At 41.1% G+C, this 72,089-nt stretch overlaps 3 protein-coding genes across 8 annotated transcripts in view; 2 read left to right on the top strand and 1 right to left on the bottom strand.

Annotated features, from left to right (window-relative positions):
- Positions 1-12,882: 12,882 nt before the first annotated feature.
- pop5 (POP5 homolog, ribonuclease P/MRP subunit) lies at positions 12,883-21,955 on the top strand. 2 transcript variants are annotated; one of them, XM_078553975.1, is made up of 5 exons: positions 12,883-12,999; positions 15,282-15,424; positions 20,037-20,186; positions 20,378-20,461; positions 20,878-21,955. In XM_078553975.1, the coding sequence occupies exons 1-5, from the start codon at positions 12,980-12,982 to the stop codon at positions 20,946-20,948; spliced, it is 468 nt and encodes a 155-aa protein (XP_078410101.1). In that variant the 5' UTR covers positions 12,883-12,979; the 3' UTR covers positions 20,949-21,955. The 2 variants fall into 2 exon arrangements, with proteins under 2 accessions (XP_078410101.1, XP_078410100.1); XM_078553974.1 differs by lacking the exon at positions 12,883-12,999 and adding an exon at positions 14,520-14,626.
- Positions 21,956-26,461: 4,506 nt separating this feature from the next.
- Positions 26,462-59,156, bottom strand: rnf10 (ring finger protein 10). Of its 4 annotated transcripts, none has more exons than XM_078553973.1 (17): positions 58,702-59,156; positions 56,869-57,059; positions 54,039-54,247; positions 53,196-53,286; positions 51,654-51,838; positions 49,308-49,441; positions 46,043-46,206; positions 44,705-44,848; positions 43,794-44,028; positions 43,219-43,352; positions 36,231-36,348; positions 36,042-36,143; positions 35,778-35,939; positions 32,977-33,077; positions 29,349-29,406; positions 29,078-29,233; positions 26,462-27,732 (listed from the first exon to the last, which is right to left on the bottom strand). In XM_078553973.1, exons 1-17 carry the CDS (start codon positions 58,793-58,795, stop codon positions 27,659-27,661), a joined length of 2,352 nt encoding a protein of 783 aa, XP_078410099.1. In that variant the 5' UTR covers positions 58,796-59,156; the 3' UTR covers positions 26,462-27,658. The 4 variants fall into 4 exon arrangements, with proteins under 4 accessions (XP_078410099.1, XP_078410098.1, XP_078410095.1 ...); XM_078553972.1 differs by having other exon boundaries at positions 29,078-29,236; positions 58,702-59,132; XM_078553969.1 differs by having other exon boundaries at positions 29,078-29,236; positions 46,043-46,203; positions 58,702-59,124.
- Positions 59,157-62,402: 3,246 nt separating this feature from the next.
- The window catches only part of coq5 (coenzyme Q5, methyltransferase), a 22,430-nt gene continuing 12,743 nt past the window's right edge, over positions 62,403-72,089 (top strand). The window contains exon 1 of one of the 2 annotated variants that reach the window (XM_078553967.1): positions 62,403-62,610. In XM_078553967.1, the coding sequence (XP_078410093.1) occupies positions 62,430-62,610 (181 nt within the window). In that variant the 5' untranslated portion in view covers positions 62,403-62,429. Of the gene's footprint in view, positions 62,738-72,089 lie in introns of both variants that reach the window. The other variant, XM_078553968.1, reaches the window with a different exon arrangement.

Here is a 72,089-nt window from a genome sequence, read left to right as displayed (position 1 = left end):
AGTGTGTCGAGGAAACTTCATCCCAATATTTCTATTTCCTGACACAATTGATTATCACTATCAGGATAGATGGTGACTGGGACAGCAGCTTCAGACATGCAGGGCCGAATTTTCGCTAACAACTCTCGAATCGGGAAATTCCTCGATTTGCCGGACACAGCTCCATATAAATGGCCCCGGCTAGCATTGTTTTCACTACAGGGAGTTTTCAAATCTGTTAACTTCTTTGCTAGTTCTTGGATATTCAAAACAATTAATAGTGATTGAATAGTTGAAGGACTGGCCTGGGAGGAAATAATCAGTCAGTCAGTGTGACAGACACTAACTATGTCACTGTCTCAGGTACAGTCTCTTTCTTGTGATTTGCTGTCCATGTGCCACAGCAGTTTACAGTGCAGGAGGAGACCATTCTGCCTGCCTGCATATCCGAGCCACATTTCCAATCCAAAACTAATCCCGTTGCCCTGCTCCTTCCTTAAAAGATACAATGGTCTCTGCTCTCACCACTCCTTGTGGTAATTCATTCTGTGCCCTAACTATCATCAGATAGATACTGGAACACTTTTCACTGATGGAGAGAATGTTAAGGGGAGATACAATAGAATTTTTATCATGATGCAGGATTTTGATGGTGAATAGGGTAAAGTTCTGGCTGGGATAGTCAGTGATGAGAGGTCAGCAATTTGAACGTCACAAAGCATGAGGAGAGGACTTAGAGAAGGTTCTTTACACAAACTTTCCCCTAAGCCTCTTCCTCACCTTCAAGGTCCTATGATCCTCTGTCCTTTTTTTGACTTGAAGTTAAGTATGGGCAGAAACATGGTGGGTACTCATTGAGTATAACATTAATAGTGACGGATTAAAAGCCAGAACACACTTTATTGTTTGCACCATAGGGCCAGCTCTCTTTGTACATGTTCCATCCTCCAGGACTCCACATGGACCAATATTTATAAGCTAAACTGCTGGAAATACTCAGCAGGTCAGGAAGGGAGAATTGGGGTTAACGCTTAGGGTCAATGGCCTTTCTACAGAAAAAGTTAGACACCTAACAGGTTTTAAGCAAATACAAAGGCAAGGAATGTGTGGGAGAAAGAGGGAAGAAACAAGGTGGGAGGAGGTAGAGATGAGAGAAGATGGGGGATAGGAGGGGAGAGGAGATGGGGTGAGAGGAGACAGGGGGAGAGGAGAGGAGATGGGGGTGGTAGAGGAGAGGAGGTGAGACAAAGTGGTGGTGAGCCACCTTCTTGAACTACGCAGTGCATCTGGTGTAGGTGCATCCACAATGCTGTTAGGGATAGTGTTAAAGGGTTGATCTTCCAGACAACTTTACTTAGTGGACAAATTTAATTTTACTTACAAGAAACTATGCACAGGTATCAAACTCCACAACTAAAGAACTCTCTTCTAGAGGTTCCCCATGCTGCTAACACATTGGTTTACACAGGTTTTACAACACAGGATTATTCTTAAAGTTACAGTCATACGTTTCCCAAAACTATAATTACTACATTCCTCCCCCCATTTAACTTTTCTGTATATTTTGTATTTACAAGGATATTTATCTCATGACATTACAATATTTACACAAGTCATGAAATTACAAGTTCAGTCATTCAGGTGGTTTCCTGATCCGTGTGGAACGTCGCAGCTCCACAACTTCAGATTCTTCTGTAGGAAACACACTCTCTGGAACTGGAATAACATCAGGTACCTCATTAGACACAGGCAGTTCAGTGTTGTCCACTCCGACAGAGACATCGGGCATGTCTGCCTTGGTTGAGCAACTTCAACAGGAACCATTGGTTCAGTAATGGTTACAAGTGGAACATCATTTTGTTGGAGTATCTCTCTTTTTCTTAAATGATCCACATGCTTACGGGTGATCCGGTCCTCCACTTCCACATGGTACGACAATGGTCCGGTCACTGAACTCACTTTACCAGGTAACCACTTCAGTCCTCTTCCGAAATTCTTTACATACATTGCTTCTCCAGCAGTAAATTGTTACTCATGACTGTGCAAATCATGAGTCACTTTTTTGTTCCCTTGATTTTTCTCCACCTTCCCCTCCAAATTGGGAAGTATTAGGCTTAGTCTTGTCTGAAGACAGTAATTCTGCATCTTCTTTCTACGTGACTTCTTCTTTCTAACCACAGAATTTAGTCTTGGCCTTATTTTTGACTTCACTGTCGGTCAGACTTCTCTCAGATGCAATCTCAACTTGTCTTGGTTCAGTAGTTGAGCTACCGATGACTTCATTATCTACTCGCATCTGGAAAGTTCTACAACTTTTGCTTTCAAAACCTCTTTAGCTTCATTTAGCTGATTCTTCAGCTCTTCTGTCTCCTTCTTATATCTGTTGGCTCCCTCCTGGAACCTTGAACATTGCTGCATCTTCTCTGCCAACTGGTTCTTCAGTTTGTTCAGAGAGATGTTAAATTCTTCCTGTTTCTCTTCGTAATTTTTCAGAGGCACAAACTTTGACCTGAGGGATTCTTGTAGTGTGTGAAGGTCTTTCAACAGGTTTTCCCTTTCTTTGCGAAGCTCATTCACTTCATCTTGAACTCTGTCATTCGGCAGAGTCTCCTTGGGATTCTTCTGTTGTTTTTCCATGTCATTGTTTAAGACAGTCTTCATTTCTTCAGATTGCTGAGTGGTTACACACTCCTTTTTCATCCTGTTGCAATCCTTGGACTCTCCAGGGTCTTTCTGAAGTACCTTACCTTGGTCCTTCAAGACAGGAGCTCTTCCAACTTCCTTTTGAAATCTCATTGGCCAATCAAGGTTAATTTCCCTCAACCAATTTCGACCTAGTCCTCTACCTTCCAGTACCATCACGGGTAGATGTGTTGATTGGTGTCTATAATGAACAGTTACTCTGGTGATACCTTTTACCTGAATTTCTTCTCCTGTGTACATTTTCAACTTGGCAGAGGTTTGTTCCAAACTTAATTGTTGATCACCTTTGTTTAAATATCTAAAAGTGTGTTCTCTTATTACAGTGGTAGAAGCACCCCGTGACTACTTCCATTTTCAATGGTTTACCATTCCTTTTGCAATGTGACAGTGATTGACTCTGTCTTCCCAACTTTCATGTTGAATAATGAATAAATGTCAGAATTGGTTGTTTCTGGCTCTTCTACACTATAAACTTCATAGAACTTCGTTTGTTGCTTGGAGGCCTGTTTAAATCTCGCTTTGCACTGACTCATTATGTGTCCACTTCTGTGACAAAAATAACATTCTACTTTTTAAATTGCCAATCGCTAGAAGAATGATTGTGTTTCTACGTCGATAATAAAAGCCGTTTTTGATTTTGTTGCTAAGCTGTTTCCTCTTATTTTTGGCTTCGCGGCGGAGTCCTGGCTTTTCACACCATTTCCGGCTGAGCCCCTTGAATTGCTTGTGAATCCCTCACAGCGCTTTTCATCGCCAGCGCTATTTCTAACACTTTCCTAAAATCAAGATTCACTTCAGCCAGCAATCTTCACGGAATAGCATCTTCCTGCCACATACTAAACGATCCCTGAGCATGTCATTCAGGGTTTCACCAAAATCACAAAATTCCGTTAGTTGTTTTAATTTCGCCACATGGGTAGCAATTGTTTCCCGGGGCTCTATTCTGTGAATTGAACCTGAACCTCTGCATTGTGACTGAGGGCTTGGATTGAAAATGTCCCTCAACAAGGTCTACTAATTCACTGAAAGTCTTCCAATCTGGGGCACGAGGGGCTATATCAAGCTTCAAATTAAACTGTAGGTCTTGCTCCCACAAATATACTGGAGAATCGCTCTCCTCTTTTCCTCCCTCATGATTTTGTGGGTTTGAAAGTAGAACTCAAGGTGTTCTATATATTAAGACCTATCATTTCGGATGAGTATATCTTCTTTTCTTTCTAATGAACTTAAATACTCACAATCACTGGGTGAGGTACAGCACCGTATCTGATTTATCCTCGCTGCCAGTTTGTTATAGAATTGATCTTCCAGGGAACTTTTCTTAGTGGACGCATTTAACTTTCTTTACAAGACAGCAGCATCAACTACACATGTGCATCAAACTCCATAACTAAAGAAGAACTCTATCCTAGAGGTTCCCACCACTGCTAACACATTGGTTTACATAGATCATATGATCTTATGACACAGGATTATTCTTAAAGCCACAGTCCTACGTTTCCCAAAAGCTATAATTACTTCAAATAAGTTCTAGGATTTTGACCGAATGACAACGAAGGAACGGTGATATAGTTCCAAGTCAGGATGACTTGAAGGGGAACTCACAGGTGGTGGTGTTCCCATGCACTTGCTGTCCCTTGTCCTCCTAGGTGGTGGAGGCTGCAGATTTGAAAGGTGCTACCAAAGGAGCTTTGGCAAGTTGTTGCAGTGCATCTTGTATATGGTACACCCTGCTGACAATGTGCATCAGCTGTGGAGTGGAATGAATGCTTTAAGGTGGTGGAATAGGTGCCAATCAAACAAGCTGCTTTGTGTTGCATGGTGTCAAGCTTCTTGCGTGTTGTTGGAGCTGCACTCATCCAGGCAAGTGGGGAGTATTCCATCACACTCCTGACTTGTGCCTTGTAGATGGTGGACAGTGTTTGGGGAGTCAGGAGGTGAATTACTCACTGCAAAATTCCCAGCCTCCAACCTGCTCTTGAAGTCATGGTATTAATCTTGGTCCAGTTAAGTTTCTGATCAATGGTAACACCCCCAGGATGTTGATGGTGTAGAATTCAGCGATGGTAATGCCATTGAATATCAAGGGGTTAATATTCTCCCTTAATTATTAGTGATGGTCATTGCCTGGCACTTAAGTGGCAAATAACATTTCCGTCACACATCAGCCCAAGCCTGAACATTGCCTAGGGCCAGAAATTTCCCCCCCGTCGGGAGGGTGGTGCGGGGGTGGGCAAGGGCGGGCGCAAGCCCGATCAGGTCCTTGCTGCCATAATCACGGCGATTTGTTTCAGTGTTAAACTTTAAAATAAAGTGTTTTTAAACTTTCGCAACATGTCCCCTTATGTGACAGTGTCATGAGCTGGGCCATGTTAATGAAATTTTGGAAAAAAATGTAATAATTTTTTAAACACTTCATGAAACCTCATCCCGTCCATGGATGAGGTTCTATGAAAAATGTGAAGGCCGCCTGGTCCCTTCACCTGCCCGCCAACCTTAAGGTTGGAAAGGCAGCTCATTTAATTGTTTTAATTAGTTTTTAACAGGCTTTAATAGGCCTTTGACAGTTTGGCGGGTGCGCAGCTGAGTCGGCTGCACACCCACCAAACTGAAAATCTAAATGATGCACGGTGACATCGGGACGCCTGCCCAACGTCACCGCGCATCATTTTACGCCTCGGCAAGTGGGCCCCGCCCCCCCCGCACGCCAACAGGAAAATGCTGCCCCAGGCCTTGCTGTATATGGACACAGGCAGCTTTAGTACTTGAGGAGTTGTGAATGGTGCTGAACATTGTGTAATCATCAGCGAACATCCCCACTTCTTACCTTATGAGGAAAGGTGGGTCATTGACGAGCAACTGAAGATGGTTGGGCCGAGGACACTATCCTAAGGAACTCTTTCAGTGATGTCTTAGAGTTGAGATGACTGACCCCCAACAACCACAACCATCTTCCTTTGTGCTAAATATGACCCAGGCACTGGGGAGGTTTCCCCTTGATTCACATTGACTTCAATTTTGTTAGGGCTTCTTGATGCCACACACAGTTAAATCCTGCCTTGATGTCAAGGGCAGTCACTCTCACCTCACCTTGGGAATTCAATTCTCTTGTCCATGTTTGGACCAAGTTTGTAGTGGGACCTGGAGTCGAGTGGCCTTGACAGAATCCACACTGAGCAATGGTGAGCAGGTCACTGGTGAGTAAGTGCCGCTTGATAGTACTGTGGCTGACAACATTCATCACTTTGATGATGATTGAGAGTATACTGATGGGGCGGTAATTGGCCAGATTAGAATTGTCCTGATTTTTTGTGGACAGTACGTACCTGGGGAATTTCCACTTTATTGCGTGGATGTCAATGCTGGAACAGTTTGGCGAGAGGTGTGGCTAGTTCTGCAGCACAAGAGTGTTGGCAGCGACCTTAGCTTTAGTTATATCAAGTGCCTTCAGCCATTTCCTGATATCACGTGGAGTGAATCAAATTGGCTGAAGACTGGTATTTGTGGGGACCTCAGGGGGAGGCCGAGATGAATCATTCACTCGGCTGAAAATGATTGCAAATGCGTAAGCCTTGTCTTTTGTATTGATGTGCTGGGCTTCCCCATCATTGACTATGGGGATGGGAATGTTTACGGTGCTTCCTCCTCTGCTGAGATGTTTAATTGTCCACCACCATTCCCGACTGGATGTGGCAGCTCTCGGTTAAGGAAAAAGGAAGGCATATTGGGAATACTGGCATGGACAGTGGTATTGTCAGAACAGATGCAACAGTGAGAGAGAAACTGGAGAATAGAATAGAGTCCTGATAGGAAATAGGGTGGAAGGAAGTATAATGTAGGTCGCTGTGGGAGTCAGTGGGCTTATAAGTAGACATTGGTGGACAGGTTATCCCATAAATGGAGATAGAGAAGAAAAGGAAAGGAAGAGCTGGAGTTGGGCCATTGTGAGAATGGATTTTTTTTTTAATATTTTGGCATATGTTGTGTTATTCTGTAAAGAAGGCTGGGTGTCTGTGTTTGTGTGATTTAATTAAGTTGGGCAGAGTTGATAGGAGTCAGACAGTCTGGGGGTTTGGAAACATAAAAAGGATAAAGGTGTTACGTTGAGGCACAAGTAAATAGGTTAGGTCTAAGGTTTCACCAAATAACCCCCTATTTAAGTTGGGAGGTTGTTTGAATATCAAAGGGGTGTCAGAGGTAGCAAGGAAAGTGCCTGCATCTTGCAGGAGTCCATAGGTAAATAATAGTAAGGATATGATTTTTTATTGATCCAAAATCAAAGACAAGATGGAAACATGAAACATTTTGAGGAAATTTTTTAGCTCGGTGGGTGGGCGAGTGACCCGACATCATCGCGCACTCGCACGATGTTTCGGTTGGCAGGTGCGTGCCGGAGTCGGCAGCTCGCCCGCCGACAATTAAAGGGCCTATTAAGGCCATTAAAAAGTTAATCGAGAAAAATTTTGTGCTGCCCATCCAACCTTACGGTTCGCGAAAAGGGCCAAGCGGCCTTTGTATTTTTCAGGGAACCTCATCCACAAGCAGCAAATAAAAATAAAATCAGAATTTTAAAATCTAATTAATACATGTCCCTGCCGAGTCACATGAGGGGGCATGTTTTATAACATTTTTAAAATCTTTATTTTTTATTTTGAAAGATTTTCAAGTGCGCACCCACGCGCACGTGCATAGTTCGCACTCACCCTCCTCCCCTACCCCCCCCCCCCAACAGCGTTGAGCGCTGCTGCTCATGTTTCATGCTGGGCGGGCCTTAATTGACCCGCCAGCGTGAAATCGCGGTCCGGCCCCGATCGCAGGTGGCAGTCGGCTTCCTGACTGCTCCCACCCACTCCCGCTGGACCCGCCCGACGAGGGAAAAATCCTCCCGCTTATATTTAGAAGGGTTTGAGTTTCAAAGGGATGTGAGAACAATGAAAATTCGGTGAAAGGGGAAAAAAGGTATATTAGAGCTACTGTGGATAGCTGTTAAGTTAGAGAGGGCTATTGAGCTGGAGAGATGGCTGCATAGCTGTTATGCAGGAGATGGCTGGAAGTAGCTGAACCAGTGTGAGCTGTTGAGAAGTCTTTCGCTGCAGCAAGCAGTTTTATTCTGAAGTGGATTGCATACCATAAAGTGGAAGAGGGTGAAGATTATGTGGTACACCTTTCTTGAAGCTACAGCAGTTTGCCTTGTGTGATAAAAATGTTTTCCATATTTAAACATCTATAAGGTGGTTGACAGGGCCCTCAACCGTGTCTGGCCCATCTCCCGCGCATCCGCCCTCACACCTTCCTCTCCCTCCAGAACCATGATAGGGTCCCCCTTGTCCTCACTTATCACCCTACCAGCCTCCGCATTCAAAAGGACCATCCTCCGCCATTTCCGCCAACTCCAGCATGATGCCACCACCAAACACATCTTCCCTTCACCCCCCCGGTGGTTTTCCACATTGATTGTTCCCTCCGGGACACCCTGGTCCACTCTTCCATCACCCCCTACACCTCAACCCCCTCCCACAGCACCTTCCCATGCAACCACAGAAGGTGCAACACTTGCCCCTTTACATCCCCCCTCCTCACTGTCCAAGGGCCCAAACACTCCTTTCAAGTGAAGCAGCACTTCACTTGCACTTCCCTCAATTTAGTCTACCGCATTCGCTGCTCCCAATGCGGTCTCCTCTACATTAGAGAGACCAAACGCAGATTGGGTGACCGCTTTGCGGAACACCTTCGGTCTGCCCGCAAGCATGACCCAGACCTCCCTGTCACTTGCCATTTCAACACTCCACCCTGCTCTCATGCCCACATGTCCGTCCTTGGCCTGCTGCAATGTTCCAGTGAAGCTCAACGCAAACTAGAGGAACAGCACCTCATCTTCCGACTAGGCACTTTACAGCCTTCCGGACATAATATTGAGTTCAACAACTTCAGATCATGAACTCTATCCTCCATCCCCACCCCCTTTCCGATCCCCCTTTTTCCAATAATTTATAATTTTAAAAAAATATATTTTTCTTTTCCCACCTATTTTTAATTTTATTTCAATCTATTGTTTTATCTCCACCTCTTAGCCTATTTCGATCCCTTCCCCCCACCCCACCCCCACTAGGGCCATCTGCTACTTGCTTGTCCTGCTTGCTACCCTTAATGTCCCCATTAGCACATTCCTTAGATAATATCACCACCGTCAACACCCCTTTGTCCTTTTGTCTATGACATCTTTGGCAATCTCTTCTTTGCCTCCACCTATCACTGGCCCCCTATTGAGCTCCTCCTGTCCCAACCACCCCCACCTCTACCAGTTTATATTTCACCTCATTTCTCTATTTCCTCACTTCTGATGAAGAGTCATACGGACTCGAAACGTTAACTGTGTTCCTCTCCGCAGATGCTGTCAGACCTGCTGAGTTTTCCAACTATTTTTGTTTCTGTATAAGGGAGTGTTGTGGGTTTGACCAAGTAGAGAGTTTTGGGGGGAATGTTTCGTAAGACTAACCTTAATTGTATAACTATAATCATGTGTGCTTAAGTTTTCTTTTTTTGTTGTTAATAAAACTTTTACTTGTAATTTTTAAAAACCCATAAGTGTACTGGACCTCTTACTGCTGAGGTTGATACATCTTCTTCTTGTTATCAGGATACAGGAAAAAGGCTGTGGACCGTAAGTCAAGTTTCTCTCTGGGATTTGGTTTGCGCAGCAATTAACATCAGCTGTGGTCATAACACGTTGAAAATGTGAGGGAGGGTGAAGCAAAGTTGGTGACGTTTTCCAGTTTGGAACAAGAGCAGGAAGTAGCACCAGTACAAACATCAATGTTCTGGAAAATGAGACGGGGGAGGGGACCTGAGTAGGACTCTGGGTCTCTGGGTTGGAGGAAGAAAGATGCCTGGTCAAGGGAAGTGAGCATGGATGTGAAGGAAGGATTGTGGATTTTGCCGAGCTCAAAATTCACTGGGCATTGGGAATGAAGCTTTGGCTTTTGCTGAGGATAAATAACGCAGGGAGGGGAAAGTATGGTGAAACATAGATAAGAATGAAAGAAGGGGTGGGGTCAGAGGAAAATGAGGGGGTAGAAAGATCAGGAGGTGTGTTTGTACATGTCTCAGAGTTGTTGAAGCTATTTATAATTTGGTTAAAATAGTATTCTTTAAAAATAGGGGCTGTTTGGCAAAAGGGTAAAAACAGGCATGTGCTTTACTAATAAGACACACCTGTCTAAAAGTCTGGTTTTAATGCAATTTTGTGCAATAACCTGAACAAGCCTGGAGGCAGCTTTAACACTCAGACATTGATTAGAAGCAATTTGTGGGCTCCACTTACCCACACTGAATGTGTGGAGTAAGCTGGCTAACACATAGTGGCATGTTTCAGGGTGGCTGTTGCTGCGGGACTGAGTGAGTGGGGTGCACAGGTTCTCAGCTGCAGCACTGGAGGTCCAACTTGAGGAGGAGGAGGGATGTCCTGTATCTGTTTGGGGGGAGGAGGGCCAAAGGTGGTTACCTTGCCCACCTGTCCCTGTTTCCTGTAACAGATGGTACTGCTCTGCCTGGCAGAGGAGCTCCAAGGGGAGACCCAGCATGATGCTGATGACCAAGCACTCCCTTCCTCCTGGTGGCTCCCATAAGATAGGGAAGAACAACATGGGAGATGGTGGTGTAGCGGTAATATCACTGGACTAGTAATCCAGGGGACCAACCTAAGGCTCTGGGGACATAGGTTTAAATCCCACCATTTAAATTCAAGTAATAAATCGGGAATATTTTTTTTTAAAAGCTAGTCTCAGTAGTGGTGACCATGACAACTATCACAGATTATTGTAAAAACCCACCTGGTTCACTCATGTCCTTTGGGGAAACAAATCTGCTGCCTTACCTGGTCTGGCCTCAATGTGACTCCAGACGCACAGCAATGTGGTTGACTCTTAACTGCCCAGGGATGGGCAACACATACCAGTAAAGAAAAAATACTTACTCTTTCAGGAATACACAGGAGTAACGACACAGAACAAACCATTCAGCCCAACCATCCATGCCAGTGTTTATGCTCCACTCGAGCCTCCTCCCAATTTTCCTCATCTAAATCTACTATCATAACCATCTATTCACTTCTCTATCCTATACTAATTGAGTTTCCCCTAAAATGCATCTATACTATTCACTTCAACCACTCCACATGGTAGTGAGTTCCACATCCTCACCACTCATTGGGTAAAGATATTTCTTCTGATTTCCCTATTGGATTTCTTGGTGACTATCTTATATTGATGGCCTCTAGTTATATTCTTCCTCACAAGTGGAAACATTCTCTCTGTATCCACTCAACCAAAACCTTTCAAGACCTTTATTAGGTCACCCCTGAGTCTTTTTTTCAAGAGAGGAGATCCTGCCTGTTAACCGTTTCCTGATATGTGTACCCACACATTCCTGGTATCATCCTTATAAATTAAACACACACACACACACACACATGCTCTCTCTCTCTTTATCTCTCACTCCCACACACTCACCCTCTCACTCCAAAACACACACCCACACACTCTCTCATTCCGCCCCCCCCCACCCCCACACACACACACACACACACACACTCTCTCTCTCTCTCTCTATCTCTCACTCCCACACACGCTCTATCTCACTCCCACACATGCGCACACACTCAATCTCCCACACAGGGCAATCAGCCTCTTCCCCTCCCCCTGCACCGACCTGGGGTTCCGCAGCATCTCACGCCAAGCCTTGCAGCCAGCCTCTCCTCCCCAGCACTCTGCTCCCCGGGCCCTGTTTGAAGGTGCTGGAGTGGTACTCCAAAGTACTTCGGCAGCACTACACCCCTGTATAATTCCCTGTACATGATCTGCCCTCCTTCCTAAAGATAAGAATTACGCTAACTACCTGCCAATTCTCTGGCACTACACCTTTTTCTAACAGATTATTAAAAATTACTAGGTAATAATGCCTCTGTTATCTCTTTCCTAGATTCTTTTAAAATACGTGGATGAAATCCATCCAGACCAGGGACAAAATCCTCTGCTAAGTTTGTTTAGTTTTTTCAATACATTGTTTTATTATTTTAAATGCACTTATCTCATTATTCCTCTCACTATTCAACGTCATGTGTACCTAACTGTTTTATTTTGCTGATAAACACCAAAGCAAAATAATTCTTTAATATTTCTGCCATCTCTCTATTGTTACCTATGGTATTATCCTGTGTATCCCTTAATGGTCCTATTCCCATCACAGCCTTCCTTTTTTATTGATATGCCTGTAAAATGTTTTATTCTTTTGTTCTATGTTTCTTGATAATTTAACTTCATAGTTTCTTTTTGCCTTCCTAATTGTATTTTTTAACTTCGCTCTTAATCTCTTTGTACTCTGTCCAATCATGCAACCCTCTGCCGTCTATGTTGGCCTAAGCGCTGGGAGAACTCTTCACTGAGCAGTTACATGGGCCAAACACCTAAACAAACTGTCTAAGGGGAGGTGGAGCAGGTGAAGTTGGATAGAAGGCCAGCAATAGATGGGGGTCTAAGGAGAGATTGACAAAGATGTCATGGACACAAGACAAAGGGAGTGTTAATGGTAGTGGTAAGGGCTAAAGAAGGTGCTGATCGTGGCATAAAGGTAAGAAAGCTTTCTTACCTTTATGCCACTATCAGCACCTTCTTTCTTACCTTTATGCCACTATCAGCACCTTCTTTAGCCCTACCATTAAGATTTCCTTTGTCTTGTGTCCATGACATCTTTATCAATCTCTCCTGAGCCCCCACCTATGGCTGACCTAACCAGCTTCACCTGCTCCACCGCCCCCCCCGCCCCGCCGCCCTAAACAGTATAAATTCCATCACATTTCTACTCTTTAGCTCTTTACTGTGCAGATAGTATCTGCATAACAGATGTTATCAGACCTGCTGAGTTTTCCAACTTTTTCTGTATTTATTTCAGATTGCCAGCATCCACAGTATTTCACCTTTACCTAAACAAATTGTTCTGTGTTAAACGTGGAATAGAAACAGCTAATAATGAATGATCTACATTGTACATTCTAAAAGAATAAGAACCTCGGTGCTGAGTGCAATGCTCCTGAATAGTGGATCAGCAAGCACGAGGCCCGCCCACACCCGGAAGTAAATCAGAAGACCCGCCTCCACTCCGCGCCCATTGGTGCAGGAGTCCTGACGGCTGCCGCTATCGCTGCTATGAGTGGTCCGTTGCCTTGTCAATCATTGAGGTTGCTACATTTCCTGTGTGACAGAGCGAACTGTGTGAAGCTGCTGGAGTTGAATTCCTGAAAGCAATGGTTCGCTTTAAATCTAGGTAATTGTGATCAGTTCTGATGTGCTTTTTAACTTGGAGATAGTGGCATATAGGTGGAATATGGAGGATGAAGCAGCTTCCTAATGCCAATCTGTGACTAGTTACTTAGGCATGCTTTCACTTTTAAAGATGTAACTTCTCTCAGATAAAAGACTCGGTACATTTAAAGCTAGAGACATTTCATTTTATTTGCAGCACTGGGAATATTCAATTAAACTAATGTTTTTAATTCTAATTTTAATTGCTACTATTTTTAAGTACCAAGTGTAATTGATTCTACAAATCCAAATTTCTGCAGTTTGGTACAATTCCCAGGGTGAATTGATGGGGCAGAGTTTTAAGTCTCAACCCACGCACCATTAAAATGCATGGAAATGTTGAACCCTTTAAATAGGCGAAACAAACTGTGTTGGGAATAAGAGCAGAAAATGCGCAACAGGCCAGGCAGCATGTAGGGAGAGTTAATATTCAGGTCACTGGCCTTTCATCAGAACTGGTATGTCAGGGTTGTTTTATCCTCTGACCCCTTTGTCTCAAAAGTCTAAGCACCAACAATTTTAGACCTCCAATGACATTTTAGAATGTATTGGTTGCAGCTTCATGAATATGTGTTTAACATAAATTTTGTTTTCTATTATATTTTATATTTATTATGTTTTATATCTATTATATTTTCTATTCTGTGTTTTAATGTGTATTTTGTAACTCCAAATCCAAATGAGGGAAGGTTTTAAAGGAAGTAGTTGAGAACCTTGTAGATGATGCAGACTGCAACTGTAATCTTCCTGGAGCAGTTCTGGGCACCACAGCATAGAATATATTGGCCTTGGATGGAGCACAGCATAGATTTACCAGAATGATACCTGGACTCTTAAGGGTTAAATTACGGGGAGAGATTACACTAACTAGGGATGTATTCCTTGGAATTTAGAATGTTAATGGGGGTGAATTGATTGAGGTTTTCAAGATATTAAGGGGAACAAATAGGGAAGCTAGAGAGAAACTAATTTCACTGGTTGGGAAATCTAGGAGACATTTTCTTTAAAATAAATTAGAGCCAGGCCTGTCAGGAGACACTTTGGGTACAAAGGGTGGTAGAAGTTTGCAACTCTCTTCCACAAATGACAATTACTAGGTCAGTTGTTAACTTTAAATCTGAGATTGATAGATTTTTGTTAATGGCAAATGTGGGTATATGGAATTAGGATACAGATCAGCAATGATCAGCTACTGATTTGTAGAACAGGCTAAAAGGTCTACTCCTGTGCCTGAGCTCAAAATGTGCCAAAATCAGTACAGGACTAAAAGTCATAGGCAGAATTGGAGCAGTTGAAAGGTGCCTTGCTGCTGCTATGAAGAAACAAAAAGAATCCAAAGCTCACTGCAAAGTTATCCTGAACAGATCACAAGGCAACAATCGCCTCTTGAGCCCTGAGGTGAAGTATTGTCTTTGTGATTAAACCTGGGCAGCCATGATTATTCACTACCTTGTGCACAAGTGACCACCAGCCTTCCTATTGGTGTCCATTACTAAGATGGCAACTTCAGTCTGGATAAGACTGCTGCGAAGGGATGAAGGTCGCTTTGGTCTTCCTCATTGTCTTCGTTGCCACAAATCCCATTGCAGGTAAAACTTGCAGGTGCAAAGTACACTTCCAGATATTTCTCCTCTTGTGGTTTGGAACTCCTAGCATAGAATGGAAGGATTTCCTCCAGCTGACTTAACGAGATCTAGGACAAGTTGTGAGGTGGCTTTGTGGCAAAAAAGAAACTCTGTTGTAGGGAGGAAGTGTTTTGACTATACTGACCAGTCATTGGAGGGGAAGACAGCCTCATGACATGAGGCATGTCTGAGGACCTGGATTAAGCAGTTGATGAGTAAGCCTGGGACATGGCATACTAGGCACATGGCTCATTTTGCTAAGCATCCGTGCAGACAATCTGACTCTGACGATTCTGTTTTTACTAATTGACTAAAGCCTGAATAACAAAACAAGTAATTATCTTGCATACATTGTTTGAACATCTCAGTGCTTACATATCCAATTAAATCTTAGTGAGCAGTGACTGTTAGATGAACACGGCAGCCTTTCTATGATAGCAATGCCCCACAAACAGCAAAGAGATGAAATGACCAGTTAATCTGTAGAGTTGGGGGGTGCGGGGGGGCCTTGTGTTCCTGGTATTGGTTGACTGCTAAAAACAGCTGCTATGTAAAAGTTGTGTGAGACAGTAAATATCTAAAACGTCCAAGCAAATTTGTGGCATTTCTCCACATGCAGGTACCTCCTGTGCGAGATAGTGTTTGAGAACCCACAGTTCCGGCAGTGTATTGAGGAGAGGAACGTCTATAAAACAGTTAAAGATGTAATCGTTCGAGCGCATGGTGACTTTGGATTTGGCTGTTGCTCATTATCCCTGGCAGGTTTGTAATGGAAGGTCCATAATAATAAAACTAAAAGTTGAAGGGATTGAATACAATGTATTAGTTCGGAGCATTACATTGAACTGGTGTGTTACTGAAGAAGTTGCATCCCTGTTCAATTATTTTCATTTTCCCTAGGCCAGAAGGTTTTTTTGTAGCTTGTGTTTGGGCTGTGCTATGATCCCCAGTTCATACAGAATTATCTGTTCTCATGCAGGGCTACAACCAGTGTTACAATTTGCCACAGTGCCCATGAGTGAGAATTAAAGATTCAGTCAGATTTCTCTCCCCTAATCAGTGAAGATTGCTGGAAACTGCATGATGTAAACAATACAGAATGAATGAGACTTGATTCAGACACTCCTCTTTCTTCCTGGAGAAAGTAGAGAGGCGGAGAGAAGAGAGGCAGGAAATTTATTTCATTAAACTAATATCCCTAACATAGAAAAATAGGAGCAGGAGTAGGTCATTCGGCCCTTCAAGTCTGCTCCGCCATTCAATATGATCATGGCTGATGCTCTATCTCAACACCATACTCCTGCGTTCTCCCTATACCCTTTGACACCTTTAGAATCCAGAAATCTATCTATTTCCTCCTTAAATATATTCAGTGACTTGGCCTCCACAGGTCCACCACCCTCTGGGTAAAGAAGTTTCTCCTCATCTTAGTCCTAAATGGTCTCCCCGTATCTTGAGACTGTGACCCCTTGTTCTAGAGCCCCCAGCCAGAGGAAACATCATCCCTGCATCCAGTCTGTCCAGCCCTGTCAGAATTTTATATGGTTCAATTCCCCTCATTCTTCTAAACTCCAGTGAATACAGGCCTAGTCGGCCCAATCTCTTCCCATATGACAATCCTGCCATCCCAGGAATCAGTCTGGTGAACTCCCTCTAAGGCAAGTATATCCTTTCTTAGGTAAGGAGACCAAAACTGCATACACTACTCCAGGTGTGGTCTCACCAAGGCTCTGTACAGTTGCAGTTAGACAAACTTGCTCCTGTACTCAAGTCCTCTCGCAATGGAGGCCAACATACCATTTGCCATCTTGCTGCACCTGCATCTTGCTTTCAGTGATTGTTGTACAAGGACACCCAAGTTCCTTTGTAGATCAACATTTCCCAATCTATCACCATTTAAATAATACTCTTCCATTCTGTTTTTCCTACCAAAGTGGATAACTTCACACTTAGCCATGTTATACTGCATCTGCCATGTATTTGCCCACTCACTCAACTTGTCTAAATTGCCTTGAAGCCTCTTAACACCCTCCTCACCACTCACATTCCCACCAAGTTTCCTGCTGTCAGCAAACTTGGAAATATTACATTTGGTTCCCTCATCAGCAATGATGTTAAACAGAACTGCTGCCAACATCTACAAGCTTCAGAATAGATTTGTTTTCATCTGCTTAACCTTTATGGTGTTGGTCTGTTTTATTTATAACACTAGGCATTTTGCTTGTGGCTTAAACTCTTGCATTGTTTTTTTTCTTTACTTTCTGTCCAACGTAATCTTCAACACAAGTACACCATTCATCCTTCCTATTTGACCCTAAGCTGAGCTTCTGACCCCTATGTTGTCATCTTGAATCTACCTCCGGTAACATCGCCGGTCTCTCCCCTAACCACATCTCATCCGTACTTCTGAAACTTCCAGCTTCAACTATTCAAATAACCTTCCTAGATGACCTCCCATCTTCCACCTTACATAAACGTGATCATCCAAAATTCTGCTGCCTGCATTCTAACTTGCACCAAGTCCAACTCACCCATCAGTGATGTGCTCACTGACCTACGTTAGCTTCTAGTTCATCAATGCATCCAATTTAAAATTCTCATTCTTGTGTTCAAATCCCTCCATGGCCTCATCCCTCCCTAAATTATTCCAGTGCTACGACCTTCCGAGATCTGTGCTACCCCCAACTTTGGCTTCTTCCTTGTTTCTCACTTCCTTCACACTCCATTGGTGGCAATGCCTTCAGCTGGCTAGGGCTCCAAGCTCTGGAATTCTTTCTAAACCTCTCTGCTTCATTGCCCTCCTCCAAAACTTTCGGTCACCTGCCCTAATGTCGTTTCCTTTAGCTCAGTGTCAATTTTTATCTGTTTACACTCCTGTAAAGCACCTTTTTTGATATGTTATTCCTGCATCAGATGCATTATATAAGTGCAAGTTGCAGGTAGTCTTGATTCTGCCTGGAGATATTTGTGGTTCACTGATCCTGAAATTATTCTCTCAAACTGTGTGTGAGAAACATGGTGACAGCAATGCTGTTGGATCATCAACTGGCCACTTTGATAGACTATACAGTTTTTTTAAAAAAAAACTTCAAATGCTGAAAATCTGAAATGAAAATATTGGAAATATATAGCAGGTCACGCAGCACAAGAAGAGCGTAGACTCTTGATCAAAATGGAAAATTAGACGATAAGCAAGTGTTACATTTTAAGTTGGAAGGAACATAGATTCACCAATCACAGAGAGGAAGTTATTGGGGTGATTTAAAAACTGTGAATTTGGAAAGCCATAAAAAAAGACAAGGGAAAATGAAGACGGTTGAGAGGGTGAAAAGACTACAGGAAGCTAAAGATATGTTACCACAGCAATACTCCTCGTCATTCTGAGCCTATTAATGGTTGCATGCATGTGCAGTTTAGGATGTTCAACTCTCTGTCCTTGAATCTTCAGGGATTAAGGATTAATCAACTGGATTTTGGTGCAAGCAACCAGATACTAATCACAGGGGCATTTCTTTTTTGAAAGTGTGTTTTTTCATTTTCTTTGACCACTTTCATTTTAGTGATAAAAATATTGGAGATAGAGGGCTTTTTGACTCCACTTCATATCAAGAAGCCGCCAGGAACGTGCGCAACCAGAGTTTGTAACCCTAGTGTTGCCTGGATTAAAGCCTCGAAGATTGAATCCATTAGAGGAATTCAACATCGTGAGGGTTACGGACAGGGTAATTGGTGAGAAGCTGTTCCCACTCAAGGGAGCATCAAGAACTAGAGGGCACAGATTCAAAATAATTGGCAAAAGGAGTAAATGTGATGTGAGGAAATTTTTTTTCACGCAGAGGGTGGTTGGAGTCTGGGACGAACTTCCTGAGAGGATGGTGGAGGCAAGTTTGATCGAGGTATTCAAAAGGGAATTGGATTGCTACCTGAAAAGAGAGAACGTGCAAGGTTACTGGGATAAGGCAGGGGAGCGGGACTAGGTAGAATGCTCTTTCAGAGAGTCAGTACAGACTCGATGGGCCAAATGGCCTCCTGCACTGTAAAGATTGTGATTAACCTTTTGTGACTATTTAACAGCAATTTATTCAATGACTCATTTACTGTTTTGTGCTCTATTTCACCTCACCCAGCCACGAGGTGCCACCACTGTGATTGTGCTTGATAATTGCCAATAATCAAGATTTTATATAGACTTGTCTTCTGCTTACTGATATTGAACTAATATCCTCATCCACACTGTATGAAACATTAGTGTTTAATGTTACATTTTTGGAATTTTAACTCAGATATTCACATGATCTATGTCAAGGGGCATTCCTATGAGCTAGCTCACCCTGATTTTTTTTTAATATATATTATGCATTCAATATCTTGGTAATGTAGTGAGTTCAGGGGTTTGAAGCGGAAACCTTCACTGCGTATGTCACGAGCATTCTCTGCTACTTCCCAAACTCTCAGAAGGTTAAGCTTCCTGTCAGACCATGACCTGCACTATAAAGGAATTAATTTATCAAACATTGGATACTTTTATTGCTATAATGGGTCATTGGCAGAACAAATCCAGCAACTATCAGAATCATTGTCTTTGCAATTAGTCAGGAACTGATTTTATGAATAACTGTTTAATCCATTTTAACATAGAGGAGCACAGCTCACAACGTATAAAATTCAACTTCTATCTTGTCACTCAACTATATGCCTGTTTTTGTATTTTTCTGAAAAAGCTATTATTCTGAATGTCTATCCATTTCTGGGGTACAATGTGCATTTTGCCCCTGATTAAATACCAGGCATGAGGAATTTCAGTTAGTTGAGATTAAAGAAACTAGGATTGTTTTCCTAATGACAGAGAAACTTAAGGGGAGATGAGAGGATTTTTTTTCAATTATAACAAATTGCTGTGTTCTGAATTACACTAACTGAAAGGGCGGTGGAAGCAGGTTCACTTTTCTCTTTAGAAAGGGAATTGGACATATACTTGAAAAAGAGAAATTTTCAGGGCAATAGTGAAAGACCAATGTGGTGGAACTAATTAGAGCTGACTTAAGCACAATGGGCTGAATGGCCTCCTCCGTGCTCTGATTCTATACTATGTGACTAAGAGAATGCTTTGGAATTTAACATCCTTATTAAATTGTAGATGGTCTTGTCTTTAATATGTACAAAAGCCAACTAATCTTGTCTTAAATCTTTACTCTTCCTAAGAAAAAAAATTGAACAGTGCACAGATTCTGCTTGGAACTATTGCTTTTAGGCAGTCTGCTTTGAACCCTAAAAGGGCCACTGCAAAAATACAGCGGACAAAATCATTTCCATAAGTCATAGTATGTTGATTTATTGATCATTGATTTTCTTTTCCCCCACTCTATCCCCTCAGTCAAGTACCTAAATGCCTACACAGGGATAGTCTTATTAAGGTGTCGAAAAGACTTCTACCGACTGCTGTGGTCAGCCTTGCCATTTATCACCTTCCTGGAGAACAAGAACCAGAAATATCCATGCTTTTTTAACACGTTACATGTGGGAGGTAAGAATGCTGGAACTTTTGTAGAATTGGCCATTGAACCATTGCACCTGTCTCAGTTGCTAGCTCATCCACTAGGTTTATCTAGTGCTGCCCTGCTTTTTCCCATTTGTAAACAGTTGTGTCCTTGAGTTTATTAATGCTCTCTTCAGAAGTCAATGTATTAATCATGATGAATTTTGGTCCCTTTTGAGGTACCATCCGAACCTGTCAGAAGTTCCTCATCCAGTATAACCGCAAACAATTGCTGCTTCTCCTGAAAGACTGTAAAACTAAAGGTGAGGAAATTTTACTTTTGAGTTGGTATTTTGAGAGGCTTCCCATTTCCACTGTTAGTCACTTTCAAAACAACTTCAAAATTGATCTTTTTCTTTTAATCGTGATGATTTTGTCTGGGATCTGTTATGACTTTGCTTCTGGTGCAAGTGTTACCGCATCACCTGAGGTAAACTACATTATCTCTGCTGACCTCCCGGTGAGCAACTGTATTAAGGAAAGAAATCGGCCAGAGTTCCTTCAGAATTGAATGAGATGATCAGTCCAGCCAATGATAAAATCAATGGCTAAATCAGCCACTGACACAATCTGTGCTTGCATGAAGAATTGGCACTTGGGCATGCTATAGAGAACTGTACTTTTTGACCTATGCAAACAGGTATTTTCAGTGTCCTTAACCTTTGTTCATTCCTTGCAGGGGAGAGGGAGTCTATTCAAAGATCTATCTTGAGTTGCTCTCTAAAGGAATTGGAGGGAGATCAGTCATAGTACAGAGCTGAAGAACTACAGAACCGCAGGGAGCAGACACTGATTAAATGTCTTATGGAAATACATCATTGGATAAGAGTGAAGAACTGCACTGTGGAAATACTTCTTCCCACCTCCCCTGTACAATCAAGGTGTTTGGCTGTAATACAAACTGCTTAAGATTACACATTAATCTTCAGCTCAGGCTTATAGAGCTAAGATCCATGAATAGGTGTAAAGAGCAAACTATTACACAATTTCCATTTTTGAGAATCTCCTGACTTCATTACAAGGATGTCTTGTTGGTACAGTATTGGAATATGGATAAAGGAACCCACCTGAACATTTCTGCAGCAATTTCAACAGTTCATACCAATAAGGGACATCAATTGAAGTTATAAAAGGAAAATACTGCAGATGCTGGAAATCTGAAACAAAAACAGAATGCTGGAAAAACTCAGGTCTAACAGCATCTGTGGAGAGAAAAAAAGAGTTAACGTTTCGAGTCCGTATGATGACTTCATAGCTCAGTCATATGGACTCAAAACATTAACTTTCTCTCCACAGATGCTGTTATACCTGCTGAGTTTTTCTAGCATATTCTGTTTTTGTATCAATTAAAGTTAGTCTAACACCCCATTGCCTAAGTCTTGCCTCACTCATCCATCATTCCTGTCATTGCCATTGGATGCTGGTTCTGTTGGACACGGCCCTATCCAGGAATATGGAAAAGCCAGCACTGGTCTGCAGTGGTTGGAAGGACTTGTGTATTGCTTTGTTCATTTGCTTTCCATGTTTGAAAGACATAGTGCTAAAGAGTCAATCAGCTAACAAGGCTTATGGCTGGAAAAAAATGCCTGATTTTGTGGGAAAGCAGGGGAGGTCACCAGCACTGGTTTATAGGAATCTCAATGTAATTGCTACTTATGGAATGTAAGTAAAGTTACCTAGAACATACTGCAGTTTCATAAATTTGTTAATCCTGCCTTGTGTACAAACTATTGGATTTAAACAGCTACAAAATTAAACAGATTGGTGATATTTTAATTTGACTAGGACTGTTAATTCCTATGAATTACAAATTTTAAATGATTTGTAGTTAATGAAACCAAGATTAAAAAGTGTTAAAAGGGCTGATTACAAGTTGACATTGTAAAGAATCTGTACACTTTGGCTTTTTCTTTCCATCCCCCTTATCATTCCACATAATAGGGCAAGTATTTTATTTAAATTTTTTCATTTGATGCATCACTGACATGTTGTTGCCCCACTGACATGTTGTTGCCCATCCCTAATTGACATGGTGAGCCACCTTTTTGAACCACTGAAATCTATTCTGTAGCAATTTGGTACAACAGAGTGGCTTGCGGCTTGGTAGGCAATTTCAAAGGGCAGTTAAGAGTGAACCTCTGGAGTCACAGTAGGCCAGACCAGGTAAGGATGAGATTTCCTTCCATAAAGCATAGTGAACCAGAGATTCTTTTTTTAATGACAATTGATAGTTTCGTGGTCACCATTACTAAGCCTAGCTTTCAATCCCATATTTCATTAATTGAATTTAAATTCCACCAACTGGGGTGGTGGTATTTAAACCCATGTCCCCAGAGTATTAGCCTGGGTCTCTACCTGTCCAGTGAAATTATCACTGCCACCATCTCCCTGTCCATCCTCTACAAAATTATCAAATTCAGTTAGGACTTTTTATAGCTTGAATAATTTTTAGATATTGAATTACAAATGTATATGTCAACGTTTTAATTTACAAACTACAGAAACTACAAAAAGAGAAAGGGAGACTTTTAAAAAATTTCCAGCGAGCACTGTTTTAAACATAGGAACAAGAAGCAGGAGTAGACCTTTCAGCCCCTCGCGCCTGCTTTGCCATTTAATATCATGGCTGATCTAATAGTAACCTCAAATCTGCATCCCACCTACCCCTGATAACCTATCACTGCCTTGCTTGCCAAGAATCTATCCACCTCTGCGTTAAAAATATTCAAAGACACTGCTTCCACCACCTTTTCAGGAAGAGAGTTCCAAAGACTCATGAACCTCAGTGAAACAACTTCACTTCATCTGTTATAAAAATAAGGGGCTGCCCATTTAAACAGTGACCCCTAGTTCTAGATTCTCCCACAAGAGGAAACATCCTGTCCACATCCACCCTATCAAGACCCCTCAGGATCTTGTACATTTCAATCAAGTCACCTTACTCTTAACTCCAGTGGATCCAAGCCTAATCTGTTCAACCTTTCCTCATAACCCACGCAATCCAGATGTGTCTGGTAAACTGTCTCTGAACTGCTTCCAATGTATTTATATCCTTCCTTAAATAAGGTGACCAATACTTTACACAGTACTCCAAATGTGGTCTCACTAGTGCCCTGTACAACTAAAACATAACCTCCCTACTTTTGTATTCAATTCCCCTTGCAATAAATTATAACATTCTATTGGCTTTCCTAATTACTTGCTGTACCTGCCTTTTGCAATTCATGCACTAGGCCACCCAGACCCTTCTGCACCTCCGAGCTCTGCAAACTCTCACCATTTAATATGCTGCTTTTATTCTTGCCAAAATCAATTTCACATTTTTCCACATACTCCATTTGCCAGATCTTTGCCCACTCAGTTAATCTATATTTTTGTAGCCTCCTTATGACTTCTTACTTTCCTACCTATCTTTGCATCATTAGCAAACTTGGCGACCATCCCTTCATCCAAGTCATTTATACAAATTGTAAACAGTTGAGGTCCCAGCACAGATCCCTGTGACACACCACTCGTTACATCTTGCCAACCTGAGACATTTATGCATATTCTCTGCTTCCTGTTAGTCAGCCAATCTTCCATCCATGCCAATGTTACCCCTATACCATGAGCTTTTATTTTCTGCAATAATGTTTGATGTGGCACTTTATCAAATGCTTTATAGAAGTCTAAGTACAGTACATCCACCGGGAAACTACAGGCCAGTTGGCTTAACATTGTAGGGAAAATGTTAGAAGCTATTATTAAAGAAGTTATAGTGGGGCACTTGGATAAGCTCAAGGTCATCAGGCAGAGTCAACATGGATTTGTGAACGGGAAATTGTGTTTAACCAACTTAGTTCTTTTAAGTAACACGTACTTCAAAGAACTCCAATAAATTGGTTAAATACAAATTCCCTGCTATATCTTTAAATATCTATAAAAACTTATTTCTGGCTAGCTTTCTCACATACTAATTTTTCCCTCAGTAGTCTGTCATTCTTTGCTGTTCCTTATATTCTGTCCAATCTTCTGGCCTTCCACCTGCCTTTGCACAATTGTTTTTTATTTAAGTTTGACACTATCTTTTAACCTTTCTAGTTAACCACAGATATGTCCATCCCTTGGACTTTTTCTTACTCATTAGAATGTACCTTATGTGCATTCTGAAATATCCTAAATGTTTGCCACTGCATCTATATTGACCTATCCCTTAACCTAATTTGCCAATTCACTTTAACCAGTTCAGCTTTCATGCCCTCATAATAGCCCTTATTTAAGTTTAAAAACAGTCTCAGACCCACTACTCCTTCCCTCAAACTGAATATAAAATTCAATCATTATGGTTGCTGCTACCTAGGGGTGCCTTCACTGTGAGATTAATTAATCCCATCTCACTGCACAATACCAGGTCTAGTATAGCCTGCTCTCTGGTTGGCTCCACAACATGCTGTTCTAAGAAACTACCCCAAAAACATTTTATGAACTCATCTAGGCTACCTTTGCATATGACTTTTTCAGTCTATATGTAGATTAAAATCTCCCATGATTCTGACAAGCTCCAGTTATTCTTCATGCTCCACCATACCATGTGGTTACTGTTAGGGAGCCTGTACACAACTCCCACAAGTGACTTTTTGGCTTTACCATTTCTCACCTCTACCCAAAGTTTCCACATCCTAGTTTCCTGAACTTAGGTCATCTTTCTCTATTGTGCTGATACCATCATTAACTAACAGAGCCATCCCTCCACCTTTTCCTCAATTCCTGTCCTTCCTACAGGTCCTATACTCTTCAATATTCAGGTCCCAATCCATGTCTTCCTACAGCCATGTCTCTGCAATGGCTATCACATCACAATTATTTATTTCCATGTGCACTCAGTTCATGTTAATGTTTTGAATGCTACATGCATTCAGGCAGAGCTTTTAGTTTTATCCTTTTCTTTACAACCTCTTTCATCTGTTGATTTACTATTTGTACACTATCCCTTCCTGTTAGTCTGTTTTTCATTTCCTGTAATACCTTTTTCTTTGGCTTGTCTCTGCTCTTTGATTTACATCTTCCCAAATTTGATCCCTTGCCCCCACTATTTCATTTAAAACCCTCTCTACTTCCTTAGTTATGCAGCTCGCAAGAACACCAGCCCCAGAGTTCTGGTGTAGACTGTCCCAACTGTACAGATCCCACTTTCCCCAGTACTGCTGCCAGTGCCCCATGAACCGGATACCACTTCTCCCACACAAGTCTTTGAGCCACACATTTGATTTGTCACACACTCCCTAATTTGATTTGTCCTATTGAAATTTGCATGCGGTTTAGGTAATAATCCAGAGATTTTATTCAAGGGATGTGGGTTCTGCTCTTAACTCAGACCATCTGCCAATAACACTCATTCATGCCTTTATGATGTCTGAACTTCACTGTTCTAATGCTGCCTTGGCCCATTTCCAGTTTGTTGAAACTTGACCACCTCAAAAAACTACCGAAGTCTTACCCTGTACCACATCTCGCTCACCCATGACTCCTGTCTTTGCTGACTTACATTAGCTGAGACCAGGCCCCCCGATCCTCCAAATGTGAAATTGTTATTCATGTAGTTGAAGCTTTTATAGCAACATTCTTTTCTGACCCAGCACTATAACCCTCCAATGCATCTGAGTGATTGTCATTTTAGCAATTTTCTCCCTAAACTCCCTCTACACCTTTCTCCTCAACCCCTCTATAAAACCCACTTCTGACCAATCATTTTGGGTTCCTCTCATGGTTAAGTATCCATTCTGTCTGATTATGTCACTTATGAATGCATGGAAGAGAGGTTTTTTTTTAAAACTGGATGAGTTTCAGGGCAATCCTCAAAATTATAAAATATTGCCTTAAAGGAAATGGGAAGAAATTAGAAATATTTCCTTCACTTATGAACACTGTCCATGAAATCACAAAGTAAAAGGCATTTTTCAATGCACAGTTGCTCATACATGCATTTTATAAGCTCACAGTGTAGATATCACAAATAATACAAGCCTACAGGCTGCAGGACATAAGAATGTGAAATTAAATAAGCACAGAAGCAGAGGCAACAACTTGTATGGTTAAAACTGCTCTCAGCTCCTTATTCTCAAATGCAAGTTCTTACCCCTGGATTTAAATAAGTTTATGCAGTGATATCTATCATGTTGTTACCATAATTTGATTTGCAGCATAAAGAACATTAAAAATATCACATGTTGGTGCTTTTTGGCAAAATGATAAACCAGAGAAATATTAGTGCTTAGAGGCAAACATGTCTTTCAATAATATTTATTAATTGTTGCAATGCATTCAGATATGCTCCATCTGTTGGATGAACTTATCTTCTGGGCCAGTAGCTGGGTGTACCCTGCAAAGTGTTTTTCAGGAGATTGTGGGTGTTAGGCTAAGAGGAGGAGGAAAGACAAAAATGAAAGTGTTTGCGTGAATTAAGTTTCACCAAGAACAGTGGTTTCCCTTGTTAGATGTCAGGATGGATTGAAAAATAGTTCATGTAAATGTTCGCTCAAAAACTAAGATTAAAGCACATTAACACTGGAAAGAAACCTGGTCATTCCAAAGTGGTTTCTTCAAGGGTTGTGGTTTTCTAGATCAGCTGTATCATGTATTCATTAACCAATACCTTTATGGTTTAAGGCAGAAAATCAACACCACTCTACACAAGATTTTTTTTAATTGCATCTATTACTCTGCTGTTGCATTAAAGAAAAGGGTAGAAGTAACAAAGCTAAACTGAACACTTCATTAGATTCTTTACATTCACTTCCTTAAGAGGATACTTTTCAAATTAAAATCTTCAAAAAAGGGAAACTCCAGCCATTTTTAATTTATATTTTGCCACTAACAGGATAACACCTGATATGGTTGGGGTATGGAGGAGGATGGGTATGATTATAATTACAGGCCAATTCAATATGCTCAACACGAATGAACCCATGTTCTTTTCTGTGCAGAGGGGAAGAATATTTTGCAAATCTTCAGTGATGTCGGTCCAAGGGGGAAAACAGGAGAATGGATGAAACACCATTTGACTAACTTAGTGACTTAGCTAAAAGAAAATCATGTGCCAGTTTATTTATAAAATAGCTGCTTCCAGGGTAGAGGGTGACTGAAACAAAATTTTATTCCCCTGTGAACTTCTACACAGTGGCAGAAGCTAAAGTTTCTACTGGAATTTCCCTTATTTAAAAAATATCCCAGGTCACAAGCCATATGAATTGGTTATGGTGTTTAACCACAAAGCTGTAATAAATTTGTATACATCATAAACAGGAGGCAAACTTTCATTTACAAACCACTCAAAACAATTGCCTTCGCTATCTTATGGGCTTGAAATGCAACCAAAAATTCTTAAAACTATAGCAGCAAAAAAAATATTTTTGCACAGACCAGTGAATGCAAATACAGGCAATGGCTGCCTGTGGTGCTGAAATGGGCAATGACTGCCTAAATTACTTTGTGTGAACTACTGAAGTACTGAAGAGAAGCTTCTGCTTTTTCTTCTTCTTTTTTCCATTCTTCTCTTCTGCAAGAATAAAATGACCCAAAATTAGAGAAACAATTATATACACATCCTTACTTTTAAACTTGACATGTTCAGTTCATTCCTTAGTACACTGAGCATTATTCACTAGCATATTTACACACTGCTAGACTACATATAGATGAAGCACTCAGAAGGCTAAAAGACTGGCTAGATGTACAGAGAGAGTGGATTTTAAAACAAGAATCTATGCTCAGCAGGTTCTGAAGAAAAGTTTGACTATACGTGGAAGATTGTCCTTTCATGGAGCTAGGCAAACCAAAGTCAACTTTGATAGAATGGTTAAATAATGCTGTCAATACCCAATAACTGGGAATTACTTTTTCATCTGTATTTGTCAAATTATCTAAACCACAAAATAGAATGGTGTCAAATAACCCTATTTTGCATTTTGAAACTTAGTGGGGAGAACAACTTCCATTTTAATTCTATTAAAGAAACCTTTTGTCACTCATTGTTGAAATACATGGAGACTTAAAAGTGCAAATTTCTGTTAATGGTCCCACCACTATGGAACCATACTTCAGGTTCTATTATATCCAGTTAAGAAAATAGAAAATGATAAACTTTCTATTTGTTTAAACCACAGATAGTATTGGAGGAAAGACAAACTTGAGTACAATCCTCCAAGGTGTTAATTGTATATCCATTGCATTTAATTGTATGCAGGTGGTGGGCATTAACTGCGGATTCAATTGAGCTCTATAGATTGAAACTGTGGCTGGAATTAGGTGCATGTTTTAGATATGTAATTCTAAATATAAAAGTGTCTAAAAATTGGCTCCAAGTCTATCCTTCACCAACTAGCTTTCTAGAACAGGACACAGATTTGTAAACAGCTGAAGCACCAAGAAACCCCGTAGTTAATGACTCCTTTGTATTTATTCAACCTCTACTGGCTTGCAACTCCTGTAAACATAACATGAATTAATCACCAGCAATTTAAATATTCAAAACTCAAAAGACCTACTCACTGCAAATGATGTGGAGTATCCCAACCCATGAAAGAATGTAAAGTGTAGCATCACAAGCAGATTGCACTGTTGACTTTCCTTACTCAGAAACAGTATTATTTTTACTTCTAATCTTCAACAGTACATTAAAACAAGTTAAAATATAAAATACAGTATACAGATTCCAGATAGCTTAACTGCTTCCCGTTGGTAAAGTGACAATTCATATTCGGGGAACATCAGAAATTCTGGTTGGTAGAGTGCCAGATGACAGTTTATTGTAATATCAACATATTTGTTAGTGCCCTTAAATCAACCACCATCTTCCTTTTCTCTCCCTCCCCCTAAAAGGCAGCAATCAACTCTACTCTTACCTGCACAGAGGTCTGGGACTGAAACTTTATCAAGCTTGAGGAATGCTGCCTCCATAGCCTGACTAAAGGAATTTTGAAAGCTGGGTACAGGTACACGGTCCGAAATGTCACTCTCTCCATCACTATCTGCTGCAGGTGGGGGCATCAAAACGGTTTCTGCTATCAAAACAATTTTTCAGTCAGTATTCTAACCTCCATACCAATACGAAGAAACACATTACCACGAATACTGATGAGTCTTAAGTGTTTCTACATTTAAAAAAAAAATCACCTTTTCTTGGAGTTACTTTGGGCCACACTTCTGCTTTCGCCTTCCCATCCTTCAGCATCTGTAAGAAAAAATATACTAACTATGGGCGTTTAAAACCTTAACGCCAATTTTTTTTCTACATTACATGACAAAGGAAAAATACATACACCAAGCCAGAGGAGGAGAGGAGAGATTAGAAGGGATGAGGAAAAAAGCTTCTTTCAAAATGGTGAGTTTTAAAGAGGATCTTAAAGATGGAGATAGAGAGGCAGAAGGGTTTTTGGGAGGAAATGCACAACAGGCCAGAAGAACACGGATACTGGGGGAGTTGTAGGGTTGCAGGAGGCTGAAGAGATAGGAAAGAGAAAGGGATGAGGCCAGGAGAGATTTAATTACAAAAGAAACACAAATTTGAGGTACTCTGGCATCAGGAGATAAATGTAGGTGAGCTGCAGTTTATGCCAAGCTGTTCCAGTACAGCTACAACACTGGCATCTACCCAGCTATGTGGAAAATTGCCCAAGTATGTCCTGTAAACAAAAAGCAGGACAAATCAAACCTAACCAATTACTGCCCTGGTCTACTCTATCATCAGTAAAGTGATGGAAGGGGTCATCAACAGTGCTATCAAGCAGCACTTGCTTAGCAATAACCTGCTCACTGGTGCTCAGTTTGGGTTCCGCCAGGGTCACTCAGCTTCTGACCTCATTGCAGCCTAGGTTCAAACATGGACAAAAGAGCTGAACTCAAGGTGAGGTGAGAGTGACTGCCCTTGACATCAAGGCAGCATTTGACCAAGTGTGGCACAAAGGGGCCCTGGCAAAACTGTCAATGGGAATCGGGGAAAACTCTCCACTGGTTGGAGTCATACCTAGCACAAAGGAAGATGGTTGTGGTTGTTGGAGGTCAATCATCTCAGTTCTAGGACATCACTGCAGGAGTTCCTCAGGGTAGTGTCTTGGGCCCAACAATCTTCAGCTGCTTCATCAATGACCTTCCTTCCATCATAAGGTCAGAAGTGGGGATGTTCGCTGATAATTGCACTATGTTCAGCACCATTCACAACTCCTCAGATACTGAAGTAGTCTGTGTCCAAATGCAGCAAGATCTGCACAATATCAGGCTTGGACTGACAAGTGGCAAGTGACATTCGTGTACACAAGTACCAGGCAATGACCAGCTCCAACAAGCGAGAACCTAACCATCACCCCATGACATTCAATGGCATTTACATTGCTGAATCCCCCACTATCTACATGCTGGGGGTGGTTGGGGTGAGGGGGGGTACCATTGACCAGAAACTGAACTGGACTAGCCAAATAACTACTGTGGCTACAAGAACAGGGTGGAGGCTAGGAATCCTGCAGCAAGTAACTCACCTCCTGACTCCCTAAAGCCTGTCCGCCATCTGCAAGGCACAAGTCAGGAGTATGGTGGAATACTCACTGCTTGCCTGGATGAGTGCAGCTCCAACAACACTCAAGAAACTTGACACCATCCAGGACAAAGCAGCCCACTTGATTCTGCCACCATCAACGCACAGTAGCAACAGTGTGTACTGCAGGAACTCAAGCCTCTTGAGACAGCACATTCCAAACCCACGACCACTATCATCTAGAAGGACAAGTGCAGCAGAAAGATGGGAACACCACCACCTGGAGGTTCCCCCCCAAGCCACCCAACATCCTGACTTGGAAATATATCACCATTCCTTCACTGTCACTGGGTCAAGGTCCTGGAACTCCTCCCTAACAGCACTGTGGGTGTACCTACACCACATGGGCTACAGTGCTAAAAGGCAGCAGCTCACCACCACCTTCTCAAAGGCAATTGGGGATGGGCAATAAATGCTGGCCTCGCCAACGACACCCACATCCCATGAATAAAAAAATGTAGGTTAGAGGGGCAGGGGAGACCAACCAGGAAGTTGAATCAGGCAGTGACAATGGCATGGAAGAGGATTTCAGCAAGAGAAAGTTGAGGTAGTAGCTTAGTGAGCAGTAGCGGGTGGAAGAAGGTACTCAGAAGATATTTGGCCAGAAACACAATTTAATAAGGCAGAATTACAAACAGGCTGAGTCAGCAAGAGACAGTAGCCAGAATGTGGAATGGAATGATTGACAAGATACAGAGGTAAGTTTTATTTCCCAGAATGTTTATCTGGAGGAAATGACAACTCATCCAAGGCAGGATGATGGACAAGCAGTACAATAACATGGGCAGCAGAGGGGTCAAAAGAGGTGTAGAAAAAGGATAGAGTAAATGTTATCAGTACAAAGAAGCTGACCCCATGTATGTAGTGATATCTCCAAGGGGCAGCATATAGATGAGCAAATGATAGATGCTTGAGATCATAAGTGTTGGGGTGGGAAAAGAAGCTAGAATTAAAGATGGACAAATCTAAGATGGAAAGACATCCCAAACACTTGAGGAAAAGGAGGTTGGAAAGGGATCAGCAATTTGCAATGGCAGAGGGGTCAAAATAGGTGTTCTTTTTGGAAGAGGGGGGTTGATGAGAGTGGCATTAAAAAGGAAGGGACACAGTACTTGAGCAGAGCAAACAATTTATCAGGTCAGCTAAGGAGCAGGGGGATGGTTCTTATGGGCAAGAGCAGCTTCTAGATGGCACAAAGTCAGATAAGATCCATGTGCAAAAGGAGAGGGGGAAACCAAGAGTTCAAGGGACCTCAATCTCAGTGATCAAGAGGTCCGTGAGCTCCATTCATTTGAAGGCTGGCAGTGGCATGGGAGACAGGTTTGATTTAATGGAAGTTGAATTACTTACAGGTTTGTTTAATAGCAAAATTGGTTCAATTTAAGAAACTGCATCTGACCCATATTGGGCCAGACCTGAGCTAAGTAGAGGTTTCTTTGAGTTCTCCAGCATATTTCACATGCATCTTCAGAACAGTAGCGCACACACCCAATTCTGACTGCAATCTAAATCTTACTAAGATGAATTGCTGAATCATTCCACACATTTTGTATTTCTACATCATAAAATACACAGCTCCTCCAACTGTAATGTGTCTGTCCAGTTCTGAAGAGTTCACACCAAAAATGAGTCTTTTCTCTCCATAGCATTTCCAGCACAAACTTGTGTTTTTTTAACAGCAATATTGTACTTGCTAACTTGTCAAGCTCATTTTGTGATGTACTTATTTTAACTTGAATAGAAGTGTCCCAAGAACGTTCAATTTCAATAAATGGTGATTTACAACTTTACCTCAAGTTCTACATTAGACAAATCAAGGGACTAGGTGATCAACAGTTGGAGTGATTCCATTCTCATCTCAAATTTGGATCAGAAGCTAGTCCAGTCAAATGAGATAAGTGACCTAAAAGCTGGTTATAATTTAATGGCTGGAATGTAGTAGCACTTCTGTTGTGTAACTCTCCATAATATACTGTAACCATTTCTCTCGAAGTAAACAAGCTGCTCTCAAATTAAGTGGGGTTTACAATTCTTGGAGTTCATCACTTCTGTTTCTTGAAAAGCCAGTAAGGTACGCCACTTGAAACCAAGCAACATCCCAAATTCTATCCTCCCCACTGAGTAAAATCAACTTGTGCACACACGACCTATACTCACCAGAAGTGCATTTTCATGCTGTGGAGTAATATATTTATACTTCAGAATTGAAATTACCTGAGCAAATGAAGGAAAGTGTGCATCATCTTCCAAGCTGCCTGCACACTGAGAAGGACTCCCTGGTCTAAAAGCAAGAGCGGATTGATTCAATGTTGATTCTACAGGAAGAATTAAGAAGTGATTCAGAAGTATTCACTTCATGCAGTTCCAACATTTCCAGCTAGGTAAAAACTTTACAAAAATAAAGAGATTAAGCATCAATTTCAAGACAGGACATTTCACAGATGCCTCTTCCCAATGCTTACATGAGTCATGCTAGGACAGATTAAAAACAGTTCCCAAGGATTTGAGGTGAGCACCATATTTCAGTTCTTGGCTCATTTTACATTTCATCCACAACACAATGAGATTCACAACTGCTAGCTATTTATCAGCCCAACACTAAATAAACCCCCTGAGCCTAGGAACTGAAAGTAATGAATGTCCATTCTGTTCCCTGACTGTTCTCAGTCCACACACTAACTGAAAACATGGGAATTCCAACTCCTACTGTGAAGGAAACATTACACAAGGATTAAAGTATGCAATTCAGCTGTGAATTTGCAATTCAATTATCAAGACTCTAAAAGCAGCACCTCAAAGTACTGACATCACTGATTTTTCCGCAAGTCCCCACATGCCCCTTTGTAATTAAAGGAGATTAGCATTTCAGATAATCAACAAAATGCTGCAAAAACTAGTTTGAAGCTAAAATTCCAACTTCTTTGCTCAGCAACCGCATCCAACTCAGACACAAGTGGTAGTGTGGTCACCAATACTGCAGTAAGTACAACACTGGATGTGAAATCTTCATATTAATTTCAATGTTGGAAAACAATCTTGGCTAGTGTCCAGAGAAAATACTAAGAGTTGCATAACAGGATGAAGTATCAATTGTCACAAGTCTTTTTTTAAATAAAAGTAGGCCAGACAAACCATGCCTACTGGAAGTGCCATGGGGTGACACCGCTGAAATTTTAGGGTGGAGCTAGCACATCTAAACTGACTGTTCTTTTTACCACTGGTGTGGTGGCAGAATTTCAAGTGATGAATTAATCACACAAGGAAAATGGAGACTTAGATTCTCAATGTATTGATATTAAAACACACAAAATACTGTTATCCAGATATCAAAAACAGCAAAGAGTCTATTATCAAACAACAGAAAACTCAGCAGGAATCAATAACCTCAGATTTTAAAGGGAAAACTGAGAGATTACATCGTTTCAACCACTTTAAATCATGACTTAATACAGGAGGCTCTAAATCAGTGATTCTCTTTTCGCTACTGTAGCTATCAAATAAAACAAGACATTTGCTAAACCCCATTATGTGGGGAGATGACAAAGAAAGGTGACACTGTTAATGCTCCAACACACCATTGTAGATAAAAGCAAAATACTGCAGATGCTGGAAATCTGAAACAAAAACAGAAAATATGCTGGAAAAACTCAGCAGGTCCAGCAGCATCCGTGGAGAGAGAAACAGAGTTAATGTCTCGTGTCTGTATGAGTTAGTGTCATACTGCCTTTTAGCATAGTGTATTCGCTGCACACAATGCAGTTTTTCCTCTACACTAGGGAGACTAAAAGCAGATTGGATGATAACTTTGCTGAATATCTCCTGTCTGCAAGCATGGCCAGGCTTCTGGTCAGCTGCTAATTTTAATTTGCCATCCCAGTCTGACCTCAATCTTCAGCTTCTAATACAGGGGAATTGGACTGACTGGTTTGTGCTAGAGCCGACATGGACTCGATAGGTCAAATGGCCTTCTGTCCCATTAACTGTTCCAGTGGAATCCAACATCAGCTGAACGAACAGCAATTCATCTTTTGATTGGGTACTTGACAGCCTTCCGTTTCAACATGGAAGTCAACAATCGAAATCATAACCACTTCCCCGTTTTTCCAGATACCAGCTGTTGGTAACGATTCTTTTCTTCCTGTTTACACTTCCTCTAGACCTATCTTTCGTTTCTTCACTTGTTGCATTATCATCCCTTTTTGCTTTGCATCATCACTTGTGTCATTTCATTGCTCCTGTCTTCCACTCTATCACAGACCTTCCCCTTTCACTTGCTCAAAACTTATTACATCTCTAACTTTTCCTAGCTCTGATAAAGGTCTCAGACCGAAAACATTGTTTCTCCCCCCCACAGATGATGAGTATTTCTAGCATTTTGTTATTTCAGATTTCCACCACTTGCAGTATTTGCTTTTCTATCACAGATCTTTACTTTTCAGCTTTCTCCCCTCTCCATGCCTCTGTACTTGCTTAAAACCTGTTACATTTAATTTTTTGACCTGAAATGCCACATATGCTATCTGACCTGAATATTTCCAGTTAATCCAAATCACAGTTAACATATGTGCGGTGTGAACCATGAAAGTCACAAAATTTGTGTTAAAAAAATGTTGCCTGAGGAAAGTTTATGTAGAGCAGAATTTAAAAAAGCACAATCCATGCTGACATTCTACTGCAGTACTGGGGATGTGCTACATTGTTAAGAGTACTGACAAGAAATTGAATGGTGATCGCCATGTCAGTCTATTCAGGTGGAACTCATAACACAAAGCAGTGTGGAAGGGGGAGGTGAGGCGGAGGTTCTGTGTCTAGGCCAACACTGCTCACTCAACAATTACCAAAAACAGTGTCAAGTGATCATTATTCTACTTGCTGAGAAATCATGTTGTAAACAAAACCATGTTTTCCTGCATGACACCCAACAAATTATGTAAAACAGTTTAAGGAATGTTATAAGACACTGTACAAGTTTTTAAAAATAAATATTTTCTGAGTATACAAATATAATTTCCTACCTGCCAAAGAATTGGGGCTGCTGCTAAGGGTAGTATTGACTGAAAGACAACTCGAAGGAAGAGGGTCAGCATCAGGGGAAACGATAAAGGGTGCAGCTTCTGGAGAAGAGCCACATGCTGGGAATTGCTGGAAGTTTTCCAGGGCAATGTGAACTTCTGGATCTAAATGAGAGTAATGAAACTGTATTAACGAGCCACTCAACACAAGTCACATTAGAATTCAAGGTAAAGAAGAGGTAAGTCGAGGGTAAACCAAAGTCTCACATTTGCCTTGCTTTTGATTTTCTTCCATTTCAATCCTACGCTCTCTTCGACGTTCATCTCGAGCTTTTTTTAAGCGAAGACATCTCCTTCTGTTCAGATCATCTGTAGGGAAAAATACAATCTCAAATTTCTAAGCACCAAATGCAGGTCACGCAATACAAGTTTATGATTCAAGTAGCAGGAACAAACCTGAAAATGCATCCAAAGTTTCCTTCGAGATCACAGGTGGCTTCAGAGCCAGCTCACAAATACCAAACTCGCAGGTAAGAGGTAGATGGCACAAATAGCGGTGTCTGCGTCGTACATCCTGTGGGAGTACATTCAAGTACAATGTCATTAAATGCACAAATTAAATCCAGCAGTCTTCCATATAATAAAGATTTCTAGATTTATACACAGCAAACACCCAATATGATGCTCCCTTATACTGACTCAAGAGGCAACTATGCCACAAACAAGCAAGTTCAATCCTTGATTTGTACTAAATCAGTCAATTCCTGCTGTAGCTAGATATTCCTGGACTTTGAGTAAGGTACTGAGAAAGAAGTGCTGCAAGGGTACAGGTTAGAGCAAGGCATTTTGTTTCTGACCCAATGGTGTGGTGTGGAAAATACTACGTAATACCAATACCATTCAGTGCTAGAGCTACTCAGTCAGCAGGAGTGCCACATTACATTAATATCTCTTGGCTAGAGAGGGATCTGACTCCCAATTGTTATCCATTAAATTCTGAAATGGCTGAGAGAGAGGAAACAGCCAACTCATCACTACTGCTTCACCAAGAGTGACAGCAACTCCCCTTTCTACTTAGGCCAGGATGAGGTCAGTTATCAAATCTGAGACTTCAGTAATCTGGACGGTTAAGTGCCACCCCGTGCATTTATCCATTAAATTCAAATCCAACTTCTGGAAGTACAACTGGTGAGTTCATGGTATTACAGGTAGAACCTCAACTAATCCCACCTTTGTCCAAAATCATTAATATCTAAAAGAGAAAGAAATCTGAAAAGATAAGTTTATTTTGGTGAAAGGGTTAAGTTTTATCACATATTCAGATGATACTGCTAAATGACAAAGTGATCCAGAAGAATAAAAATCAAGCTTTGACATGATGCACATATAATCTAGTTTTAGATAAAAGCCACTCCAATTTAAGTATCACAATAGGCATTACAAAAACAATTTCCAATGTTTAGTTAATGTTTCATTTTCTACCAAGTAGCTCAAATCTCCAAGATTTTTAAAATTCATTCACAGGAAGTCACTGGCAAGGCAAGCATTTATTGTCCAACCCTATTTGCCTTCATGATGAGCCACCTTCTGGAACTTCTGCAGTCCATATGGTGACAGTGCTCCCAGTGCGGTTAAGGAGGAAGTTTCAGGATTTTGACCCAGTGGCAGTGAAAGAAGGGCAATATATTTTCCAATTCAGGATGTTGTGAAGCTTGGGATGGAACTTGCAGGTGGTGGTATTTCTTGTACTTCAGGGTGTGGGGTCACAGGTTTGGAGGTACTGTTGAAGCTTTGGCCAGAATGTGGAGGGAGTGAATGTTAAAGGTGTTGAGTAAGCTGTGAATCAAGGGGTTACTTGTCCTGCATGGTGTCAAACGTCAGTGTTCTTGGAGCTGCATTCATCTAGGCAAGTAGCAAGTATTCCATCACACTTCTGACTTGTGCTTTCCACACAATAGTAAGACTTTAGGGATTCAGATGAGTCACAAGCTGTAGAACATCCAGCTTCTGGCCTGCTCCTGTAGCCACAGTATTCATGAGGCTGATTCAGTTAACTTTCTATCAATCATTACCCTGACCCCCTAAGTATGTTGACACGGAGACTTTAACATTGATAATACCATTGAATGTCAAGGGAGGTGGTTAAACGCTCTTGGAGATAATTACTGTCTGTCACTCGTGTGGTATGAATGTTATGTATCACTTTTCATCCCAAGTCTCAATGTTGTTCAGATTTTGCTGTGCGTGGACTTGGCTGTCATTACCAGAGTTGTGCAATCACACTCACTTTTGATATTATGCAGAGAGGTCATTGGTGAAGCAGCTGAAGATTGTTGGGCTAAGGACACTACTACCCTCAGGAACTCCTGCAGCAATGTCCTGTGACTGAGAAGTCCAATCATATTTTGTACTAGGAAAGATTTCAGCTGGCAGAGAGCTTCCCCACTTACCCTCCCCAATTCCCTTTGACCAATTTTACGAAGGCTCCCTGATGCCACACTGTCATATGCTGTCTTGATGTCAAGGGAAGCCAACTCTCACCTCATCTCTGGAAATAAGCTCTTTTGTCAAGGCTGTAATGACATCTAGGTGATGAATGCTCCTGACAGACATCAATATGAGCAGTGTTCAGCAAGGAAGTGCCACTTGACAGCAGTGTTAATGACCTCCCATCACCTAATGATTGAATGTAGGGCAGCTGAGTGGGGGTGGCAGTGTAATTGGCTGCAATGTAGTGTCCTGAAATTTGCAACAGGTCACCTGGGTAATTTTCCACTTTGCTGGGTAGATGTCAATGTTGCAGCTGTACTGCAACAGCTTGGCTGGAGGCAAGACCCATCCAGCAGTACAATCTTCAGCACCGCACCTTAAAGTTACTTATCATAAACTTGACTAGTCTTAAACCAGTTTCCACACGAACATACAAATTAGGAGGCGGCTGCCACTCAGCCCCTCGAGCTTGCTCTGCCATTCAATAAGATCATGGCTGATCTGAATGTAACCTCAACCCCACATTCCTGCCTACGCCCGATAATTTTTCACCCCCTTGTTAATCAAGAATCTATCTAGCTCTGTCTTAAAAATATTCAAAGACTCTGCTTCCACCTCTTTCTGAGGGAGAGTGTTTCAAAGACTCAACCCTCAAAAAATTTCTCATCTGTCTTAAATGGGCGACCCCTTAGTTTTAAACCATGACCCCTAGTCCTAGATTCTCCCACAAGAGGAAACATCCTCTTCTTTTCCACTCTGTCAAGACCCCTTGGGATCTTAAAGGTTTCAATCAATTCACCTCTTAACTCTTCTAAGTTTTGGTGGATACAACAAGCCTTACCTGTCCAACCTTGCCTAAGGCAACCCGCCCATCCTGGTATTAGTCTAGTAAACCTTCTCTAAACTGCTTCTACCGCATTTACATCTTTAAATAAGGAAACTGTACACAATACTCCAGATGTGGTCTCACCAATGCACTATATAACTGAAGCATAACCTTCCTACTCTTGTAATCAATTTCCCTCACAGTAAATGAAAACATTCTACTAGCTTTCCTAATTACATTATGTACCTGCATACTAACTTTTTGTGATGCACTAGAACACCCAGATTCCTGAATCTGAGCTCCTCAATCTCTTACCATTTAGGTAAGCTTCAGTTTTATTCTTCCTGCCAAAATGAACAATTTCACATTTGCCCACATTATACTGCATTTGCCCATTCTTTGCCCACTCACTTGAGGCTACAAAGTGACAAAGGTTATGTCCTCTTCACAATTTACTTTCCTACCTATTTTTGCGTCATCAACAAATTTAGCAACCATTCCTTCAGTCCCTTCATCCAAGTAATTTCTATAAATTGTAAAAAGTTGAGGCCCCAGCACTGATCCGTGGCACACCACTCATTACATCCTGCCAACCAGAAAAAGACCCATTTATGCCAACTCTGCTGCCTGTTAGCTAGCCAATCTTCTATCCATGCCAATATGTTACCCCCTACACCATGAGCTTTTATTTTCTGCAATAACCTTTGATGTGGCACTTTATCAAATGCCTTCTGGAAATTTAAGTACAGTACTTCCACCAGTTCCCCTTTATCCACAGCACATGACTCCTTCAAAGAACTCCAATAACTTGGTTAAACATGATTTCCCTTCCACAAAACCACGTTGACTCTGCCTAATTGCCTTGAATTTTTCTGAGTGCCCTGCTATAACATCTTTAATAATGGCTTTTAATGATTTCCCTATGACAGATGTTAGTCTTACTGGCCTAACATTCCTGCTTTCTGTCTCCCTCCCTCTTTGAATAAAGGAGTTATATTTGCTATTTTCCAATCTAATGGAATCTACCCTGAATCTAGGGAATTTTGGAGAATTAAAACCAATGCATCAACTATCTCACTAGCCATTTTCAAGAACTTAGGATGAAGTCCTTCCAGACCTGGGGATTTGTCAGCCCACAACCCTAACAATTTGCTTAATACCACTTCCCTGGTTTTCCCGAGTTCCTCCCTCCCTTCCATTTCGTGATTTAAAGCTATTTTCGGGATGTTATTTGTATTTTCTACAGTGAAAACCAAAGCAAAACACCTGTTTAATTCATCCGCCATCTCCCTACTTTCCATTATCAATTCCCCAGATGTACTCTATAGGACCAATACTCACTTTATTAGCTCTTTTCTCATTTAAATATCTATAGAAACACTTACTATCCGTCTTTATATTACTAGCTAGCTTTCTCTCATACTAATTTTTTTCTTATTAATCTTTTGTCATTCTTTGCTGTTCTTTATATTTTCTCTGATCTTCTGACCTGTAATGGTCAGAATTTGAGTAATTATATGCTTTTTCTTTAAGTTTGATACTGTCTAACTTTTTTTTAGTTAAGCACAGATGGTGGGCCCTCCCCTTGGGATTTTTCTTTCTCATTGGCATATATATATTGTGCATTCTGAAATATCCCTTTAAATGTCTGCCACTGAAGTTATATTGACATATCCATTAATCTCAGACAGTTCACTTTAGCCAGCTCTGCTTTCACACCCTCATAACTGCCCTTATTTAAGTTTAAAATGCTAGACTTGGACGCACTCGTTTCTCCCTCAAAACGAATGTGAAGTTCAATCATACTACGATCACTGCTACCTAGGGGTGCCTTCACTAAGAGGTAATCAATTAATCTTATCTTGTTGCTCAATACCAAGTCTGGTACAGCCTGCTCTCTGGTTGGCTCCCGAATGTGCTTTTCTAAGAAACTATCCCGAAAATATTCTATGAACTCCTCATCTACGCTACCTTTGCCCAACTGATCTTTCCTGTCTATATGTAGATTTAAATCCCCCATAATTATTGCTGTACCTTTTGAGCAAGCTCCCATCTCTTTTATACTCTGTCCTGTGTAATTACAATTAGGGGGCCTGTACACCACTCCCACAAGTGACTTCTTGCCTTTATCATTCCTCATCTCAACCTGAACCGCTTCAACATCCTGGTTTCCTGAACTTGGGTCATCCCTCTCTTATGTGCTAATACGATCATTAATTAACAGAGCCAGCCCATCAGCTTTACCTAACTTCCTGTCCTTTCTAAATGTCTCATACCCTTCAATATACAGGTCGCAATCAATGTCATCCTGTAGCCATGTCCTGTAATGGCTAACAGATCGTACTTATTTATTTCTATTTGCGCTATCAGTTCATCATTTTGTTTCAAATACGACATGCATTTAGATAGAGACTTAAGTTTTGTCCTTCTATTTTTGTCACATCTAGCCTTATCTGCTTATTTACTTAGATTTGTACTCTGTCCTTTCCTGTCAGTCTGTTTATCATTTCCCATGTTAGTACCTGTCTCTACTCTTTGGTTTACCACATCTTCCCAAATTTGATCCCTTGCTCCCACTATTCTGCTTAAAACCCTCTCTACTTCCCTAGTTAGGCAGCTCGTGAGGACACCAGCCCCAGCACGGTTCAGGTGTAGACCATCCCAATGGTAGAGATCCCACTTACCCCAATATTGGTGTCAGTGTCCCACAAACCAGAACCCAATTCTCCCACACCAGTCTTTGAGGCACACATTCATTAATCTTATTTGTCCTATGCCAATTTGCACGTGGCTCCAGTAATAATCCAGAAATTATTACCTTTAACGTTTTGTTTAATTCAGTGCCTAGCTCATCATACTAACTACGCAGAGACTCCTTCCTCATCCTGCGTATGTCGTTAGTACCTACATGGACCACGACCACTGGATCCTCCCCCACCACAGCAAGTTCCACTCCAGCCCTGAGATGTCCCAAACCCTGGCACCGGGTAGGTGACAAAGCCATCTTGTCTCTCGCTCTTTGGTACAGAGAAGAGTGTCAATCCGCCTTACTATACAGTCCCCTACTACCACTATATTTCTTTTTTCTCCCCCGACTTGAATGGCTTCCTGATGGTCAGTTTGCTCATTCACCCTGCAGCCTCCACTCATCCAAACAAGCTGAGAGGACCTCAAACTTATTGGACAATTGCAGAGCCTCACACTCCTGCCCTGTGGGTCCCCATATCTGCCTCACCCGCAGTCACACCGTCCTGTCCCTGGCCACTGACCAAATCAGAAGACCCTATCCTAAGTGGTATGACAGCCTCCTGGTATAAAGCACCAAGGTAACTTTCACCCTCCCTGATGTGTCACAGTCTGCAGCTCAACCTCCAGCTCAATGACTCAGCCGAAGTTTCTCAAGCCACAAACCCTTACTGCAGACGTGTTTGCTCTGGATCACGATGTTATCCAAGAGCTCCCACATGCTGCAGCCTTGACACATCACCTGTCTTGTCATCCTTAATGTGTTTTAAATATTTACTTCATTCACTTATTTATGTTGCTTTCTTATATATTTTATTAACTTTACCACTAATTGGTGTATTATTTTAAACATTAGGGATAGAATAGAGCTTAATCACTTACCAGATACTCACCAAACAGCTAGCTCCTTTCCCTGTAGTAGAAGAAACAATTTCTATGGGCTGAGAAAGATAGAAAAAGGAAACAAACAAATCCTTCCACCCCGGCCCTTCACTGAACCCCCCCCCTCACCAAACTCCAAGTCTGCACTCAGTTAGTCGGCTGCACTCTGTTTTTCCACAAGGAGTTCTAGCAGTCTCAAGCAACTTCAAAGTCACACATTCAAAACAACCTACAATTTCAATAAGGACCGCCAAATCGAGGAATCATAAGACAGTTGGTGTGTGAAGTGCAGAAATTTTTAGTTGCACAATCGACATAATCCAAGATTGGAATTAAGGTATGCAGTGGGACAGTGTAAAGGCTGTCCCTCCCGCTGCCTGTATTCGATTGACCCAATAGCAACAATGCCAACATTGGATTCCAAAAGTCTCAATGTTCCAGTGAAGTTCACCATGAGTACTGAGTGTTCAAATTTATAAATTCAAATTTAAGTTACTCTACCTCAGTCATTGAATGCCCAACTATCTCTATCACTGCCGCAGTGATCTTCTCAGGACAGTTCTCCAGACCACCATACTCCCTCACCAGGCATCGCACATTAACTGGGCTCAGAAACATATATTGTCCATCCTCCGCTGAAAAACAAAGGAATTAAACTTGCAGAAACAATACAAAGCCAGAATATTTCAGTTACATGTGAATATCTATTTTGTTTCTTCCTACACATGGTTAGGGCATTATCATGGACAAAATTTTCTTTTATAATGGCACAAATTTAGCTGAAAGGATCCCTCACTGATATCAATCAAACCCCTTCAAACATAGCCACCTTTTCATGACACTGAAGATGTTCTTGTTTTCATTTATAGCCACCAGAGTTAAGTTTTATAGAAACTTGGCTATATTTGAATAACAGTTTCATCCCCTATCATTTGAAAAATGCTAGCATTATAGAAGCAAACCTTCAGATCTCAGACTAGTTCAATGATTCAGTTGTGTTATAAGATATTATTTATTCTTAATTAAAAAAAAGCTAAATTAAGATTTATTTGATATCATCCAATTGGAAGGCTCACCTTGGTAGTAGTAGTAGTAGGTTGTTTCTGAGCTTGGTCTAGTAGCCTCAATTGAAGGCCCACTTTCAGCTTCTCCAGAAAGAATTCCACCACAAGCTCCTTCTGCCATTTTGTAACTACTGACTGATTCAGGAACAGTGACTGACTCATCCAACACAGTGCATTGTGCAGCAATAGCTTCCTCTTGAGATTCATCGATAATTTCATCAAATGCAGATGAATATGCCAATACATGCTATCCGGAGATATTCAAACAAGGTCAGATTAGATTGAAACATCCTCCTAGCCTTTTTATCACTACTATTTGAAATCACAAAAAAAATTCTTACTGCTTGCTCAATATCCAGTACTAAAGAGCAGTAATTTCCTCCAACATTGGAAAGATCAAAGCTATTATCTTCAGTCTCTGCCACAAGCTCAGTACTGTGACAGTGATTCCTTGCCAACTGTAAGGCTGAATAAGACTCATCACAACCATGGTGTCATAGCTGACCCCAAAATGAACTTCCCACCACATATTCTTGCCATTGCTAAGACCATCTATTTTCACCTCCATCTCATTGCCTAGGCCCCAGCCTCAGCTCACCTGCTACTGAAATGGTCATCCATAATTTTGTTACCTCTGAACTTGAATATTCTAACACACTCCTGGTCATCCTCCCATTTTCTACCCTTCGCACACTTGTCATCCAGAACTTACAAACCATGTCCTAACTTACATCAAGTCCTATTCATCACCCCTCCACTCACTAACCGACAGTGGCTCTCTGTAAAGCAAGACTTCAATTTTAAAACCTTATCCTTATTTTCAAATTCTTTCATAGCCACACCCTTTCCTAGGGGAACAGGAAATGTTGGGGGACAGAGAATGGACTAGAAAATTAAAATTAGCCCTCAATATTGGTACTAACTTGGTTCTTGCAGCAAATTGTGGTATTTATTTCATTCTCTGCAGCCATGGTTGAATCAGCAATGGTCAATTCCTCAAGTTTAAACATTGTACCAAGAACTTCCTTCTCTGGAGCACAAGAGCCTAACAACTCTTGCTCTCGACTCTGCAATTAAAAAAAATCCAATCAACTCAGCTTGAACCTAGAATGTAATAATTCTATTTCAAATTCAAGCTCGTCAAACTTGATGGTAGAATTATTAAACAGGTAACACTTAAAAACTCTTGCTACATTGTTCAAGTAGCGAAACGAATACAATGTAACACTCCATCTTTTTCACATTCATATCATTAGAACAAACTTAACACAGATTTGGAGATCCAGTAAAACAGTAGGAAGAAAATTGCAGCCAAAAAGAAACAGCTACCATTCCACCCAAGTTACTACATCAGTTCCTCTATAACTGTGTCTGGGTGTGGGGTGAGGAATTAGCAGTGGTTTTAAAAGCTGCACATAAATCAACAGTTTGAATTCTCGTGCTTTCCAGTCTCCTTTTAAACAAACCTGAGCAAAGCAACAGTACCATAAACAGAGAATCAGGAAGACTGGGAAAATCACTCACATCTAACACCTTTGACCTCCAGAAATCTAGCAAAAAGGCAAGTTTCTCTATCGTTTTTAGATCAGCAAAACAGAATAAATTTTTACCTCTGCTTGGCTCTTTACTTCTATACAATGTAGTTCAGAAACTGCAGAAGCAACATCCCACCCCCATCATTCAATGTTAATAACCATCATGTGGTGTTAAATCAGGCAGGTCCCAAATTTAATTCTTGCATTGTGCTGCAGTAATTAAACCTCTAGCTGAGGTTTACTAACCAACTTCCCTCACTCCTAATCTTCAGATGCTGAAGAAATAAAAAGATCTATGATTAACTTCAAGTGTCCCATGTTGCAAAGGTCAGAAACAGAATGAAGTTTAACATCAATAGTATCCAGGTGGCAGTTTTCTTTACCATAAATAGTACTGTTCAGAACACAAATGGCCAAAGACAAAATTCTAGAGAATTACTTGAGGTACTATAGTACGAGAATGATCCCTGCCTTCAAGAATGAGAAAAACAAAAAGTGGGAAAAAAACCAGAATATTGATAAAGCCACTGTTCTGTGATTGTAACATACTTTAAAACCATACATTTACCAACAATAATTTATAATCTGCCTACAGTTTGAATTGATGAGCTTTCATTTACAGAAGCAATTCTTAATTTTTACGCCTGCTGCATAAAGACAAACTCAGGGACATTCTACAAATGCATGTGAACAGTGATTCAACATGTTGAGGTTAGTTTTTCATACCTTAAGCTCCTGCAATGCTGCTTCAATGAAGCAGGATTCAGGTGTACTTTTCTCCTCTTCATACTGTCTCAACAAAGCTGTTCGCTCTTTGTCTATTACATGTTGCAAAACCTGCTGTGTTGTAGCCAGAAGCAGCTTTGAATATCGGCTGTATTCTTCATCTACTGGAAGGATTCAAATTAAACATTAATAAGTGAGTGCAGGGAGGAAGTGGTAAAAAATTCAATTCAGTTAACAATGAAATGTTATCCTATTTACAGCAATAAAGTTCAGCTGTTTAGAGGCAACTACTTCAAGGTCGGTGAAAAATAAACTCATCCAAGTAAGCTCCACCAATTGGTCAACTTAAAATTAGAGCCTCTAGTTTTATCGTTTGGACAGGCAACATACAAGTCCTTGCACGTCTAATGACGAGGTGATGGAATAGAATTATGGGCATCATCCTCCAGGGTTTCAAGCATTGAAACAGACTTACAGCACAGGAGGCAGCCATGCACTTTGGCAGCCAAAATACATCTATCCAGTTTAATCCCGACTTCCAGCTCTTGATCTCTAGGTTAAAGCACTTCAAATGCATATCCGAACTTTTTTTTTTAAATGAGAGTTTCTGCCTCTGCCACCTTTTCAAACTGAGTTCCAGACCCCACCACACTCTGGGTGAAAAAGATTACTCAATTCCCCTCTAATCTTTTCTGATATTGACCTCTGTGAACAGAAATAGATCCTTCCTATTCACTCTATCTAACCCCCTCAATTTTATACACCTTAGTTAAATTTCCCCAATCCTCCTGTTCCAAAGAAAGCAACCCCAGCCTAGCCAATCTTTCCACTTAGCTAAAATTCTCCATTGCTGGTAACATCCTCTTAAACTTGCTCGGTATCCTCTTCCATGCAATCTCACCCCTTCAATAATATGGTAACTAGATCTGTGCCCCATACACAAACTTCAGTCTAAATAGTGTTTTATGCCATTAAAGCATAATTATATCCCTCTTATATTCAAGGCCTTGACCAATAAAGGAAAGTATCTTGTGTTTTCTTGATCACCTTATCTACCTGTCCTTCTACCTTTAGAGATCTGTAGACATGCACTCCAAGGTTCCTCTGTCCCTCTCCACTTCTCAGAATCGTATCATTTATTGTACATTTCCATGACTTGTTGTCCTCCCTATTATGCATTACCTCACACTTCTCTGTATTGAACTCAATTGGCCACTTTTCTGCCCACCTGACCAGTCCACTGATATCACCTGCAGTCTGTGGCCTTCTTCCTTACCATCAATCACATAGCCAATTTTCATATCATCTGCGAACTTCTTAATCATGACCCCTACATTTAAATCTAAATCACTGATAAATAGCACAAACAGCAAGGGACCCAGTACTGAGACCTGCAGAGCACACCTTCCAGTCATAAAAACACTACTCAATGATAACCCTTTGCTTCCTGCCACTAAGCCAATTTTAGATCAATTTGCCACTTCCCTTTGGATCCCATGGGCTAATTTTCTGACAAGTCTGCCACGTAAGACTTTCTCAAAAGCTTTGCTAAACCCCATTGTCAGGAAGATATAATAATTTTCATAATGTTATTGGAATTTATTGTAAATTAGAAATAGTGTGTGTCTGTGTGTGTGTGTGGGACTTAATTGAATTAGAGACAGCTGGTCTAAAGGCTTTGATGTATCAAGAGGAGAAGCTAGGTTTGAAATGTTAAATAGGTAAACATGGCTGGAGTTTCAGAATCTGAAGTTTAAAGAGAACATTTGCATTTTTAGATAAATTAGAGTTGTGAATTTCAAAGAGGTAGTAAGGTGTTACACCTAGCCAAGATGCTAAGCCTAGCAGTATTTATTTTCCCCAAAGCTTACTGATAAAATTAGTACTGATAGATTTTTATCATTAGAAAAGTAAAGCTGAAAAGGCATATTGAAACAATGGGATTTACATTGAAAAGGGAGAAATCCATATGAAGGAAAAAAGTGTGAAAAGCCTCAAGTTGCTGCCTACAAGGAACCGAAGCTAAGTAAAAACTCTGAATTTGACTATCTCGGGTGTGCGCTTTGCCTGGGTCTGTTAAATCTACGTGTTTTACTGCTGCCTTAACAGATGTGTAACTGGGAGTTAGATTAATTAGGGGATTTAGAAGTTATCATAGTAGTAATTTGTAGACCTTTGTACTTGCTTAAAATCATTTCTTCTATTAAAAAAGGTTTAATTTAGTTTTGTAAGAAACCTAAGACTCGGTGGTCTTATTACTACTGAATTCAAGGCACACATCTCGAAATATACAAATTGCAAAACAGCTGTGGTAGTTGTTTCAAGTTTCCCTTTGAGATTTGAGCAGCTTAGCATTTACCATCCTATGTGCCATAACACCCATGCCCACCACATCAAAGACCCCACCCTACCTTCATCAACCCTCCATGTTGCCTCAAACAATTCAATCAAGTTAGGCACCTCAGTTCAGAAAAGCAAGTGGAGCTGGATGCACCCCAACAGATTTCAGAAATGGCAAAAGCTTGGGAGCTGCCTGTCCACCGGTCTGATCATTCATAAAGTCAGTGACATATGTTGGTTACCAATGTCAGTAACTTTGTTCACTTAATTTTCAACTGCAAAGGACATCCCACATCATAGGGCAACAGGGCAAAACAGACAAGAATGACAGACTTGAAAGTACACATAATTTACTACACTGAAAGTATCACATTGCAGAATACAAAATCATTTTGTAATTCTACAGGAATAATGCTGGACAATATCAATTCATACTGTGCAACAGTCAGCTAAATCATATCACAGGATGGATAGAAATAACATGCAAAAGCAGTCACAACACCCACTGGCATTCCAATATCACCAAAACTTTTGATAAATGAGGTTCCATTGTAGGTCACAAGCACATCTAAAGTTACACTGTGGCTTAATGAAGTACTTCAAGCACCCAAACAAACCTATGGTACAATGCTGTCAATTTAAAAGATCCTTTTCTAGTACAGAAATAGGCTAATTCTCACCCATAAAATACATCTTGAACACCTTTTGCTTTGGATTCCACGTTTGAACTACAGAATAGTTCTGGTAATGGCAATAAAAAGAAAACTTGTATTTACTTCTGCCTCATCACTGTTCAAACACTTCCCAACCATCCACAATTCTGTATGCAATCTGGACTACCTGCCCTGTGTAATACATACACTTTGTTCAAAGCGGGTACTGATTTAGCAAACAATGAGCCAAGTGAATCAGTGTTTCCACTCACCTCCCAAGTAAATTGGTTCAACTTTCGTCCACATGGATTTGGGCAAAGCCATCAGGACACCCTTCTCCCTACGCATCAGCTGCATGGTGATCGTATCCTCCACACTGTATTGATGAGTCTCCATAGCAACAACACTGAAAAAACAACACTGGTTAAACTCTACATGATCAATGAAGGGTTCCAACCTTCACATTTACAGAAAATTTACTGATGCCAAATAGAACTATTTTGGAAATGAAAGGATTTAAAGTGGCTGGCAGAAGGGTTCACATCCACAATTTTAGCATTACAACTTAGAGGTCAGTTCTGTTGTCATAAGGAGATGCAGAGCAGAGGGCAGGCTCTCCCCTCAGTAGTACAACTGCAGACCACTCTTGCACATCTGTATGATTGACTGGGTAGCCAGACATCTGCAAGTGCTGCCTTAATCAACTGGTGATGATAACTGGGAGCTAAAGGACAAAGGGAATGAAATTTAATTATAATAATCGCCCTGAGCAAAAAAATACTTAAAAGGAAAAGATACTCAACAAACAGTTATTTATTCTAGAACAGACCAATACATTATAAACAGAACACACACCCTTTTTATCAGAAGCCACCAATGTTTTGGTGAAGCTGAGAAAGAAGAGTTAAAGACAAAGCAAAGAAATCTCAAATGAACAGTATGGTTAAAGAGTACCATCTGTTGCTCAAAAACTTCTGCATACAGACACACTCTCTTCAGGGGTGCCCTCAGAGGATCATCGTGGACTTCCACTGGATTGGTCCATGAGCATGCTTGGCAAAGTACTGCAGCAGTTTACCATTAAATTCTGCAGTATGGCTGACCAGGAAACACTCCCACTCTGCCTGCCATCAAGCATATTGTAAGGACTTGTAGGCTCATAATCAACCTGTTTGGCTACGTTATGAACACGTTCCATGCCCATCAAGTTCTGAAGTAGAACTTGAACCCGAGCTTCTAGCCCAGGGGTAGGGGCTCTATCACTGCACCACAAGACCTCCTCATACAGACACTACACTTCCATACTTCAATCTCATCATCTGAAGGACACCTAGACTTTCTGTCAAGCCTACAAGGGCACCCTGTATAACTTGACAACTAAAAAGGAGAGAAAAGCAATATTTGAACAGCTCTTCAAATAACAGAAGCATTGAATAGCACAGAAGACTGGCTCCTTCTTTGGCACAAAACATAGTGCAACATAGGGGTGCCTTCAAAACTGCCATAGCACAAAATCCATTTCAATCCCACAAATTTGGATTAGATCATCTGAATACAGGATCTTCCATCACAGACAGAAAAAACCCGCCAGGACACAAGGTAAGAGGCAGCAGTACATCAGATAAAATACTACTTATTGAAACAGTGCCTATACTAATTTCAGTATGACCACACAAAATGCTGACTACATTCAGCAAATGAATAACTTTCCTTGCAAACCTTCAGTGGTTAATGCTATACCTGCCCAGCCCTTGGGACAGGTATGACTGTGATAAAAATATAAAATTTCACAACTTTAAAAATACAAACATGCAAGGTACACAGAAGCAGTTTTCCATCATTATGGAATCAACCTTATGATGTAAACAGATTACAAACCAATGGCGTGGCTGACATTATAAATGGGTCACAGATTGGGAGAGTGCTTACTAACAGCATGATTCATCAGCTCCGTATTGTTATTCATAATAGCATGAAATGAACCAGAGATTACAACCACAGTTTCAATGCAGTCAGCTACAAGTAAATTGCTCCATGCATGGCCCCCATTCATCCAACAATATTAATTTCCAGAGATGAATAAGCTCTTTCTTGCAACAAGATATTTAATCAGAGCACATAGTAATGGTCTATGACTTATTGTATGCACTAAGCATGTAATTAGCCTTTTTAAACTGTACCATATTTTACAAGATTACTGCAAACTGTTAAAATTATCTACCAATTTTACTGGACAATGGAATTAGAATTTCAGATCTATGTAGCTCTAACCAAGCAAATTCCCACCTGGTCTTTAGAACAATGTTCAATTAGCATCTCAGCATAACATTTTATCTTTTTCATAATGGTGAAGGGAAAAAAGTCATCACATGTCCAAGTAAGTTCAACAGTTCATTTAACATTATATTCAACTACGGTCATTTACACTAGCCATTCTGAAAAGGCAAATTCTTAGGCTTAATGAATACCTTGTGAACATTACACAAAAAGTACAATACTCCTCCAATTCTAACTGATATATAATTTTGACAAATTACATTTGGCACATTTTCCAAATACAAGACTATTTTTGCAAATAGAAGAATTGCAAATTGCTTGAAAGCAATTCTCATTCTTACCTCTTGAGGTCTTTTTTATGTACAGCCTCATAACAGATTGGGCATTTACCCCAAGTTTTCTCGCTCAGAGAGAGATAGTGGAGAATACATGCCCAACAGTAGATGTGTCCACAGCGAGTTATCTTTGCAGCAGAGGGAGGGTACAAGCAGATTGGGCACGAAGGAACTTCATGGCTACAAATGCGCTAGAAAGTAAAGGCACATTGTATAAACCTTAATCAAAACATGGATTATTACAGAGAACAGATGAATTTTGACCCTACAAAGAAAGAATGCTTGGCGATGTCAGAAAGCACTTCAACAAAGGTTAGTAGATGTCTTATATTCTTCAGTATATGTTGTATTCTCTTTTCTCTCATATACTAGTTAACTTCACTTTTCAAGGAATGCAAGCCATTTGCCTCGATCACCTCCTATGGTAGTGGTTTATTCTAACCACTGAATAAAGAAATCTCTCACTTCCCTATTTGATTTATTAACTAACTTATTTAAGAGCACTGGTTTTGTATTCTTCCATAAGTGGAAACATTCTCTTTGCATTTACCCCTGTTCAACCCATTCAGAATTTTCAGTTTGCAAAATGAAAAATCCCAACCTGTCTAATCTTTCCTAATAGTTGTACAGTCAGTTCTGTTGCCTTTGTTTTAAATCATGTTTACACTATCTAGTGCCATGACCTTTTTTACAGTATGGAGATTGGGACAATACACAATACTCCAAGTGAGGTCTGAACAGGTTCCTGTAAGAAATTTAACATAACTTTACTTTGAATCCCTAGAAATAATCTCAGTGCCGGTTATCATTTTAATTGTTTAATTATTTTGCTGCTTTTAATTATTTGGTCACCTGTATCCCTAAATCCCTTTGCCCTTTGACACCTTAGGAAATAAACTGACGCAAATTATGTTGCTACTTTTCCTACCACAAGGCTGCTCAACTTGAGCTTTGCACATTAGGTTCTAGATCCAATTATCTCCCTACTGATTTCAAAGCAAAAAACAATCTATCCGATAGACCCAATCTACTGTCTTCAATTAAATTCACAATCAATTCCCTAGCTTCTATCGTAAACATGCACGTTGAAAAAGTGTGGAGCCTGTCTTAACCTAGTCTCAAGCAACTGACGCATATGGAGGTACCACAGGAACAAAAAATACAAGACAGTGAAGTATCAGCCTGTTATGGATTAGATCACTAATGCAATAGCAATTTAGAACCTGTAATTAACTAAGATGCATTGATACTTACAAATCAAGAAGAGTTCTGGTTATAATGGCAACTATGATCTGAATCCTAAGGCTTAAAGTTCTTTGTGGAGGCTGAAATTTCTGGATCATGGGCAATGGCATATATTTGCAGAGAGCAGCAAGTTTACTGAAATGGAGAACTTACTAAAAGTATATTAAATGATTTCAAAGGATTTGATAGCAAAATCTGATTTTTCCAAGTCTGGGGTAGAGCTGTTTTATTTTCTGCTCTCCAATTCACTAATATTGCTAGTGAAATCCTCAACCATCCTAACTACACATATATAATACTCACCACCTGCTGTACAAAGTCCCAGTTCACCAACATATCTGGGTCAGCAAAGTGAACACTGTAGTCCTGTTCTTCAGAGACTACAAACTGACAGCTTGAAAAGAAAATGGAAAATTAATCACTTTTAAAACTGATAGCTTAAATTAGGCTTTGCATACAGCTAATTAGAGTTTGTGATGCTGTTACTATTCCTTTGGTCCTCATCTCTTTAATGGGCCTGAAAGCTATTTAGGTGCATGAACACAGGCCAGAATTTCAGCAGTACGCAGAAATGTAATTGTTTTGTAAAGACAATGAAATTAGTTATAGGCATTTTACAGCAGCTATCTACAGAAAACAACAGCTGGGCTCTTGGGAACAAATTTCACATTGTACAAGGGACTTCTAAAAATAGGGAAAAAATAAGCAATTTCAAATTCTCCCTTGTAATGGAATTCCAGAAAAAACCATATTTAGAAAATATGAACTTCACCTTCCTCCTTCCTCCACCTCAGTGGGAGCAAAGTACCTTTCTGATGAACAATATCCAACAGCATTTTCACTCAAAAAAAGCAGCTAGAGCAATGAAATCATATTGGTATCATAGACCTTTGGCAGAGTATGAATTTTACTGTAGGTCATGTTCAGCTAAACTTGACCTAGGATGATTCAGGTAGTTTTCAATTACTGGCCCAAGCACCAAAGCAACATTTAAACTTCCAAACTACAAAGCAGCAGCAATGCTCACATCAAATGTCAAATATTTTATTATATCAAATGCTGAAAAGTTAGTGATTTTGTATCTGCATAACGATGGTCCTTCCTTGCCAATTAAGTAAACAAGTCAAGATCACTGGATTCACTTACTTGGCCTGCAAAAACTGCTCCTTGTTGAATGGCTTATGTTTATGTCCCCATTTGTTTCTTCTTCCCCATCCTCCATGGCAATTGCCATCATAATGTGAGCCTGACTGTCCACGAGGTTCAAATGTAAAGTTTAACAAGTGGTTTAGGCTTATCTTCTTAGGACCAGTAAGCTGGGCAGGACTGAACTCTGCCCTCTGCACCTCTGCTACCTGTAGATAAACAGAACAGTCTAATTTTGTGTAGCAGTTCAACTTTCAATTGCACATCCAACTATGATGCCCTCACACTATGTTTTCCCTCTTAGCCCATCACACAAAGGTCAGGGCTCGTGCTACATTAAGTTCCATGTGTGGCAGCCCTCAAGTATGTATCTCAGATACAAAACAGATAGTAAGTTCTATAGAAAGAGTGCAAGAAAAAATTGTATGGTATAACAAAAAGCTCTACAAATTTATTAGTAAAGAGGTTGGGGAAGAGAAATGGCACCATAACATTAATATTGTCAATGCAAATTGGGATATGGTAGACATATTGAATTATTTTGTGTCAATATTTACAGTAGACAAAGAGCTTAGCATGCAAGAAATCTCAAAGAAACTCTCTAAATCAGGGAAGCTCACCAAAAGTAACATAAGCAAAGTAACAGCGAAGAAAATAATGGCACTAAAGGGCAGTAAAACCCCAAGATCAGATAGCTTTCATCTCGGGGTTTTAAGGGCAATAGGTGTGAATGCTGCAGGCATCGCAACTATGATCTGTCAAAGTTTTCTGAATTCTGGGACAATTCTATGTCACTTATTTAAGAGGGATGAGGAGGAAAACCAGGGAATTATAGACCACTTATATTATAACTGACATCTATTGTCAGGTATTATTGGAGTCCATACCTTAAGGGTAGAAATTGTTCAGCAAAGTATCCTGCTGGTGGGTCATGCTAGACAAACCTGATTCAATTTCTTATTGGAAGAGCTGACTAAAATAGTGGACAGGGGAATGTCCACAGATATTATTTAAATGGACTTTTAGAAGGCATTGGATAAAGTGCCTTTTGCGCTATTAGCTAAAATTGAAGGTCATGGAATTGAAACCAAATTATTAACCTGGTCAGAAAATTGACTGAGCAGTAGCAGATGGAGGATAATGGGCATGTACTCTAATGGCAGGGTGTGATGTCCTGCAAGAATCAGTATTAGAAGCTTAAGTATTCACCGTATTCATTAACTTAGATGATGGGATGGAAAGCCATATATCAAAATTTGCCAATGACACAAATATAAATGGCACTGTAAGCTGTGTAGTTGAAAGCATAAAATTAAAGAGACATTAATAGGTTAAGTGAATTAGCAAAACTGTGGCAAATGGATTTCAATTTAAGAAATTAGGAAATCACCTCCTTTTGACCTAAAAAAGATAGAACAAGTACTTTCTAAATGGTGGAAGTCTAGAAACAATGGCAAGCCAAAGAGACAAGGGACTCCAGGTATATTAAAATGTCACGTGTAGGTGCAGAAGATTATCAAAAAAGCCAATGGAATGCTGGTCTTTAATGGTCCAAATTACAAGAGGTTAAGTTCTACTTGAACAAAATCATGGTTAAAAACACCTGGAGTACTGAAAGCAGTTCTGAGCACAATGTCTGGAGGATATATTAGCCTTGGAGGGAATGCAGTGAAGGCATGCCAGAATGATGGTTTAACCCTTGAAATACAGTTATTCTATGAGGATCATTCAAACTAGGGCTGTATTTGCTGGAATTTAGAAGGCAAAGGGGTGATTTGATGTTTTCAAGATTTAATGGAAACAGATAGGATAGATTATGAGGAACTATTTTGCTGTCTAGGGAGTCTAGGAGACAGTTTAAAAATTAGATCCAGGACTTTCAGGAGTCAAGAGAGGAAACACTTCTACACAAAAAAGAGAATAGAAGTTTGGAACATTTCCACAAACAGCAATTGATGCTAGATCAATTGTAAATGTTAAAACTGAGATTGATAGATTTTTGTGAACCAAAATTAAGGGAAATGGGGCATAGGTAAGTATATGGAGTTGTTCTGGGTCTCAGATCAGCCATGATCTCATTGAATGGCGGAACAGGCTCTAGGGAAGGCTAAAACAAAAACAAAATTACCTGGAAAAACTCAGCAGGTCTGGCAGCATCGGTGGAGAAGAAATCAGTTAACGTTTCGAGCCTTCACGACCCTTCGGCAGGTCGTGAAGGCTCGAAACGTTAACTGATTTCTTCTCCACCGATGCTGCCAGACCTGCTGAGTTTTTCCAGGTAATTCTGTTTTTGTTTTGGATTTCCAGCATCCGCAGTAGTTTTTAGCTTTTTGTTTTTATCTAGGGAAGGCTAAGTGGCCTACAATAATTACGTAGTATAACAGGCTATTTGACACTCTGGGTTATCACAGTAGAGCATTCCCTGATTTCAACCTTCCACCATACAAATGACACCACACAGCCCTAGATAACATAACCACATCAAATTCTCCATATCCCTAAATTCAGACAGATTTAAGATTACACTTTCATTGAAAATGACTAACTCTGCACGCAGAGATCAAGCCCAGGACCTTGCAGCCTGAACAGCATCTGATGGGTGATGGCCAGACATCTGTCAGTTCAACTGTTAGGGAGGGACAAACTCTTCAGGTTTGAACGTGGTATACATTCCAAGACACCAGCCAAATTGAAGTTGCACTATGTAATTAAGACTTCACACATTAAGATATCTAATAATCTTTCTTGCATTGACCCTATCAATGACCAACTGGTTCTAGAATTACATCATACATCTATTAAATCACGACATTAAAAAGCTCAATCTCACCTCTTCCCGTCTACCACCATTACCAAAAGTGCTAAAGGATTTGTTGCCGCCACGTGCAGGGGGTCTCTTGTCAAAAGCTTTGCTTTTCTGTGGATTGGTGCGGCGAGTCTGGTTAGATACATTTTCGTTTTTGGGAAAAGTTGCATCTCGTTTCCTGTTGTAGCGTCTTGATCCAGTTCCACCTTTGCCATCTGCAGAAATATTTTAAGAATTGTTCATTTTTATTGAACAAATAGACCTTTCAACTTGAATGGGAAATCCAAGGACAATACTAACCGAGTGAGCTGCTCCCTAGGAATTAGCACCAACTAATATTAGATGCCTGAATCTTAACTACATATGATGAAAATGTCAACATGGTTACTCTCGTAGGGAAATTCACACAATCTGCAAATAATTCATTTTCACCATGTTCTCAATTTGGATTCAACAAGACTTTCCCTCCCATAATCAAAATAAATTTGACCCAGAATGCAATTCCAGTAAGTGTTAATTCAAATGCAAAGCAGGACTTCTTTCAGTGACCTGGTGGGTACTGTTGGACAAGTTTTTTTTAAATTAGAGCTAGCAGGTAGTCTATGAAAGTAGGAGCAGTCATGCATCACTTTGTCAAATGCCATTGTCCTCTTTCTGCTTATCTGCTAGAAATGAGCAGCCATTAAAACAATTACGAAAGAGTAGTGGGGAATTGGATCATTCTATTCAAAGGTTTTAGGGGTGAATTTAGGTATAGTACACTGAAAATCATTGGCCTTATTTGACAGTAGCAGTATTTGAGATGCTCTCATGCACACATGTCCGTCCTTGGCCTGCTGCAATGTTCCAGTGAAGCTCAACGCAAACTGGAGGAACAGCACCTCATCTTCCGACTAGGCATTTTACAGCCTTCCGGACTGAATATTGAGTTCAACAACTTTAGATCATGAACTCTCTCCTCCATCCCCACCCCCTTTTTCCAATAATTTATATATATTTTTCTTTTCCCACCTATTTCCATTATTTTTAAATGTATTTCCATCCATTGTTTTATCTCTACCTTTTAGGCTATTTCGATCCCTTCCCCCTGCCCCACCCCCACTAGGGCTATCTGTACCTTGCTCGTCCTGCTTTCTACCCTTAATGTCACCATTAGCACATTTCTTAGCTAATATCACCACCGTCAACACCTCTTTGTCCTTTTGTCTATGACATCTTCTGGCAATCTCCACCTATCACTGGCCCTCTATCCAGCTCTACCTGTCCCATCCCCCCTTAAACCAGCTTATATTTTACCTCATTTCTATTTTTCCTTAGTTCTGATGAAGTGTCATTCGGACTCGAAACGTTAACTGTATTCCTCTCCGCAGATGCTGTCAGACCTGCTGAGTTTTTCCAGGTATTTTTGTTTTTGTTTCAGATTTCTAGCATTGGCAGCTTTTTTGCTTTTATCTTAGAGAACGATACAAGCTCAGGCTAAGGGCAGGGAGGAGCATTAAAGGAAATTTGGTCAGGTAGGCTAGTGGAAACAAGGGCCACGGCAGAGGCAGTTGATTGGATTGTCTCAATCGTAGTGAAATTAGTACATTTTACCAGATTTAAGATGGGCCACTGCAAACTGTTACCATATTGAATTCACACAACAAATCAGGTGTACTTTGGAAATACAGATTACACAAACAAGATTAGCATGTGATTCATCTGGCAACGTACAACAAAGGACAAAATGCTCATTCTGTCGAGAATGATAGATCACCAGGGAGGGGTGTGAGAGTTCGGTGCGTCTTCTAATCGCAACGTAAACACAGTGAATGTAAACACCGTGGTCTGCAAGGGGAGGGACACCAGCAGCCCTACCTTGCTTGGTTTTACTGTCGGGGGGTGGCGCCTTGGTGGGTCCTGCCGAAGCGGAACGTGCAGACTTCTTTTCCATGTCTGGATCTTCCAGCATCAGCTTCCAGCAGCTCAGTGGGAACGACGTGGCTGGTTGTGCCAACCGATTTTCCACAGGGCATCGCGTTACTAGGCCTAACTTTAATCTTCATCATGGCGACCTCTGCATCGTGACCAACCTAAAGATGGCGAAAATAAAGAAGGAGCGGATCGAGGGAAGGAGCAGAGAGAGTGGGGGGGTGGGGGACGAAGTCGGCTCGAAACAAGCCCTTTCAAACGAGTTGGAGGGTCCAGCTCTTCCGCTTGGCCCCCACCCCGCGCTCCTGAAGGGGGCTTTGGTTTGTAAGGCTAAGGCCGAGCCTGCCGTTTCCAGCACCTCTCCGACTCTGTACAGCAATGGCGACGAGTCGCCAGAAAGTAACCCGAGGACCCGGATCGATGCGCTTTTATAGACGCTGGGAATATGACGTCTGCGCACCTGTGCCTCTGCGCCGGGGCACGCTGGGAAATGTAGTTTTATCCCGATGACCCTCAAACCAAAGCGAGGCTCCCTTTGTGCAGCCAACGGCCAGCCGCTTTCGCTGATCACGTGATTCTATGTCACAGCCACCTCCTTCTTACGCTTGTTGCTAAACATTACAAGGCAGTTGCTTATTAGCTTTGGGAGTGACCAAGGGCTGGAGTATAGAAATATCAGAGAGGGTTGCATGTATGTATTGCAGTGACTTTTATGGATAATTCATGTTGCTTTTTTTCCGCTCAGAATAAACAAAATACTTAGAAGCAGCCAGCTAACCACAAATTGAAGTGAAAAGTAGGGGAGTTCTGAAGAAGATCAGCACACTAAAGTTAGCTTGTATTTCCTCTTTGCATACTCTGAATGACCTAGTGTATATTTTCTGCATATTTTGTATTTTGGTACACTCTCTATCTCCGTATAAACATATGATTTCAGCACAATAAGGCATCACCATCAGCTCCATATGTGGTTATCTACCACATCATCCTTCAAGGATTGACAAGGTAATTTTAAGCACAGTCTGCAAACTCCTTACCAATTTCCTTTCAGCTCCCCTATCCAAAAGACTGATAATACGTAGGAATTAATACATAATTCCTTCCGTGAATTCCCAATGACACTACAATTATTGGTTTCAACGTTTTTGAGTTTCCAAAAAAAATGTTCTATAGCTATATAGAACTTTCAAGTAAAAACAGAAAATGCTGGAAAAACTCAGCAGGTCTGATAGCATCTGTGGAGAGAGAAACAGAGTTAACGTTTCAAGTCTGTATGACCCTTCAGAGCTTTCAAGTCCTTCTTTAAGAAATAGCATATTAGCAAAGTTATTAATCCAATTGTCTTTGAGATGAAACATTAAACCGAACCCCCATGTGACCTCCCCAATGGATGTGAAAGATCCCATGGCACTAATTAAAGAGAATTAGTAGAGTTGGTAATAGTAGAGAAATATAGCTAACATTTTAAGTCAATAATTTGTCATCAGAATCTGATGATAGGTTGATGACCTGAAGCATTAACCCTGTTTCTCTCTCTACAGATACTGCCTGACCTGCTGAGTATTTTGAGCATTTTCTGTTATTTCAGATTTCCAGCATCTGCATTATTTTGCTATTGCATTAGAGTTTACCCAGTGTCCTGGCCAAAAATTACTCCTCAATCAACCTTAATAACCAAATTATCTGGTCATTTATCATATACATTTGTGGAATATTGCTATGGACAAATAATCTACTGCATCTTTCACTACAGCTGTGACTTCATTTCAAAAGTACTTTGACGACTGTGAAGTGCTTTGGAAGATCCTGAGTTCAGAAGGCATGATGTAAATACATTTTCTTCCCCTTCCAATGTATAACCCATTGACAGCATCCCAAAATGATCATAATATCAATAAACAGAGTTAATTTGAAAGCTATTTCCTCCAGAAGCTATATCCCAGCATCATTTTTCTCATCTCGGATTAGGGAAGGTAATAGGATGGCAACCTTTTGGCTTTGCCAACATGGTCAAAGCAGCAAGTCTTTAGAATTACTTACTGAAATAATATGAAGACATATTATTGATTTTTTGCACCAAAATTGCAAGCAGAATTACTTAACACATTCAATTTGGTAGTTTTGATTCTATGAGAGCAGTCTACAGTAGCTTCCTGGCATTGCTGCTCATTATTTGCTTTCTTATCAAATGCTTTTCTCCATTTGATGATGGGCAGTAACAGAATCATTGAATCCAATGGTAGTTCATAAGACTCTGAGAAAGTGGATCTCCATTGCCAATATTAGTCTAAGTATTTTAGTGGTCATCTGAATATTTCCAGATTTCCACTGGCAAAGACAAAGCTGATTGTCTGCCTCAGCAGACACACCACTTTCTATGATGGGGTGCTCAAAGGCCCATTTTATGTTTGCATAAACATAAATCAAGTGACAGAATATTCAGTCCTTCCATTTGGCTCATCCCTATATGTTGACCAATAAAGGCCTACCAATTGGCAAAGTTTTATGAATTTTGTTCTCTGGCTAACAAGTGCCCAGTTCCTTCTGTTATATTTGATGGTCCACTTTACTAGCAACTTAATTCAGTTGGTTGCACTCTTGCATCTACTTCAGAAAAGTGTGGGATTCGCTCCTTCGTGGTAGACTCCTCGCAGTTCTAGTATGGCCAAGCTGTAAGTGATTTAACTGCCTTGTGTGTGTCCTCTCATGACTAACAAGTCTGATGCAGGATTGGCATGGACATCCACACAGCTGGCAGTTTATGTTGTAATTGTTGGTGTTTGGAGGAATTTCTGTTGCTGTGCCACCTCTGACTTTCCTCTGTCCATATCAGATGTTGAGTTTGCGTAGATGGTCTTTGAAACATGCCAAACCAAGTTTCAGTGCTTGCCTCCATATAGACCAGTTGGCTGCAAATTTTTAAGGCTCTTTTTTAGAGTGCCTTGTATCGCTTATACCGACCACCTCGATTTCATTTGCCCTGAGACAGTTACCCATAGAAGATTTGCTAGGGGATTCTATGCAAGAGAATGGTCTGCTCGTCAAAGTTGAAATTTCTGGAGGATGGTCTCCATGCTGGTTGAACTCAGCACAACACTTTCTGAGATTTTGTCCTGCCATCAAATTCTTGTGATAGACCTCAGATGCCTTTGGTGGAAGTATTCCAGAGCTTTGATGTGGCACCAAAAGCAGACCCATGAGTCTGCACCATACGGTGTATGTAGCCCCTTACCCAGGACAACACATATTGGAATCTGACTCTCCCAGGCCATAGTAATCCAAGGGCCAGGAGAAAAATACAGCAGATGCTATCAGGTAATGCTTTTAAAACTAACAAAAAAAAATGAAACATCAGACTAATGGAAATTAAGGGATTTATTGAGTTCACTCATAGTCGCTTCGGTTTATACAATTTGCTGTATTTCACTCACTAATAAAAAAATAAACACAAGTCCAAATGTGTAAATGGGTTTGTAATCTGACCTGTGCTTTAAGGTCTCAATCCGAACATTTACTTGATATTGAGGCCTGTTGGAATATTAAAGCTATAGGTATGTCAGAGCAAATCTAGGTTAGAATAATTGGGATCAATTCCCCAGTTATCTCACGTGACCCAGGTTTCCTGCCTGGTCGCCCGGAAGCGGAAGCCCGGAGGTTGTCGTGTCAATAGAAAGATGGCCGCCTGTCGGTTGCTGGGGTTATTTGGAGCTGGCTCCTGGGTTGGGAGCGGGCTCTTCGTTTGCAGGCGGAATCTTGCGGCCTGCATTTCTGTTAGAGTTCATTCCGGCAGGGCCGAGGAAAAGCAAACTCATTTCGGCTTCGAGAATGTGTCCGAGTCGGAAAAGACAGAGAAAGGTGCGAGTGTGATGGGCTGAGGAGGCGCTGAGACCTGGGAGGTTTGGGTGGCAGCTTGGTGAGCCTGTGATGTGTCTTCCAGCCTCCTGGTGTTACCCGATGTCAGTACCTGACTGGTTTAATAACTGTGAGTAGCTGAGTAGGAGAGTCCCAAGCTCCAGCGAGCTGATATGTGGTGAGGATCTGCTGGTGACAGTCAATTGACCTTAGCGCCTTAGGTTGGTGGATATGGGCTTCGCTGGCTAGGCCATCATTTATTGCCTATCTCTGACTGCCCTTGAGAAGGTGGTGGTGAGCTGCCTTCTTGAACCACTGCAGTCCCTGTGGTCTAGGTACACCCACAGTGCCGTTAGGGAGGGAGTTACAGGATCTTGACCCAGTGACAATGAAGGAATGGCGATATCGTTCAAAGTTAAGATGGTGGGTGACTTGTAGGGGCACTTCCAGGTCATGGCATTCCCATGTATCTGCTCCCCTTCTAGATGGTAGTGGTCATGGGTTCGCAAGGTGCTGTATAAGCCCAGGTCAATGCCAGGTGGTCTGTTCGCTTTCATTCCTTTGAGGCTTTGTAGCAGTTTGATACAACTAAGTGGCTTGCAAGGCCATTTTGGAGGTCATTTTAAGGGTCAACCACATTACTATGGGTCTGGAGTCACATGTAGGCCAGACCGGGTAACCGCAGCAGATTTCCTTCCCTAAAGGACATTAGTGAACCAGATGAATTTTTACATCAATCAACAATGGTTTCATGGTCATCATTTGACTTTTTTAATTCCAGATTTTTATTAGATTCAAATTTCAAAGTCTGCTGTGGTGGGATTCGAACCCTGGTCCCCAGAGCAATACCCTGGGACCCTGGATTACTAGTCCAGAGACAATACTACTATGCCACTATCTCCTCTAACTGGGAATATTGAAGCCATTGCCTGCTCCAAATTCCTATCCCTAGCTACTGACTTCTTCCCTCCCCTTGACATAGCTTTTCCTGCTGTTCCCTTTATTAACTGACCATTTGTAATTACCTTTTGAGAAGGTGGTGGTAGGCTGCTTTTTTGAACTGCAGTCTGTTTGATGCAAGAAAGTGCTCCCACAATGCTCATGTCCTATTGGTGTGGATTCTCCCCTGTCACACTGTGCACCCCTATATTGTTCAATAGAACATAAGAAATAGGAGCAGGAGTAGACCATTCAGCCCCTCAAGCCTTCCCTGCCATTCAATAAGATCATGGCTGATCGGCCCCAGGCCTCAACTCCTCTTTCGTGCCAGCTCCTCATAGCCCTCAACTCCCCAATATTTCAAAAATCTATCTACCTCCTCTTTAAATGCTTTCAGTGATCCACCCTCCACAACTCTCTGGGGTAGAGAATTCCAGACATTCACTACCCTCTGAGAGAAGAAATTCTTTCGCATCTCAGTTTTAAATGAGTGTGCCCTTATTCTGTAACTATGTCCCCTAGTTCAAGATTCCCCCACTAATGGAACAACATCTCAACATCTATCCTGTCAAGCCCCCTCAGAATCTTGTACGTGTCAATAAGATCACCCCTCATTCTTCTAAACTCTTATGAATAAAGGCCTAACCTCATAGATGTCTACAGCACAGAAGGAGGCCATTCTGCCCATCGTGTCCACACCAGCCAACAAAGATCTGACTACACTAATCCCACTTTCCAGTGCTTGGCCCATAACCCTGGAGGCTATGGCAACACAAATGAATATCTAAATACTTCAGAGTTACGAGAGTTTCTGACTCAACCATTTTTTCAGGTAGAGTTCCAAACTCCCACCATCCTCTGGGTGAAAAAGTTTCTCCTCAACTCCCCTCTTGGCCTTCTACATCTTACCTTAAATCTATGACCCTTGGTTATTGACCTCTCTACTAATGGGGAAAAGTGCCTTCCTATCTACCCTATCTGTGCCTATCATAATCTTATACACCTCTATCAGGTCCCCTCTCAAACTTCATTGTTATGAGGAAAACAACCCCAGTCTATCCAATCTTTCCTCATAGCTTAGACCCTCCAGCAGCATTCTGGTAAATCTCCTCTGCACCCTATTCAGTGCAATCAAATCATTCCTATAATGTGGTGACCAGAACTGCACGCAGTACTCCAGTTGTAGCCTAACCAGCACTTTTTACAGTTCCAGCATAACCTCCCTGCTCTTGTATTCTATCCCTTGGCTAATAAGGACAAGTATCCTATATGCCACTTTAACCATCTTATATACCTGCCCTGCTACCTTCAGGGATCTATGGATATGCACACCAATGTCCCTCTGATCTTCAGTGCTTTCCATGGTCCTACCATTCATAGTGTAATCCCTTGCCTTGTTAGCCCGCTCTCCCCCCCCCCCCCCCCACCCAACCCAAGTGCAAGACCTCACACTTTTCCGAGTTGAATGCCATTTGCCACTGCTCTGCCCACCTGACCAGTCCATTGATATCCTCCTGCAGTTTACGGTTATCCTCCTCACTATTTACCACCCTACCAATTTTCGTGTCATCCGCGAACTCCTTGATCAAACCCCCTACATTTAAGTCCAAATCATTTATGTACACCTCAAACAGCAAGGGCCCCAGCACCGAGCCCTGCGGAACCCCACTGGAAACAGACTTCCAGTCACACAAACATCCCTCTACCATTACCCTCTGCTTCCTGCCCCTCAGCCAGTTTTGTATCCAATGTGCCACATTACCGTGGAGCCCATGGGCTCTTACTTTCTTGACCAGTCTTCCATGAGGGACCTTATCAAAAGCCTTGCTAAAGTTCATGTAGACCACTTCAAATGCATTACCCCCATCAACACTCCTGGTTCCTCCCAAAAAATTCAATCAAATTTGTCAAACACGACCTTCTCTTAACAAATCCATGCTGACTATTCCTGATTAATCCGTGTCTCACCAAGTGCAGATATGCTCTGTCCCTCAGAATTCTTTCTAATAACTTCCCCACCACCGAGGTTAGACTGACTGGCCTGTAATTTCTTGGTCTATTCCTTCCTCTCTTTTTTAATAATGGGACAATGTTAGCAGTCCTTTGGCATCTCACCTGTGGCCAGAGAGGAGTTGAAAATTACTACCAGGACCCCTGATATCTCTTCCCTTGCCCCCCTCAACAGCCTGGGATGCATCTCATCCGGGCCTGCGGATTTATCCACTTTTAAGGCCGCTAAACCTGCTAGTACCTCCTCTCTCTCTATGAACCTGTTTAGCAGCTCTTGATAAGTCAACCCCATCATCCCAGGAATCAGCCTAGTGAATCTCTTTTGAACTGCCTCCAATGCCAGTATATTCTCTTTTAAATACAGGGACCAAACTGTAGACATACTCCAGGTGCGGCTTCACCAACACCCTGTACAGTTGTAACGAGACTTCCCTATTTTTAAACTCCAACCCCCTGAGCAATACGGGCTAAAATTCCATTTACCGCCTTAATTACTTGCTGCACCTGCATACTAACTTTTTGTGTTTCATGCACAGGAACACCCAGATCCCTCTGTGCTGCATTTCTTTGGAGTCTCTTTTCATTTAAATAATAGTCTGTCATTTGATTCTTCCTACCAAAGTGCATGACCTCTCACTTTCCTACATTAAACTCCATCTGCCAAGTTTTTGCCCACTCACTCAACCTATCTATATCCCCTTGCAGAGTCCTTATGTCCTCATCACAACATGCCCTCCAACCTATTTTTGTATCATCAGGAAATTTGGATACATTACACTCTGCCCCCTCCTTCAAGTCATTAATATAGTTATAATTGAGGCCCTGGGACTGATCCTTGTGGCATTCAACTAGTTACATCTTTGCAACCTGAAAAAGACCTATTAATCCCGACACTCTGTCTTCTGTGTGTTAACTAATCTTCAATCCATGCTAATACATTATCCCCAATATCGTGAGCTCCTGTCTTGTGCAATAACTTTTTATGTGGCACCTTATCAAATGCCTTCTGGAAATCCAAATACACTACATCTACCAGTTCCCCTATTTCAATCCTGCTTGTTATATTCTCAAAGAACTCTAGCAAATTTGTTAAACATGATTTCCCTTTCACAAAACCATGTTGACTCTGTTTGATTGCGTTAAGGTTTTCTAAATGGCCTGCTATTTCTTCCTTAATATTGGACTCTAGCATTTTCCCAATGACAGACATTAGGCTGACTGGCCTATAGTTTCCTGCTTTTTGTTTCCCCTTCTTCTTGAATAGGGGCATCACATATAGCGGTTTTCCAATCCGCTGGGACCCTTCCGGAATCCAGAGTACTGGAATATTTCGACCAATGCCTCCACTATTTCTGCAGCCAGTTCCTTTAAAACCCTTGGATGCAGGCCATCAGATTCTGGTGACATGTCTGCCTTTAGTCCCATTAGTTTGTCAAATACTTTGCCCCTCATGATAGAGATTGTTATAAGACCTTTCCTCCCATTAGCTCCTTGCTTATCTGATATCTTTGGGATGTTTATAGTTTCCTCCACTGTGAAGGCCGATAGAAAATATTGCTTTAAATTATCTGCCATTTCCTTGTTCCCTGTTATCATTTCTCCAGTCGCATCCTCCAAGGGTCCCATGCTCACTTTAGCTACACTCTTTTTATATACCCGTAGAAGCTCTTGCTGTTTGTTTTTATATTTCTTGCCAATTTACTTTCATAATCAATTTTCTCCCTCTTTATTAGCTTTTTAGTCATCCACTGCTGGTTCGTAAAAAAAATCCCCGATCCTCTGGCCTACACTAGTTTTCGCCGCTTTGTATGCCTTTGTTTTTGATTGGGTACTCTCCTTGACCAACTTTGTTAACCATGGGTGGTTCATCCTTCTCACCGAGTCCTTCTTTTTGACCAGGATAAACTTTTGCTGAGCATTATGAAATATCTGCTTAAATGTCTGCCTCTGCTCATCCACTGACCTTCCCCTTAGTCTATTTTCCCAGCCTGCTTTAGACAACTCTTTCTTCAAATCTCTGTAATTTCCCTTATTTAAGTTGCAGACACTGGTTTGAGACCCAAGTTACTCACCCTGAAACTGAATTTGAAATTCCACCATGTTGTGATCGCTACCCCCTAGAGGATCCTTAACTATGATATCTCTTATTAATCCCACTTGATTACACATTACTCGATCTAAAATAGCCTGTTCCCGGGTAAGTTCTGCAATGTATTGCTCTAAGAAACAGTCCCTGATGCACTCTACAAATTTGTCTTCCATGTTACCTCTGCCAATCTGATTTGTCCAGTCAATATGCAGATTAGAATCACCCATGACAATTGTAGCACCCTCCTTACACACCTCCATTATTTCCCGATTTATACTTTATCAGACAGTGAGGCAACTCTTCGGGGGCCTATGGACAACTCCCACCGTGACTTCTTCCCCTTGCTGTTCCTTATTTCCACCCAAATTGGTTCCACATCACAACCTATTGCACCTATATCATTACTCACCACCGCATTGATACCTTCGTTTATAAAGCCGCATTGATACCTTCGTTTATAAAGAAAGCTATCCCACCTCCTTTTCCTATTTGCCTATTTTTCCGGAATGTCGAATACCCTTGAATATTGAGTTCCCAGTCTTGGTCACCTTGCAGCCACGTCTCTGTAATAGCTATCAAGTCACATTCATTTATTTCTATTTGTGCCATCTACTCATCTATCTTGTTACAAATTCTGCGTGCATTCAGATAAAAAGTCTTAAGCTTTGACTTTTTACCATTATTGCTCATTCTGGTTTTGATTTCAGCTGCGCACTTCAGCTTATATTTTCTGCCCCTTCCTGTCACGCTTTGATTATTGTTCACCTCTTCACTACCCTGCACCTGTGCTCTCTTGTTTCTTTTTGATTTTTTAAACTTCCTTTCAATGAACCCTCCCCCTGACTAATTAATTTAAAGTCCTATCTACAACCCTAGTTCTACGATTCGCCAGGACACTTGGTCCCAGCATGTTTCAGATGAAGCCCGTCCGAAAGGAATAGTGCTCTCCTTCCCCAATACTGGTGCCAATGCCCCATGAATCGGAACCCATTTCTCCCACACCAATCGTTGAGCCACTCATTTACCTCACTAATCTTATTTACCCTACGCCAATTTGCACATGGCTCAGGTAGTAATCCAGAGATTATTACCTTTGTGGTTCTGCTTTTTAATTTAACCCCGAGCTGCTCGTAGTCCCTTAGCAGAACCTACTTCCTAGTCCTACCTATGTCGTTGGTACCTCCGTGGACCACGATAACTGGATCCTTCCCCTCCCACTCTTAAGTTCCTCTCCAGCTCAGAAGCGATGTCCTTAACCTTGGCACCAGGTAGGCAACACAGCCTTCGGGACTCTCTGCCTTTGTTGCAGAGAACAGTATCTATTCCCCTAATTATGCTATCCTATTACTACTACATTTTTCTCCCCCCACTTAAATGGTACCCTGTACCACAGTGCTGTGGTCAATTTGCTCATCCTTCCTGTAGTCTTTCCCCTTGTCCACACCGGGAACAAGAACCTTGTACCTATTGGACAAGGGCACTGACTGAGGCCCCTCCCAAAGCTAAATTTTGGATCCCCATACCTGCCTCACTCACAGTCACACCCTCCTGTCCCTGATAATGGTCCACATATGATGTAATTAATCTAAGGGGTGTGACTGTCTCCTGAAACAGGTCACTCTAGAATGATATTCAAATATGGTTGTTGTCACTGTTTGGATCAGCAAGCTCACCACATATCAGCTGGTACTTGAGACCTTCTCAATTTGTATGGTTTAGCTAGTCAATGTCACTAGACCTGTCAAATACTGACACCTGGCCACATCACAAGACTGGAAGGCACATTTCAACTCACCAGTTGCCACCCAGACCTCCTTTCCCGACAAAGGGTTACGAAAGCTTATAAAATCCCAGCCGCTGTATAGGACTAACCATCCTATTGGCTGGTATGAACATAATTGCCATTAGAGGAGCTGCAGACTCTCAGTTAATCAGCCTGTGGATCCTTCAGCCACTTTACAGTCCTCAAAGGGAAGAGTATGAAGATATCAAAAGGTTTAGAGTAGTTATGGAAAGGAGCAATGAACTGGAAGAAAGCTAACTTCAGTGAGTTGGTAGGACCAGGTGAATTGGAAACAAAGATTGGATGGTTAAACAGTAAATGAGCAATGGGAGCCCTTCAAAGAGGAGAAAGTTCAGCACAAACAAGGCATATTCCTATGAGGGGGATGGGAAGAGCTAAACTAAATGACTAAAAATATAGATATTAAAATGAAACAGCAAAACAAGACTTATCATGAATTTCAGATCAAAGCAATGGAGAGTAGAATCATAAAATCATAGAATGATTATAGCACAGAAGGAGGCCATTCAGCCCATTATGTGTCATCTGTCTGGAAGAGCAACTCAGCTAGGCCAACTCCCCCACCTTTTCCATGTGGCCTTTCAATGTTTTTCTATTCAGATAATTAACCAACCATTTTTTTGAAAACCATGATTGAATCATTTCCACCACCCTGTCAGGCAGTGCATTCAAGATCCTAACCACTCACTGTGGTGGAGGGAGGGAGAAGAAAGAAGTTTTTCCTCATGTCGTCTTTGGATTTTTTGCCAATATCCTTAATCAGTGTCCTCTGGTTCTTGACCCATCTGCCAATAGGAGCAGTTTCTCCCTACCTACTCTGTCTGGAACCCTCGTAATTTTTAAAACCTTTATCACCTTTTCGGTAAGGAGGACAGTCCCAGCCCCTCTAATGTATCCATGTAAAGTAAGGCTCTCATTCCTGGAACCGTTCTTGTTCTGTGTCCTCTCTAATGCCTTCACATACTTCTGAAAGTGCGGTGCCCAGAAGGAGGCACAATACTGCTGTTGAGGCCAAACCAGTGTTTTATAAAGATTCACCATGACTTCCTTGCTTTCGTACTTTATGCCCTTATTTATAAAGCCCAGGATCCTGTGTACATTGCTAATTTCCTTTCTCAACTAGCTCTGCCATCTTCAACAATTTGTGCACATATACTCCATAGTCCCTCAATTCCTGTATCCTCTTTACAAAATAGAGTACAATTTTATTGTCTTTCCTTTTTCTTTCTACCACAATGTATCACTTCATAATTCTCTGCATTAAATTTCATCTGCCGTGCCTCTGCCCGTTCCACCAGCCTGCCTGTGTCCTCCTAAAGTCTTTCACTACCCTCACAATTCATGATACTAGTAAGTTTTCAGTTGGCTGAAAATTTTGAAATTGTACCCTGTACGCCCAAGTGTAATATAGATTTTATAGATTAAGAGAAGCAGTGGTCCAAGCACTGACCACTATATACCTTCCTCCAGTCTGAAAAACACCCATTCACCATTACTCTGTTTCTTGTCACTCAACCATACTGCCACTGTCCCATTTTTGTTCCATGAGCTTTAACTTTGCTGACAAGCCTGTTACGTGGCACTTTATCAAATGCCTTTTTGGAAGTCCATATCCACCACATAACTGCAATACTATTATCAACCTTGTCTGTTATCTCATCAAAAAACTCAAATCAAGTCAGTTAAACATAATTTGCCTTTCTCAAATTCATGCTGGCTTTCCATATTTAATTTACATTTGCCAAAACGACTTATAGTTTTGTCTCAGATTATCATTTCTAAAAGCTTCCTCACCACTGAGGTTAACCTGACTGGTTTATAGTTAGTTGCTGGGCTAATTTTTACAACCCTTTTTGAACAGGGGAATAATATTTGTGATTCTCCTGTCCTCTGGCACCACCCCTGTATCTAAGGCGGATTAGAAGATTATGGCCACTGTCTCCACAACTTCCAGCTTTCCTTTTCTCCATATCCTCAGGAGCACCTGATCCAGCCTTGGTGACTTAACAAATACAGTCAGCCTTTCTAATACCTCCTTTCACTACCCTTTTACTATTGATAGTAGAGCTGAAAGCAGGGGAAAACTTAAAAGGAATTAATGACAAAGCAGATGTATGAGAAAAGATTTTGGGAACATTACATTGTTTAATAAACATGAGTAAAAGGATAGTCAAAAGAAAGGCAGGACAGATTATGGACCATAAAGGAAATCTTGTGGAGCCAGAACGTATGGCTCACATACTATATGAGTACTCTGCATCTGTCTTCACTAAAGAGGATGCTGCCACTGTTACAGTAAAGGTGGTGGTGTCAGGGGAATTGGATAAAAAAAATTTTAAAATAGATAAAGGTCAGGTACAAAATGGTTGACAGTGTTCAAAGTAGAAAAATCACCACTCTGGATGGAAGGCATCCTTGTTTGCTGAGGGTGGGAATAGTGGAGGTTCTGTCCACAATCTTTCAATTCTCTTTGGAATGGTGCCAGAGGACTGGAGGTTTGCCAATGGTACACTCCTGTTCAAAAAAAGGCAGATAATTAAACCAGATAACGAAAGGTCAGTTAGCCTAACATTGATGGCAGGGAAACTTCCAGAGACGATAATGCGAGACATAATTGTAACTTGAGCAAACATAGGTTAA

Source organism: Cetorhinus maximus, chromosome 12 (assembly GCF_964194155.1).
Source record: "Cetorhinus maximus chromosome 12, sCetMax3.hap1.1, whole genome shotgun sequence".
Classification (NCBI taxonomy): domain Eukaryota; kingdom Metazoa; phylum Chordata; class Chondrichthyes; order Lamniformes; family Cetorhinidae; genus Cetorhinus; species Cetorhinus maximus.
The sequence above is the reverse complement of the archived record's forward strand: the minus strand, read 5'-3'. Positions and strand labels throughout refer to the sequence as shown.

Coding starts and splice junctions, on each gene's coding strand:
- pop5 (XM_078553974.1), top strand. CDS start 14,535: ATGGCAACTTCAGTCTGGATAAGACTGCTGCGAAGGGATGAAGGTCGC. Junction 14,627..15,281: donor TGCCACAAATCCCATTGCAG/GTAAAACTTGCA, acceptor CTCCACATGCAG/GTACCTCCTGTGCGAGATAG. Junction 20,187..20,377: donor TAACACGTTACATGTGGGAG/GTAAGAATGCTG, acceptor GTCCCTTTTGAG/GTACCATCCGAACCTGTCAG.
- rnf10 (XM_078553972.1), bottom strand. CDS start 58,795: ATGCTGGAAGATCCAGACATGGAAAAGAAGTCTGCACGTTCCGCTTCG. Junction 46,207..49,307: donor TGAACCAATTTACTTGGGAG/GTGAGTGGAAAC, acceptor GAATCCTTCCAG/TAGATGAAGAATACAGCCGA. Junction 36,144..36,230: donor AACTTTGGATGCATTTTCAG/GTTTGTTCCTGC, acceptor TTTTCCCTACAG/ATGATCTGAACAGAAGGAGA.